The sequence below is a fragment of the Harpia harpyja genome, chromosome 8 (assembly GCF_026419915.1).
Source record: "Harpia harpyja isolate bHarHar1 chromosome 8, bHarHar1 primary haplotype, whole genome shotgun sequence".
NCBI lineage: Eukaryota > Metazoa > Chordata > Aves > Accipitriformes > Accipitridae > Harpia > Harpia harpyja.
Window position 1 is genome coordinate 28,883,918 of NC_068947.1, and position 72,089 is coordinate 28,956,006.

The 72,089-nt window shown below is 41.9% G+C and overlaps 1 protein-coding gene across 2 annotated transcripts; it reads left to right on the forward strand.

Annotated features, from left to right (window-relative positions):
• The first annotated feature begins 18,648 nt into the window (after positions 1-18,648).
• C8H21orf91 (chromosome 8 C21orf91 homolog) lies at positions 18,649-39,041 on the forward strand. Of its 2 annotated transcripts, none has more exons than XM_052794643.1 (5): positions 18,649-18,977; positions 19,404-19,533; positions 32,936-33,469; positions 36,862-36,924; positions 37,995-39,041. In XM_052794643.1, the coding sequence occupies exons 2-5, from the start codon at positions 19,410-19,412 to the stop codon at positions 38,153-38,155; spliced, it is 882 nt and encodes a 293-aa protein (XP_052650603.1). In that variant the 5' UTR covers positions 18,649-18,977; positions 19,404-19,409; the 3' UTR covers positions 38,156-39,041. The 2 variants fall into 2 exon arrangements, with proteins under 2 accessions (XP_052650603.1, XP_052650604.1); XM_052794644.1 differs by lacking the exon at positions 18,649-18,977 and adding an exon at positions 18,986-19,044.
• Positions 39,042-72,089: the final 33,048 nt, after the last annotated feature.

The following is a 72,089-nucleotide window of genomic DNA, read 5'->3' on the forward strand; positions in this document are numbered from 1 at the left end:
TGGGAATTAAATAAAAATGTCAGGTGGTGTGAGAAAAGGAAGGCTGAAATGTGAAAATGAAAAATTGGTGAAAGGGAAACATATATTGCCTGCACCGTAGCTTCATCTCGTTTTGTGTGTTTGCATATGTCTGCATGACATGATGTTGTTAAGGACAAAGGACCTCAGAAATAAGACAAGAATGGAAAACTTCAGTCACTGACTCCACTACCCTGCTCTCACAGATATTTATATGATTTCTTCCGTAAACTTGTGAAACTCACATCTGAAAACTGTCTAGGTTTCTCGTCACACTGCTTTAAGTAACTTATTTTTTTCTGATTATTAGAAACATCCTGCTAAGTTTCAAGCTGAAATGTACTGTGCCAGTTTATATACATTTGTTTTTATATAACCACCGTTTTTTGGTGGTTGAGCCTCTTCCATTGCATTCATCTGTCCACTGTCCTAAAAAGGAGCGATCATATCCCTTCAGGCCTAGCTATTGCAAGCTGAAGAGAACAAAAGCTTACCTTCATTATTTTTAAGAAAGGACGGTATAATTAATAAGAAGAGAGACATATAGGGCTGTATTGGGTTTGCATGGCAAGGTCTTGGTAGCAGAGGGGCTGCAGGGGTGTACTCTGTGAGAAGATGTCAGAAGCTGCCCCCATGTCCGACAGAGCCAATGCCAGCCGGCTCCAAGACAGACCCACTGCTGGCCAAGGCCGAGCCCATCAGTGACCGTGGTAGTGCCTCTGGGATAACAGATTTAAGAAGGGGAAAAAAAGTTGCTGCACAGCAGAAACTGCAGCCAGAGAGAGTGAGAGCATGAGAGAAGCCACTCTGCAGACACCCAGGTCAGTGAAGAAGGAGGGGGAGGAGGTGCTCCAGGTGCTGGAGCAGAGATTCCCCTGCGGCCCGTGGGGAAGACCATGGTGAGGCAGGCTGTCCCCCTGCAGCCCAGGGAGGTCCACGGTGGAGCAGATATCCACCTGCAGCCCATGGAGGACCCCATGCCAGAGCAGGTGGGTGCCCGAGGGAGGCTGTGACCCCGTGGGAACCCCGCGCTGGAGCAGGCTCCTGGCAGGACCTGTGGATCTGTGGAGAGAGAGGAGCCCACGCTGGAGCAGATTTGCTGGCAGGACTTGTGACCCCATGGGGGACCCATGCTGGAGCAGTCTGTGCCTGAAGGACTGCAGCCCGTGGGAAGGACCCACGTTGGAGAAGTTCATGGACGACTGTCTCCCATGGGAAGGACCCATGCTGGAGCAGGGGAAGAGTGTGAGGAGTCCTGCCCCTGAGGAGGAAGGAGCGGCAGAGACAATGTGTGATGAACTGACAGCAATCCACATTCCCCATCCCCCTGCACTGCTCAGGAGGGAGGAGTAGGGAATTCAGGAGTGAAGCTGTGACTGGGAAGAAAGGAGGGGTGGGGGGAAGGTGTTTTAAGTTTTGGTTTTATTTCTCATTACCCTATTCTGGTTTGTTTGGTAATAAATTAATTTTCCCCAAGTCAAGTCTGTTTTGCCTGTGACGGTAATTGGTGAGTGATCTCTCCCCATCCTTATCTCAACCCACGAAACTTTTGTTATATTTTCTCTCCCCTGTCCAGCTGAGGAGGGGAAGTGATAGAGCAGCTTTGGTGGGCACCTGGCACCCAGCCAGGGTCAACCCCCCACAAGGGCAAAATCCTAGTTCTGCCTGGAATAATGGCAAAACTATTGTTTATTTTACTAGGATCAGAGTATTGTCCATCACAGCCAGACAGGTGGTCCATAAAACACTCATAGGTCAAACAATCAAAGAGGGACAAACCAGAGAGACTGTTAAATGCAGAATAACATATTAATCTTATTATGAGGTTGTGTTTAGTAATTTCTAGATATATGAAAAGGGAAGTGTAATCAGGACATCCCTGCTAAGTCAGAGGCTAAAACTTTTATGAACCATAAGAGATGAGGGAACTGCTTTCTGTTAGTTTTTTTTCCCAGGATGGAAGCAGGGTTGGAGCCTTTCATTCTCAAAAGAAGATGAGCGATGGATACAGGTGACTCTGTATGGAGACTATGGGCTGCCGCACGTGTGGGGCACACAACAGCATTCAGTCTTAGGTTGTGCTCACACTTGAGCTACAGGCAACGTAAATGCACCAAGTTCATCATTGTGCAAGTATTTCACTCATTTCCAAAGGTTTGTTGCATTTTCTGTTAGTCGCATTGGGTTATTTTTAGAAAAAAGAAGAATTTTCAATACCTTAAACTTTTTGATTTGTAAAAAGGAAGAGCTGAAAAACATGTCTTGCATCTCCCATAAAGAGAGGGTGGCATGTTCCAAATAGTTGATAAATTATAGCATGCAAATGTTCCATAAATAATAATGGCAGCTCTCCAAATCCAGTTTTCTTTTTTTATAGCTACTCTGGCCTTTATTGCAGTAATGGAGATTGTCACTAGGAACTGTAAATTCACTCAGCAGCTAGTGTCTGAGAATTTTACAGTATTGATTGGAGGGATGTTATGTGGCAGTCACTAGTATATCAAGCCCAACAGCTATTATGCCTTCCATTGCTTGACAGGGTCCTGTGAAACCTACCTGGAAGTTTATGGAGTTCTCATTTCCTAAGATGGAAGAAATTGCATTTAAAAGAAACCCACAAGGGACTTCCAACTCGAGGAAATAGCACAGGTCAGGCAGATAAGAAATAAAGCAAGAGAAGGTGGACATAAATAAAAAGCTGCTGGCAGAGCTGGGTGCTATAGTGCTTCATTTTCAGTTTCCCAGGGAAAAATAATTTTGTGAGGCAGGTCAGAGTTGAAGGAGGAATAGAAGGCAGGTTGCTCTGACTGTCATCCCATGAGTATGCATGTGTCATCTCAATTTAAAATTAACATCATTTGGGGAGAATAACTTGTAAGTTACACAGTGCTTTATACTAATCAAAATATGTGAAGAAAATTAACACAAAGTCTTTAGTTCTCCTCAAGGGAGGCACTTTTTAGCGTTGTTTCTAGTTGATTTAGCTTTTAAATGAGTACGGTTATAATTGGTAATTAAGCTGGCTGCATTTTGGGCATATAAATGAAGATGAAAAGTGGAGTTGCAGCTTCTGAGGGGAAAATGAGAGTAAGCATATGGGAAGAAAATGAGGCTAATATGACACAATTCACAGCTTCATTAACATCAGCATGCAAGTCAGGCAGGCTGCCCTTGATGTTAACACTACACTTGCTGAACATCATCATCAGGTGACAACTTCTGTAACAAACCTAAAGAAAATAAAGAGGTAAAGCATAGTTACTAGATGAGAAAACTCCTAAAAAGAAAATACTCAAAAGTCTCACTCATACTCTGAAATGTAAGGATGAGCCAGAGTCACACTACTGAGATGTGGAAGAAGATCTGGAGCTCTCCAAAGCTTAGACGACATATGAATCAGAGTTGTGTCTGCTAGAGTTATAAAGCAGCCTCGGATATCACTATTCCTTCCATTTCATACAATAAAACATTTTAATTTTCTGGCTTTGGTCAAATATTTTGTATTAACACACTGGTTGAAAAGCCAGGTGATTTGCAGCAAGAAACAGGAAGTTTCCCTACATTCAAGTGAGAAAGCATATAGAAAACTGAAAAAGGTAACAACTCAATAGACTGCTACACTTTGGGACAAGACTCACTGAAATGAATAGAAGTCCTTCCATTGAATTCATGAGGTTTTATGTGAGTGGGCTGTATGAGTATGTATCTGGCAGCACCAAAATTTGGGATACTCATAATAGAAGTCACTTCCTGATAGCAGACTGTGATCTCCACTTTCTTCCAGCTATATCTTACTAGTCATTTCAACTATGTTCTAATCATTTTGGTTCCTCCTACCTCTATTCAGTCAGGAGGTCCTCTCCAGACTGTGGCATTAATGTCTCTTGGGTGCTTTTCCCAACGTGAGCAGTGGGGAACGACTGCATTATGGATCATGCTATGCGCAAAACCTGTAGCAATTCAGAAAAAAACCACAGTATCTTGGCCTCTCCTACACTCAGCAATAATTTGATTCTACTTATGAAATAGATTTCTAAATGCTAAAGATCCAGAAAAGCTCCAGGTCAACAATCTTTTTCTCCTAGGTTTTTTTACAGCTTGTACAAAAATGTGGCCTAGATAAATACATCAGGAAGGACAGTGAATGGGTGAACTAGATTTTTAAAAAAGCTTTAACCAGAAATATTAAAATCTGTCAGAGTATCTGGCAGACTTGAGAAATGTTAGGTCTGAATCCTGCATGCCTTGTGAATATAAACAGCATTTAAGTAAACCTGCACTGAAAAGTAAGGGAAATTTCATTCTGATTTTGTCCACAATCCTCAAGATTTCATCAAGCCAGTTGTTACCTTTCCCTTCAAAAAAAGAGTAGCAGTGCTATTTGACACACCTGTTGACTCATTTACTTTACCAAGAAACATCCTAAGGAATAAATTTCAAAAGTTTCTCATAGTAAGACAATTCCATATGGCCAGCATATATCATTCCTTTTTTTTTTTTCTCCCAATAAAGCTATGCTTTAAGGGTTTTTTTCTGTACGGGCAGGTGGGAGAGAGAAAGAGAGAGTAGCAAAGAGAGATGGCAGGTAGAGTAAGGGAGCCAGAGGAAGTAATAATGAAAATATCTCCCCCCTGGACATGTCCGTGTCTGCTTTTTGCAGCCAGTGTCCTTGGCTGGCACAAAACTGACTTTCAATTAGTAGATGTTGCATCACTGTGATGTAAGAGGTGGCCTTGCAGGTTGCAGATAAATTTAACAAGTTAATAACTGTGTTGCCAAAAGATATGTCTGGTCATTTTATGTTTCAAATTACATGCCGATTTGGGAGGTCACATACTGTTTTACTGAAAAAGAGCCAGAGCTGCATGCTAGTTACTGTACAGCTTCTTCAAGTAGGTCAGCACTACTGTGCTATTACTGTGGTGTGTCTGTCCTTTTGGTTGCTCTAGTCCACAGAGTATAGCTTTTGTTTACTGAAATATAACTTTATACGTGACATATATTTACAGCTAGAGATCTCCTGTAGTTCCATCTACCTTTAAGTCTTCTGATAATCGTGCCAACTCAGCATTTGCAAACTTTTATTCTTTTCTGAATGTTATAATGCATATCACAGTTAACATGGAGAATTGTTATGCTTCTGATTCATCCATCCAAAATGTTTTGTCTTTTAAGCTGTTGCACAGAAGAAGGAAGAATCATTCAAACTATACAGAAAATTAGCAATGATTTCGGATGATGATAAATGTCTTTATCAGATTGGCCACATGTATGAGTCACTAATCATAACGTGCCAAGTCTGAAATGCATGAAAAATATAAAATTGGTCTGCTGTCCATTATGTGGTGAAGTGACTGAATGCACTAACTAGCCTTATTTAACTGATCTTTAATGGAGAAGTCACAAGTCTCCTATTCGTGTCATCAGGTGTTATTAGGACATCATGTATTTTGCAAATATGCTACTGCAAATATTCTGCTATTGAGCAGACTCTTTTGGCTGCTTGTATACATGAACAGGCTGCCCTGGCTTGAAGATTAAATAAATAAACCAACAGAGGATGCTGAGGATGTCTAGGCTGAAGAGGATGTTGAACTAATTGCTACTGCAGGCATTCCCTTACATAGACAGCTGTATATGTAGGTAACAATTTTTTAATTAAGTCTCTGCCTGTTTTAACATGTTCTTTATTATTTTAACATATTTCTAGATGACATCTAAGATAAAGACATTTTGGGGAATGAGGATAATTTTTTTTTTCCCAGGAATTCTGAAATGGACAAAAAATTAATGACAGTACAGTAGATGCTGAGAGAATAAGCAGTACTAGGATGACAGCTGATATCTGAAAAAAATTTCAAACTACTGTCTTAAAATGCAGAGACAGGGAGCTTTGTTGTGAGGTAGTTTCATGAAGGAACTTGGTGTTTATTCTGGCCCTTCCCTGACAATTGGTGAGACAGCCCTTGGAGAAACACGGTTCTCAGCTGCCTGCTCCCTGGCCAGAAGAATGAAACAGAAAATCCCACCCTATCACAGACATAGACATGCTGGCTTTATTTGAAGGCTTTTGCTGCTGATCAAAGTGGAGCTGGGTGGCAAACATTAAAAGGATGGCTTGGAGAAGCTGCATCACAGCAGCAGTTTGATCGGTTCAAGAAGAGGCTTTAGATCAAAGTTTTCCTCAGTATAAAAATGCTTACAACTTTGTTTAGCAACAAATGTTCCTATTTTCCAAAATATCTTTTACGAACTGATACATCTATAGTGATACAGTTCAGTTCTAGAAAACTGATTGATGACTGCCAATACATAAACATAACATTTTTACACATATATTAACATTACATGTTTTACACATTACACAACAAACTACATTAAATAATATACTTTACATAAATATATTTCTATTTCCCCTAATATCAATATATAGCTATCAGGCTAATATCAAGTTAATATCAATAATCAATAGAATTGGATCATGTAAGCCTCATTCTTCATTATCCTGGACTCTGTGCAAGGATTGATATCAAGGGATGTAAACATTGCCAAATTGAAATGGTATATTAGGCACGCACTCATTCTGCTGACATGGCCTTTGGCACAGAGTAATGAAAAACACCTCTCCAGTACTGTTAATATTCATTTTTGTGGGTTTCCTACTATTTATCATTTTCTGTTAATGTTTATAAGACAGCAAGTATGTTATGACTAGACAAGCAACATTTGAACACTGTTAAAGTCATAGGGATTTTGTAGTTTAAGTAAGTCCTTTGCTGGGGTACCATGTACAAGTGAGTGAAATTATCATCATTTTTGATACACTGAATCCATCCAACAATATCCAGAAGCTAAAAATAGGCATTTTAGACTAGAAATAATTTGCATGTTGTTAACAGCGATGATGATTAACCATTGGCCTGTTTACTAAGTGATACTTCTCTACAATACTGGGAAAATGGCCATAGTAATAAAAATTGATGGTCTTTCTAAAACCCATAGCTCTAGCAACTAAACAATCCACATGCTTGAGAAAAGAACTTCTGGATTTCATTTCCCAGCCTGGGCTATGCATGATGTCAAGCTGGACTGCTGCAAACATCTTTCTTAGCACTGAAGGTGCTACAGAGAACTGATCTGTCACAAACAATGGGAATGACCTATAGCTGATATTTCTCCAGTGACCTGAGTATTGTTCTCCATATTCTAGATAGTCTATGCTTTAATGCATAATCTTGGTATGCAAGAATATTAAGCTTGTCAAGTGGTTAAGTAGCCATATGATATTAGCTTTGGTTTTTTTAAAGTTTCTCTTCCAAAAAAAGTGAGACGTCATCTGGAAAGCTATCAGTCTTAATGGTTTTAGTAGCCCTAAGTATAGTATTTAATACAATATCGGAAATGGGGTATGGTAACCACCAGTGATAGCACGTGAATAGTGCTATAACTTATGAGTGACTAAGACAATTGAGCCTTAGTTAAGATAAGCAAGTTAAAGTATCAGAAAAAATCCAAGGTGCAAGACAGATGTGAGCTTAGGCTTCCCACAGGCACAAGATAGATTAGAAGCAACAGTCTGAAGGCCAAGTAGCAAATAAACTTGCAGCCAGTTTGGCATGAGTGAACTTACCTTATTTATATTAAGGTAGTATAATCATATCTGACCACTTTACATAAATTAAGATATCTTTATATTATTAAGACAATATAAGGACAAGTCAAGTATCCCAAGTTTTCCTTTGTTCTTAAACCTATAGTTCATGCAGAGGTTCCCAACTGCAGATGCCCAGTTCTTCCTGACATGTGGTCACTGAACTTAGATAAATTAGATCAGATTTCTGTCCCAGTGGGTAATTTTCTTATCACTGTTATAGTGGAATTAAAAATTTTACTTTACTAAATAATACAACTTTTACTTTACTCTTGATCTACTTTTCTTCTTTCACTTTTTGTTTTTATTTTTATTCTAATTTCACATAGTCATCATTTGTTTACATTTCATTATACGGAAACACTTGAATTTGTCATGTCATATCTGTAACACACAACTTTATTTTCATTATATTGCACAATTGTCAAGTAAAAAAAAATGCCACCTGTTACCATGAGAGCCAGAGCTCTTCAGGGAAAGTTTCCAGAACACATGTGATTTCCTGGTTAACTTCTGGGGACCACCAGGTCAGAGCGCTTCACCACGTGTTTGTGAATAGCTTGGGTGGTCTGTTCAAAGAATGCATCTGTTCAGTCATCCTCCTTAACCTCTGTTAATAATTTATAGATCTTTCTCCAATTTCAGCCATATTTGGCAGACATAAAAGTCTCAACATTTTTTTGCAAATTTAATGGAAATAGGCACATAGGGTAGGGAGATCTTAACAGTGCCCCTACACAGGAAAAGAGTGCAGTGTGAGAGTATAAAACATTTATTAAGTACTAGAGATGTGAGGAGAGAGATGTTTTGAATGTCTCCACCCTAAGACATGACTTTATTCTTTCTTACACATCCGAGTTTACTCACAAGGCACAAATCCGTAGGAAATTTCATTAGTACCAATGCTCACAGAACTCTGTGCCAATTCCATCTTCTGGGTATTTCTGTATGAATGAAGTTCAGCACGTGGTTTGGCAGTAAAGATGGTAGTTAGCAATCCAACTTTGGTCCAATTATATAGAAGGAAGTACCTTACCTGAATAGATCAAAAGTACAATGAAAAAAAAAATCAGAATGCTGTTTTAAGTATTAAGGTATTTTAGGGTTAAAAAAGAAACAGACATAATGCTCATTAAATAGAACCAGCAGGCATCTGATTTGAAATGGGATTAGCTCCCCAATCCTGCTGTGCTGTTTTCATGTACATGGATGGATTAACAGAACAAGTTGGGTTCGAGCTTTTTTTTTCCTCATTTCAGTTCAGGACTATCAGTCACTACTTTTTCCTGACTTTGTGGACTAAAACTTTTAATGAATCCATCAATGGAAACTAGGCCACTGTCAACAGTGAGCTTAATACTAACTGACAGTCTCTGGAAATTAAGGCTTAGCCTGTACATACAGTGATATATGTCATTTTAATTTTAATTAAGTCAAAAGACACAACTAAACACAGCCTTTGCTTCTCATTAAGTTTAATAGAGACAACAATATTAGGCAGCTGCATGGGGCACCGCCTGCATTTTTCAAAGGCTGATAAATTTCATCAATAAGATAGTTAGAAATCTAGAATGTTCAGGCATGGGGTTAGGAAACGCAACAACCATCTGGAGTTGAATCTGGTGAGGGATGTGAAGGGCAATGAGAAGAACTTCTACAGGTACCTCAGCAAAAAAAGGAAGACCAGAGAAAATGTGGGCCCACTACTTAACTACAGGGGGATCTGGTGACAAAGGACATAGAAAAGGCCACAGTATGCAATGCCTTTGACTACCAGTAAAGACCAGCCTACAGGAATCCCAGGCCCATGAGACTAGTGGGAAAGTCTGGAGCAAGGAGGACTTAACCTTCAGTGGAGGAGAATAAGGTTAGGGAGCATACAAACAACCTGGACATACCCAAAGCTCTGTAACCCGATGGGATCCAGCCATAACTGCTGAGGGAGCTGGCCAATGTCACTGTGAGGCCACTCAATCATCTTTGAAAGGCTGTGGCAATTAGGAGAAGTTTCTGAGGACTGGAAGAAAGTAAATGTCACCCCTATCTTCGAGAAGGGCCAGAAGGAGCACAAAGAGAACTACAGGCTGGTCAGCCTCACCTTGATCCCTGGGAAGGCGATGGGACAAATAATCCTGGAAATCATTTCCAAACACATGAAGATCAAGAAGGTGACTAGGACCAGCAAGGATTTATGAAGGGAATATCATGCCTCACCAACCTGAGAGCCTTCTTCAATAAAATATCTAGTTCAGTGGATGAGGGGAAAGCAGTGATGTTCTTTATCTTGACTTTAACAAGGCTTTCAACACTGTGTCTGATAACATCCATATAGACAAACTGATGAAATATGGACTCGATAAAAGTACGTGAGGTAGACTGAAAACTGGCAGAACTAAGCCTAAAAAGTTGTGATCAGCAGCATGAATTTCAGCTGAAAGCCAATCGCTAATGGTGTACCGCAAGGCTTGATGCAGAGCCAATACTGTTTAATATCTTCATTAGCTACCTGGATGATGGGACAGAGTGCGTCTTCAGCCAGTTTGCAGTTGGCACAAAACCAGGAGGTGTGGCTGAGACACAAGAGAGTTGTGCTGCCCTTCAGATGGTCCTCAAGAGGCTGGAGAAATGGGCTGATGGGAACCTCATGAAGTTCAACAAAGAGAAGTGCAAAGTCCTGCACCTCAGGAGGAATAACCCCATGCACCAGGACAAGCTGGGAGCCGACTGGCTGGAAAGCAGCTTTGTAGAAAAGGAGCCGAGGTTTCTGGTGGGTAAGAAGTGGGACATAATCCAGCAATGTGCGCTTGCTGTAGAGAAGGCCAACAGCCTCCTGAACTGGATTAGGCAAAGTGTTGCCAGCTGGTCAAGGGAGGCGATACTTCCCCTCTGCTCAGCCCTAGTGAGACACACCTGGAATGCTGGGTCCAGTGCTGGGCTCTCCAGTACAAGAGAGATACAGAGTCACTGGAGAGTATCCAGTGGAGTGCCACAATGATTGAAGGCATCTGTCCTACAGGGAGACACTCAGAGAGCTGGGACTGCTCAGCCTGGAGCAGAGAAGGCTCAGAGGGATCTTATCAATGTATACAAATACCTGATGGGGGGAGTAAAGAAGAGGAAGCCAGGCTCTTGGTAGTGCTATACAGTGACAAGACAAGAGGCAATGGGTACTAAGTGAAATATGGGAAATTCCACTGAAACACAAGGAAAACCTCTTTACTGTGAGAGTGGTCGAACACTGGCACAGGATGCCCAGAGAGGCTGTGGAGTCTCCAACCTTGGAGATATTCAAAACCCAGCTGGACACGGCCCTGAGCAACCTGCTCTGGCTGACCCTGCTCTGGGCAGAGGTTGGACCCTGCGATCTCCCGAAGTGCCTTCCTGCCTCAGCCGTTCCCTGACTGTGTGTGTGATTAGAAATGTTGCAGAGTGTGTCATGCCCAGATGATTCTAAAATTGACAGCCCACATCTATTGCACAAATTCTTGATGGGGTTTTCCTCCCTCACTTTCCTTCTTCTCCTATGTTTAGGCATCTAGGTTGAATTAGTAGTGGTCTTTTCTAACATTGCGGTATGGCACTAACTCTTACTCTTGCTGATGTAAGTAGTTTCTGAATGCACAGTTAGGGCAAATGCACCAAAACATACCCACCAGAGCTGGAAGGAAGGGCTAAGCCAGTAACCTGAACACAGGGATCATGCTACAGTGAAACTCTCTATACTTACATAGACAAAAAGCCTTTATAACAGAAAACCTCAGTGAAGCAAGTATTATGGTAGGCTCACCATCTGTACTAGTGCAAATTCATATTGCTTCAAAGTGCTGCTCGCTTCTGCAAGTACATTTCCTCTGTTGCCCTATTGACTTTTTTCATTGAAGCAATAACTTTTAAATGTGCTTGTGTGTGTATAAACACATAAATGGTGACAGCAACAAGAGGCAGGAGTAGCAGCAAACAGTGTCACTGGATAAATGAGTTTCCAAAGAGGATGATTCTGCTGCAGCAGTAATTGGAATTAGTGTCGCAGTGAACAATTCAGGCACTTCAATCGGGTATATGTTTCTTGAGACAAGCACTACCATCACAGAGGAATCCTACCACTTGGAGAATTATTATCATCAAAATACAGCATGTAGAGAAGAAATAATTCAAACAATGGCATTCAAAAGAGAAAGTGGTTCTCATTTTTTACAAGTTTCTTTAGTTTGTTGTACAATTTTACACAGGTAGGTGATATTTCTTTTTCTTTTTTTTTTTTTTGGTCTACTGAACTTTAACTGTAGGAAATAAACAGGGGAAGAAACCATTTAATGGATCAGCCCCTTCTGATATCCTGTTAAAGAGCAGTTTCAGGATTAAAAAAAAACCTGGGAGAACAGTAGCATGAAGATGCTGTTCTCCTTGCGTTCGCTGCTACAGAAGACTGTAGTACAAAGACAACATACTCTGTACTCTGATAGCACAACTAATCCTATCAGTTCTCTAGGTAAGTATAGACCATTTGCTGAGATACTGAAACACCTACATACTTCAGAAGTTGCACCTTAATCTTTATAGTAGATAGTGATATACATCTTTCTGCCCTCTCAGACAGGTAACTATCTTGTTGTATACTTTTCAGGTTGATGTTTCAACATGTGGAAAGCCATTAAAGACCACAGAAGTTTCATAATGCTGTAGGTATATATGTCGGTTTCATAATGCTGTGTTGATATTGTTATATTATTACAAAAATCCTCCTTATCAAAAATCAGGGCTTTCTGTGCTACTCAGTGGTCCTCACATTTGGGGAGCCAGTGGCACTCTGGCACTTCCCAAAATTTCTCACATAATATTATATATCAATTAGCCAAAACTTTAATGAAACTTTTACTCAAGCAACATGAGACTGCAGACTACTTAAGATGGTTTTCAGTAGTTTGGCAGCTGTAAGACTTTGATAACAACTGCGTAAGTATTTGTAATAAAAGGAAGACTAGAGTTTATAGGTTGCAAAACTACAAAGAGAACAACTGGATAAATAGCACTGGTGAAGAGAATGAAGGGTACAGAGCACAATGACTGCATTTTACATGTTCAGCTCTCGGCAACATCTCTGGGCAACAATGCAGAAATAAGTCTTGGGTGAGATAACAGCATGAACTAATTCCTTTAAAGTTTGTGAGGAACTTCCAGCAAAAGAGGAGGTATTTTGTAAAAAGGCCAAAGGTGATTGTGTAAGAACTACACTAATGAGACAGTGAAGACTAGTATTACTGACAGAGACTACATGAGGGCTGATGCTCAATGTGACAATAAAGCTGATTCAGTACAGAGTCAATTGATCAGAAACTTTGAAGAGGACAATGAGTGTGCCTTTGATGCTGATGAAATGGAAAGCCAGAAGAGAGACATAGACATTATGTCAGCAAGGAAGATAATCCTCACAGTGCAATTCTGAATGAGGTTTTGGAGAACACAGTGGAAGTCGCAGGAGTCAGAGAGAGAAGCTGGTAATAGCTGATGTGTGAGGTGACAGGGGCACTGAGACAGTCAACATGGCTGAATCTTCTAATTGACATGTAGGAAGAAACAAGATAGTATAGACACAGTCTTCATGCATAGATCCAGAAAGACTGCTATGCTGCAAGCAGTATTCAAATTAAAGACCTAAATGACTGGAAGGGCAGTGTGGCATTCACAGTAAAAAGAGGGAGAAAGAAAGGTTTGTGAGAGAAAAGACAGGACCTGAATGTACTGTGCCCAGTGTAAGGTGTGGTAGCTGCCCTCAAGGAGGTGGCATAAAGGTACTGATTTTAACTGGGTGTGGAAAGACAGGTCAGCAATAGAGATGGAGAGCCATGAATCACCAGCATTAAGATATGAGTCAATGCCAAATTCATGGGTAAAAGAACTAGAGACAGAGCTCACAGCTGCAAGGGCTTCAGGGGATGTATTACAGATCCTGATTAAAAGTCCATTAACAAGAATCAGCTGCTTTAAGAGAAATAGCCAAGAATTAGAAGGCATGTCGGACAAAACCCAAAAGCCAATATGAAGTCTTGATTTTAGAAACGATGGAATGACTTGCACTGTCAGACAATAGTGAGAGGTCAAGGGAGGTTAAGGTGGAACAGAAGGGCTGAGATTTGGGCAGGAGGAAGGTGTGCTCAGCTTGGGTGAGCACGTACAGTGACTTGTAGACATCCACAACTTTGTAGATTGTTGTGACAATCAAGGAGGAAAACGAGGCTGTGCCCAAAACAAGGCTGTGGCAGTAGACAACGCATTCAGTTAACCTCGAAAGAAGACATGCAAAGAGCTTTAAAGAGAGTTGTCGATCATTAAAGGGTCAAGAGGCATTGTAAAGGATATTTAATTCTATGGATGAAATTAAGTGCTATTTCATCATTATAATTAATGAATGAGATCTTGTTAGGATTAGGACATCTTGTGTGCTCTTCTGAATAGAAAATCAGGATAAACTAGTTACTAGGAAGTCTTTTACCAGAATGTGAAGGCAGGGAAGTCACCCCCTTCCTCTGTCTCCTATTCATGACTTGTTTGAATACCCACATACTGATTTATCATGTCTCTGATCCACTGTAGCCAGCAACATGCTATAAGCCTTTCTTTGTAAGACACGAGTTGTTGTTGCTCCACCCTCGCGTGCTGTGACTCAGGAGTAATTTTAGATTGGCTCAGCTTCCTCCATTTTGTGGTCTATTAGATGTACACAGCTGCAGATTTGTTTTTCTAACCTCAGAAAATATAGGACAAGACTTTCCAAGGAATAATTTTTCACACTAGCTGGATATTTAATTTCAGAGGCCAATCATGAAGCCAAAAAACTTAACGATGAGCAACCTCTCCTTTTCTAGCTGGTTTACTGAGATGACCTCTGTGAATTAGACCAGTGGTATCATGGTTAGCTTTTAAAATTTTCCTTAGCTGTGTCTCTTCAGGTTCGGTGCTGAGTTTACCGAGTGTCCAGAACAGCCCTACATCTTCTTCTGTCACTGATTAATGAACAAAACTAAATTTCCACAGGAGAAGATCTCAGTTTAATGAAGGCATACAATTCAGTGAGTGCAAGAAGAAGAAGACAAGGTATAAGAGATAAAGACTGGTGGTGTGCCATAGCATAGACAGGAGTGTTCTACGGAACGAGCACTGGAGAAACCGCGTCGTTTCATATGGCAGAACAGGATGGACATAGAGGAAAGGGACTGGAGGAAAATGGTCAGAAGGGGAAGAAGAGAAAAATAGAAAAAGGTAGGAGAAGAAACACTTAGGCTGTCTTTACCCATGTATTCATGCAGTTGGTCTAAACAGACTCTACTACTGCTCTCTACTCCTCCTGCCGTCTTGACACAACCCCTGCTGTACCACAATGAATGTCTGGGCAATCATGCAGTGAACTGGACAGGAATCTGACTGATATTCTTTACTTTTCAGCACATTACCCAACAAAAACTAAAGTAATGGGGAAAAATGAATAGAAGCAGGCAATACTTCAGCTGGCACTGTTACCAAAAAGAGGATCATGGGATCATAGACTAGAGGGAAGATATAGCAAAGGGACTGGATAAATGAACAGAAGGACTAGGAGCAAGAGATAAAACTGGTGATGTTACATCATGTTTGATGCAATTTCAGACTGCTGGAAGGTCAGTTGCATTCCCACCCCAAAAACCCTTACACCAAATCTCGCAATAATGTACGTGAATATATAGTCATTTCAATGAGTTGATCAAGAAAAGTTCTGAGGTTTTTTTTATTTTGTTCTTTTTCTTTTGGATCACCTCAGTGACTCATTTCACCTTGCAGGAGCCATAAGATCACCAGATCCAACACAAAGGAAATGGGAGGGAGAGGGAAAGTGAAACTACCTCTCTTTGATTAGGTTTTATACCACACTCTAAGGGGACTAAGACTAGTCAATAAAGGTTAAAAATAATACCTTATAGTAAAGTTTGCACACTGAGTGAAGTTGAAAGAGGACTGGGAGAATAAGAAGAGATAACAGGTCACAAAATAGAGGAGTAAAGATAGGCAGTACAGCAAAGTATTCATATCTATGTTTGTTCAGTCTTCCGGGGTGAAAGACAAAATAAACTAGGAAAGGTTAGAGAACACAGAAACAAGAGATCTGTAAAAAAAGACAGCAACAAGTAAAAGAAACTCGAAAAAAACCAGCAGAATACAAAAAAACAGAAGAGTTGGAGAAAATATATGTGTTTATTAGCTGCAGACACAGAACTGCCTGAGGAACATGAAGATCTGCCAGAGTGCCTCGAAAAGCCCCAGTAGCCTGACCTACAGAGGGGAAAAAATATCCCTGAGCCCAGGGGACAGCAGAATGAAGAGAGCAGAGAGGGAAGAAACAGGAGTCAGGCTGATTTTGAAATGTTACTTTTCAGATGTTTTCAGGGGGGCCAGACCTACCTCACCTAGACGCTGAGTTCCAAATTCAAATTATTTATAAACTTTTCTCCTTTCCTGAGTCTCTTTTAATATACACACAGAAACCTACACAGGTACTTTCATTTGAGCAGTGCCAATACTATTCATTATCTCTAGTGGGGATTCGCTGCAGTATTTTTGATAATGCCCAAGCAACCCCACCTCTCCCTGGACTCCTGTTTAACACTGTATTTTTCAGTAAAAAATGTCATTTAGCTTTAGAACTTCTAAATCTTCACTCGGGAAACTGGAACTAAGTATGTCCCTAAAACACTGACACAAGCTTTCATTTCTGATTTGGAGTGAAGATCCTAATGAAGCTCAAGCCATGATTTCATGATACAGGGGCCAGAGTACTCATTTTCATCTATGCATCACCCCTTCAGCTGTCTTCCCACCAGTGCTTAAAGGGCTGCACTGTGAAGCAAAGGAGTGAATTGATCTGAGGTAGAATTAATTTTCTTTCTTTTAAATCAGCGATCCAGTCCCTTGTGTCATCTCACAAACACTGAAAGACAGCGAGAAAACAGTGTGGGAACACAACCAAGCAGCTGGGGGAAGGTGAAGCAGTGGGAATTATTAAAACATGATCACTGCCAAAGCCTCCCTATAACAAAAATGCAAACTCAGTAGGGAAAAAGAAGCATAAAAAGACAGAACGGATTTGTTTGCTACTAAAATAATTTTCCAATGTAAGTAAACCGTTAGCTTGAATAACGTGCACTGATGAACCAAGGGACCTAGGAGGAAATACGTATGTGTATGTATAGATATAAACCACATCATGGGCAGTAGTTAAAATTGCAGACAATCTTCTTCATCTTGGTATTTGCTAGGTTTTTTCATAACTTTGTACCTGAAGCATTAGTTCTCTTTCACTATTTTTATTGCTATGACCTCTATATTTTAGAGCAATTTTTTACAAGAAAAGCAGCTCAGTTATGGAGAGCCATACTGTCTCCCACATGTCATTTATTAACAAGATTCATGACTTTGTTGCCACTGGAGTTCACAGCTGCTGCTGCTCTGTGGCAATGGGCTGTTGAGACTCAATAGCCTTTGGATCTACATCAGATTCTGGAGAGGAAAATATGCCAATATTTATAGATTTTATAATCCTCTACCATCACCCGGCCAGTCTCTCCTTTCTGTTTCTAAATCTTCTACCCCAGGCTGACGTCCTTTTTTGTGTCTTAATATTGCTTTTGCAGTGAAGTCAGGCTGCTGCTTCCTTAGCAATCTTCAGGCATATCAAAAAAGCAGTGGACGAGGGGACAGGGAAATGCAACACTTCTCCCAAGTCCAGTCTCAGCCCATGGGAGAAACTATTTGAGGAAGATTTCAGGAAGCTCTGGGATGAAATATGCTCCGTCATCCTCCAACAGAAGCAAAGCTGAAGTCAACTCGCTACTTAAGAGCTGTGAAGGATGGGACTCTAGCACAGCGTGGGATTTCTTTTTTCTTTCTTTTTGATAAAATTGAAGAAAATGCCCCAAGAAAATAGTGAAAGAAACAATAAAAACTGTAGAGACGTGTTTTGACGGAGGGGATTCTGGAAGATTACTTAGCTCTTTCATAAACAATCCTACTTTGACATGTAGGAACCTGTTGTACGTAATTTCCGTCAGTTGTGGAAATTCTCAAGCCGATACGATCTATCAGTTGTGGCTTCACGTATGAAGTGCAAGCACAGACCTGGCTTGCTTTTGCTTTCCATTCAGGTCATACTTACAGCCTGTTCTTGGTATTTTCCATCACGTCAAATATGTATACTTGGGACTTAAAGACTGTTTCTCTCTTATGCACATTCCCCTTTCTCCTCCATCTCCTGCCTTCCATGCACACCAACTTTTAACCCCGTTCAACAGTTAACTTTTTTCTTTCCTTCCTCCATAAGTACATGAAGCAAAACCCAACAACAATCCCTGAGGAGCAATTATTTCCTGGGAAGCTCAGGCTAGAGTAATCCCATCCTGAGCCATGAAAGGACATAGCTAAAATTCAGCACAGATTTGCCAGTTCTGTGCACACACGCGTGGCAGCAGATCTTGACTTTATTCCCTCCCTGCCGTTCGGCAAACCCACCCTGGCCTCAATTCCTACACTTTTTTTTTTTTTTTTTGCATTTCTAACAAAACCTAATCAACACAAATCCCGAGGGCACTCCGTATCATGTATCACCAGCTAATTAAATGCAAATGTACGCTGGGATAACTGCAGAACTAGGTCCCAAACGAGGTATCAGCACCGCCACACGGATCATGCCTGCCCGCCCGCCCGCCCGCTCCCCCGCTCGCCCGCCCGCTCCCCCGCTCGCCCGCCCGCTCCCCCGCTCGCCCGCCCGCTCCCCCGCTCGCCCGCCCGCTCCCCCGCTCGCCCGCTCGCCCGCTCGCCCGCTCGCCCGCTCGCCCGCTCGCCCGCTCGCCCGCTCCCCCGGGACGGGGCGGGGCGGGGGGCGGGGCTGCCGCCGCGCCGGGCGGACTTCCCCTCATCCCCCCGCCCCGCCCCCGTTCCCCCGCGCGGGGGAGGCACCGCAGCCGCGCTCTGGGAGAGCCCAATACTGCCGGGGAGCAGGGGAGCTCCCGGTGGCTGTGGCCGCGCGGAGGGGCGGGGAGGCGGCAGCCGCTCGCTCCTTCCGCCTCACCGCCCTTCATGGCCCTGCTCTGAGGCGACGTCAGCCGCTGAGGTGCGGCGGAGCGCGGCTCTAGGGCCCACCCCCTCCACCCCCCCGCAGGAGCCGTGGTCTCGGCCGGAAGCGGCGGGCGGTGCCCGGCGCCGAGCTCCGGCGGTGGAGGCGCTGGCGGCCGAACAATAGTGGAGCGCGGCGCTGGGGCGGGCGGCGGCGGGGAACGGCGCGGCGGTGAGCGGGGCCGGGGCGGTTCTAGCGGTGGCGGAGCGTCCGTGCCGCTGGTGCGCGGAGGCGGGCGGTGGGTGGGTGATGAGGAGCCTGAGGATGGAGCTTGGCGGGGAGCGGGACGGGACGGGGTAGCCTCCGGACGAAAGGAGGGGTGCGCGGGCGGGAAGGCGGCCGGAGGGCTCGGTCGCTGTGCGACCTAACCGCTGACCGCGCCGCCCCCCTCCCCCCTCCGCGCTCTGAGGAAGAAACTTTCCCGGGACGCTCCCTCCCTCGTTCCGCTCTCGGTCCGGCGTGTCGGGCCGGTCCGGGACCGGGGCCCGGCGGGCGGCGTGTGGTGCCGCCGGCCGCCTCCCCAGGCGCGGGGCGGCCGGTGCTTCGCCGGGGTGGCGGTTGAAATAACGGTCCCGTCCCTTGTCGTCACCCCCCAAGGGCACTATGAACGAAGAGCAGTTTGTGAGCATCGACTTGGACGATGACAACGTCTGCAGTGTCTGCAAGCTGGGGACTGAGAAGGAAACGCTCTCGTTCTGCCACGTTTGTTTTGAGCTGAACATCGAAGGTAACGTTTTAAAGCGAGTCATCTTCGTCAAATTTTGGTCACAGACTGCTTAGCTTGGAGCCGAGTGTGAATTGAGCTTACCTGAAAGCTTTCATAAAGGCTTAGGTTTGAAAACATGTATGCTTAGAAAGTTTTCTTGCTGGCCAAACTAGTTTGTTACGTTCCCAAGTGGCTCATTTCCAGCGAAGGTGGGTGCCCTAGCTGCTCTAGTGCCTGCTCCCCTAGGTGTAAAGATGTACCCACCTTTCGAGAGCTTCTGAAATGTCCTGGTGTTAATTTCACCTTCTGGTATTAGACCTCTGGTGTTAACTCAGATCGGCAGGAGTTTGTCTCCTGCCTTTATTCAGGATTTTTGTTCAATAGTTAGAGGGGTCTATGTATAAAACTTACTTAAATTGCAAATTTTAAAGCACAACAGGGGTTTTTTAGAAGCAGATCAATGTTTCACTTTCACTAGAAGTAATCAGAGAGTTATTTATTTTTGCCTTCATAGGGTGACAATACATGTAATATGATAAAACCAAGTTCATTGTCAAAGCTTCTTAAAGTTTGCAAATTATAAAGTGGGAATTTTGTCCATCTTTTAAAAGACTAATCTTGTAAGCATAGTCTCTGGCCTCCAAAATGGTATTTTCAGAATTTCAAACCTTGTTTTGCTAAAGAATTTACCTATCTTGTTGCTGCTTTTCATGCATGAATCAAGTGTTGGGCATGAATGAGCAGTAAATGAGTTATTTCCCTTTTTTAAGTCAAATAAGTATTTTTTGAAAGTGTAAATATTGTTGCTTGATTCCAGTTATATAAAGTAGTATTTACCAATTGTATTACATGTGACTACCTAGAGTAATCTGTATTGGTGTGGAGCAATTGAATATGAAGATCTTAACGCTGTTACGTGAATAGTCCCATTTCTTGATGACAGACAGTAAGCTTTGCTGTGTCTCTGACATATATGGGAGTACACTAAAGGTCTTAAGATGAAGTCTTTCTGAGGGGAAAGTGCTATGAGGTATGAGCACTGTACCCAGTGACCTGGTTGCTTATTCTGAACCCTAGAAGCATAAAACTGACTGGAATGTAGGGGGCTGTAAGGGTATGTATTTCATACACTGTTTCTATTGTGCATCTGACTTTTAAGGAATGTATAGGTAATAAAATTTTGTTCTTACCTTACAGAAATCTGAAAAATGCATTAGCAAATTGGAATCACTTTTAAATACTTAGTTCTGGTTTGATTTTTTTAAAAAAAGATGCCTTTAAAGGCTTTGTTGCTACTAGAGGCAATATATTTTAATCTGAATGATGCTTTCATAGTTCAGTAATAATTTGCAAGCTTTATGCTTTTGTTTACAAGAGACGTGCTTGTGTATTTGTACTTTTTTGGTAAAACACAGGGCAACTATCTAACCCAAGACAGCCTGTCAATCTGCTTGAGTTTTCTTACTGCTTTAAAATGATAGGCTTATGGTTCTCAGTATGAAGTAAAGATGTTTCTTCTCTAGGCTTTAAAATGAGAAAAAAAACATATTGCCATAATGAGAATTAAGTACTTCCATTACATTCAGAATCTAGTTTTGTTTTGGAAGTGTTGAAACAAATAAAACAGGATGCATTAAAAAACTGCTGGATTGCTCCATTATTTAACATAAGCTGTGGATTTGTCAAAGTTACTTGTTATGGGTATTACTTTACAAAATGATCATATGTTTTAGCTGGAATATCCCGCCGCCGCCCCCCCCCCCCTCCCCCCCGCCCCAGAACTCTAAGTAGACTTTAATAGTAAAGACTTAGTCTGTGCAGCAGACTACTTTGCATAATCTTCTAAATTTGTGATTAATTTTAAGACTACTTGAATAGAATACTGATGAAAGCTCATCTGAAATGACATTCACTGTTATATTCTTAATCTTTTATTTTGCATAGTAAAAGAAAAGTATTAATATCTTTGATCATTATAGCATCAAAATATCTTAACTTCTGATATTCTGTCTTCTGTGTACCACTTTGAAAAGATATACCGTTACTGCTCTTATAGGGAGAGGACATTTAAGGGCGGTGGAGATTGTGTAAGTGACTTTTTATAAAGAATCTTTATAAGACTTCTTAGCTGAACCACTGCGTGAGCCAGCCCCTTACCATATCCATGGTCACATTCTTCCTACCTACTTTTGACATATCTACTGCATTCCTGTATTTCCTGTGATAAAGACTATGATTTATATACATCTAAAGTAATCTTTTGGCAACCCTGGGTAAGGAATGAAATGGATAATTCACTAACTCAGAATTTTATACTGGATGTTTTCATACTAGCCTCCTGCTTATAGAATTGTAGAATCATTTAGGTTGGAAAAGACCTTCAAGATCATCGAGTCCAACCATCAACCATGCCCACTAAACCATGTCCTGAAGTACCCCATCCACTCGATTTTTTAATACCTCCAGGGATGGTGACTCAACCACTTCCCTGGGCAGCCCATTCCAATGTTTGACAACACTCTCAGTAAAAAAATTTTTCCTAATATCTAACCTAAATCTTACATTATTATTAAAATATATATATTATATTGTATATATATTATTATTAAAATTATATTTTAATGCAGTTCAGATACATTATAACATAGCTACTTGTTGAACAGGGTCAACTGTAAGTTGTATAACTCTGTAGATGTGCTATCCTACACTTACAAATAAGTGTCTTTCTCACTAATAGTTTGCCTTTTTATTTAACATCATATTTAAAAATCCAAGCAATTAAAACACATACATATATTTTTAAGTAATTCAGGAAGTGAAACAGGCTATTCTAAAAAGATATTAATGCAACAGCTAGGTCAGTGCTTTAAGGCTTGCTCATTTTTAGTGTTGATGTGCATGCATAACTTCTCCCTAAGTGAAGCAGGAAATCACTGCTGTTGAAGAACAGACAGGCTATTAGTCACAGCTTAGCATCTTGCAGCATGCTTAAGTACTCCCACTGTTTGCAGCACCCTGTTAACTTCCATGTATGAAATGCTGGAAGCAGGTTTCCCAATTTCCTTTTTTAAAAGGGTGTTATATTCTAGTGCTTTAACAAAACTCTTGAGAACAGTTCTGTTTCCCTTTGTGCCAGTATCTGATTGCTTAAAGCTGTCTAAGGTAAATCCACACACTTGAAACTGATCTAGCCCAAGGCTTAGCCATCTGAACTGCCTCTGAAACAGACTTTCTCAAAGGTATATAAACAAAACACTATAGAAATATAATTTACTTAGCTGCACTTAATTACATTATAGTTTAGTATTGGTGAATCATTGTGTCTTCTGACATCTGTGAGTTCAACAGCAGTACATGTTTGCTTGCGTGTAGACAGTAACGTTGATCGTCTTGGTTAAGTAAGATGAGTAATTCGAAATGAACAAGTCGTAGACAATCCCCAACAGTAATGACTCAACAGATTTCTTCCTGGATCAGTGTTGTGATGTATTTCAGCCTTTACCTTCCTGATGTTGAGTGTATTTTTGTAACCTTTATTATGTTTGGACAATAGCTCGATAATGATACATAATTGATAAAAACAAAAAAAAATCAAATTATTCTTATAGTCCTTTATAGAGACCACTATACAGAAGGCTTAATCTGTGGTCTGCCTTAAATAATTCTGAATGAGGAAGTTAGTTACTGTGTCATAAAACCTTTATGTTTTTTATCAGAAATCATGACTCCATCGTAATTTTTTTAATACTAGATTTTAGACTTTTAATAAAATAAAATGATAGCTTAGCCTAAAATGTGATTGTGCTTCTTACTAAGTTTAGTTAATTCACAGAAACTGCTGGTTTGAGTGCAGCTTGGAGTTTAGCTGTGGTGTCTGTCACAGAATTTATTCAGAAGTGATATATATGGATTATAGGGTCTGTTTCTCTGAAGTTGACTTAAGGAGTATTGGCAAAGTAAGGAGGAAAGGGAATGTGGGCATACAGAAACAGAAAGTCAAGATGCAGGTTTAAACTTCCTCCTGTTATGTGTCATCAACTTTTCTTGAGGAACAGGGAAAGAGTAACTTAGCATAGTTCAGTAGTGCTAATCTTCAGTCTAAACGGGTTAGGGGAGCGTGTCTTGAAAGGGCAGTATTTTTGTCCCTGTTGCACTTGCTCTTGCAGCTCACTCAGTTTGAGGATTCATGCTCAGGGAAGCTCAGTGGACTGAGCTACACATACATACTTTATTGCAAAACTGGCTTTTGTGTCTGAAGGATCATTATCAGGTGATTTAGCACATCAGAATGCTAACATGAGCCTTTAAAATATGCAAAATACTTAAAATGGTCATTTATTATTTCATATGTGAGAAATGAAGCTGATTCTGTACAGTGGTTTTAAAGTTCTAGATGGGGTTTAGAATATCCTGGTGGTGTGGGTCTGCTGGAGTTTGATGTTTGCTTTTGTTTGCCTTGTGCAGACAAAGTGAACATCAGAGATTGTGTACTGTTTTGTTTTCCTGTGAAGGCGGCACAGTAATCTCTGGATTGAAATAGGAAATGTTTTAAATTCATGTGTAACTGAATTGCATAAGCCAGGAAATCATGTGTTTTCTGTCAGTTTGAGACAAATTTCTTCTTTTTAATTTCATTATAATATGGGAAAATGATTAACTGAACTCTGGTAGCAAATATGTAATACTAACAACAGATCTGCAGGTTTAACTGGTGGTTGGGGGGGAAAATATATGAACACATAAAAATATACGTGTGTCTATGTATAAAACCTGTCTGTATGTGTATGTATCAACAAAACAAAACCCTCTGCCTGAATATGGCGTCCCTACAAGCTGCTTTGAAATTCCAGTTGTAGGATTTCCACATAAGAATGCGGTGCTATACAGAGATACCTGACTATGCTCTAATTCTCCTGTTAGGAGGATGTAACTATCTAGCCCATGTTTCACAGAGCACGTAGAGGCGACTAGAGTGCTAAGCAGTTGTGCTGCCTGTGGTGGTGTTTAGAGTTCAGATATCTTCACGTGGGAATGCATTGTGCAATACAGATGTGTTCTTCGGTAATGAACGCTTTGTGATCCTCTGGACAATGCCTATGGAAATCCCAGCTTCAGGAACTTAATACCTGAATGTATTTGTTCAAACATCAGACTTGTCTCTGAAGGTTTCAAAGTTGAAATTCTGTAATAATTACGGTTTAGTTTTACATTACTTGTCACAGATAATGTATCTGTCTGAACCTGGTTTCATGCGGGTATGTCTTAATGCAGAATTATTTAAAAATCTGTGAGTTTCTTGAAATTAAAGGGTTTGTAACAGACAAAACCATAATAGAAGGGGAAAACCTGATTGAGCTGACTTTTATTTACTCTTTTGCTTATCTGATGCTGCTAGCTACGATAACATCTTGGAGAATGCTAGCTGACAAGCAAACCGGCTTGCTTCCATTTCTTTTTAAAGTTGAACAACAGCTGAATAGCAAATGATGGTCTGTATCCCAGGTCTTGTAATAAAAAGAAGAGATAGTGTAAATACTGGGCGTCTATTCCCCTGATTTATGTTTATTAATTACACTTCCATGATCCTTTAAAGTGCTGATAGGCTCATAGCATTTGAGGCAATTTCAACGTCAGGTTGGTGCATCCTAGTCTCCAGGCTGAGACAAAGATGATATAAAAAAATCTGTCTTATTGCATAGCTTTTTTCCTATTAAGGTCTATAAAATCTTGTGTAATATCATCATTCTGTGTTCTTTATGTTCATCTTAAAAATAAAAAAAAAGTGGTTTAGTTGTTAAAAGCTATAAACACTCAAATTTCACTTTTTTCTTCTTAGACCCTACAGAAGAATATCTCACTGAAATAAAATGGGTTGTACAGTATAGCTGAAAGGGTTGGAAACTGCTGTTTTAATTTCATTCTGTTCCAAAATAATTACACATCCTTCTTTTTTTCAATGTTAATGAAATAATAACCAATAAAATGTATTATTCTGGCAACAAAAGCTAAAAAGTTTCATCACTGCCCTTTAGGCTAGACAGATGAGAACTTGTTTCAGGGTAACATTTGCAGTCCAGGGGTATGACTCATATCTGCAAACTTGAATGGACTTGTGGAACATGCTGCAGTTTCCAGTAAACCTCTTAACTACGAATTCAAGTCCAAACATAGTTGGTGGTGCTATTCTTAATCTTCTAAGTGCCATATAAGTACCGCTGAGTAATAGTAGAGCTGTGTGGCTAGTTCTAAAAGTACATTCTTGCATTTTCTATGTGTAAATTTGGGAGGTTTGTACAGGCAAACAAGCAAATTGAGCAGTTAATGTTACTTACCTGGCATCATCCAGAATACAGAAATACTGTCTCATGGCTTCCATTCTCTTCAAGGTCAGTTTAATTGATTTTTTTCTTCCAAAGTGTGAGACATCTTTAACATAGTAGCTCCTGCAGTAAAGTTTTCATCAGAATGTATTGGCTTGTCTAATACAGTAGTAAAGTCTCCTCTTAGTGAAGTAGTTTATAAGGGAACATGAATTTTGAAAATGTGTTTAAAGGGTCAGTTGGATGTCTGTTCTGTTTTATATAGTATGTCTTTGCTATGTACTAAAATACAAATGAGCTAATAGAAATGCAGTGGGAGATGATTTGTGTGCACACTTGATGTATGGAATGCACTGGCTTTATCATATGAAAGTGAGGAGAGAACTTTAATTTATGAACAAGATGATATCTAGTCTTTACCAGGTGTCTGGTTTTGGAAGTTAATGAATGGCACTGGCATTTTCCTTCTAGCCAATCTCATAAATCATAAGATTTAACTCTCAAATGAAACTGCATGCATACACTTAAAAATAGTAGTTGGCTTTAAGTCTTGTCAGGCAGATGTATATGTCTCTAAACATCCCATTTTTCAGTGTTGGCAGAATTGTACAACTGAAGCGTATCAGTTTTCCCCAGCTCTTGTCATTTGAACGTGTGGATGACTTGCTGTCTTAGGTTATCATGGGCTGGTTTTATTTAATGTATTTTGAACAGGTCTTGGGACCTGCTTTTCTATTATAAGAACCCCCCTCTTTCAGCACTCTTAATAAGCAGACTAAGATGCAGCAGTGGCTTAAAATAGACATGAACATTTAATGTCTTGTGAAGCATTTCCCTGTCTGCTGCAGGTCTTAGCGCTGTACACTAGGTAAACCAAACTTGAGCTCATCTGATCTTTGTGTTCCTAGTGGACACTAGCAGATGTTCAGGAGCTGTTTTGTGAGCTGGCTAAATATGCCTGTTCACAGAGCGATACTGTGTGCATGCGAGGTGGACAGCAGAGGGGAGCAGCAGCCGGGACGTTTCAGAATGTGTAGTGAAGGCCGAGGCTCCTAAAGTAGGCAGCCACAGACTGGTGCCCTTCACAAGGGTTCATGCTTGCTTAGGATTAAAGGAAAAAGCATAGGTGCCTATCACAAATCTTTCTAGAGGTAACTATTTAAGATGAGGTGAGTTCCGCCCGAGAAGCGTTTCTTCACTGGCTATGAAGGGAGCCTCCACAACTAGCTAAAAATACAGGTGTACCTTTTCTAAGTGTTCTGACTTAAACAGTTAATTTCACCCATGTTGCCAGTACTATACAAATTTGTGTTATGAAGTGCATTCACTCTCCTTTGACTGTCCTTAATAACCACATGTACTTTACACGTTTATGGAAGCTATATATGTGGTGGATGCCAGTGTTACACTGAGAAGGCAGCTTTTCTTTTTCTTTCTCTATGGTCAGGTATAAATCTTACCCATAAGTATTTATAAATTCTTTAAAGGGACTTTAATATGGCTTTAACTAATGTAGTACAAACTTATAATTGACTATTCATGTGTCTAGAAGTATTCTTGTTAATTTTAGTTCACTTCATCTTAAATTCTGGGGTTTTTTTCCTCTTCAGCTGTTCAAGCTAAGGTTATTCACCATTGCAAAAACAATTAGTTTCCAGCATTGCATTACAAATTGCTAAGAAGGGAATGCACGCTTTCTTTAACATTATTTCCAGCTGATGGAGCTGAAAGACCAAATAAGAAGGTTTTTAAAAAAAGAATAACAAGTGGAAAAAAAAAAAAACAAAACCAAACCACTGTGGAAGATAAACAAGCAGGCTAATGATCACTGATTTTCTTTTTTTTTAATGAAAATATTTGTTTGTGACGGGATGTGAAGTAGTCTGGGAATTCAAGAGCATTCCTTTTGAATTTAACTTCTTTATTATTATTATAATCCCCAAATAAGACAGCTATTCTAGCCAGCTTTATATATAAATGTGAGCAAACATTTCAATGTAGTTCTGTATCTTTATCATGAAGAAGAGTATACATAGTTCAATGAACCAGTTGCAAGGGCACAAGTAAAGTCTTTATGGACTTCTTCCCTTAAAAAAAAAAAAAACCAAACAGATTTTAATATGATGGAAACTGATTTACTTTCACATACAAGTGCTTTAAAATGGAGTGGAATTTATTGAGATGTGATTACACACCTGGTTATATGGTAAATAGTCTCCCTGCTCTCTGCTACTTTGCGCTTACGAATAACTAGAAGTTACAAAAATGTATACTACTTTATAAATTGTGTAATTGCTAGTCATTTATTTACAAAATTATTTTGCACGACTGGATTAGGACTCAGTATGTTGAGAACTCTACCAGTATAGAGGAAGAGTTTCTGCCTTGCATAGCTTTAAAATTGAAATGCTCCACTTCCCCCCTGCCCCCTCTCCCCAAAATACTAGGCTCTTCAGTAAGCAGCCCTGTTCTCACAAGTGCTCAACATAGAAAGATACTGCTGGGTAATTTGATACCATTCCTATTTCATCTAGGACATATGGGTTACCAGAATCAGAAGCAAATAATGGATGGTAAACACTTACTGAGATTCTTTTATGATTTGTCTTGAGGTTTGGCATTATCCTGTGAATCTTGTTCACTTGAGGAATCATCTCTGGCATGAGCTTGTTTCCTAATAGCGTCTGCTGTCTTAAGTTAGATATGGTCTTCTAGATGTTACTGAATTTAGGTGGATTTTTTTTTTTTTCCTGCAGATAAAGCGTTCCTGCTCTTGATGGTTGTGGGCTTTTTGCTGCTTTTTGCAGTTCTTTTTCCTTCTCTGAAAAAATAAGTATGAAGGGTAGGACATACTTGGACATAGTCTGCAATCCTCTTCTTGGAAAGTAAGATAAAGGACAAATGTACACATACCTAAAAATGTGTGTGGGGGGGGAAATGTTGATGGTTGTATGATTGCTGACTTGAAGAACTAGCCTAAAAATAAAAAGGTTGAGATGGGTATTAGCAAACAGGGATGTTGAGACAAAACTGAAACCCTGTGAAAATCCCCATAATTCACAATAGCTGTTCATCAAAATTACGATATTACTTCTTTTAATGTACAGAAGTCCTACCTTGCTTTATTCATCTCCTTGTGTATGGTGTTGAATAAAGTAATGTGTCTTCTAAGACTGAATCATCTTTGTATATCATTTGTTTGATCCATGCCAGTTTACCAGCTGGTAGATTTTTCTGCAGTTGTGATGAAGGAAAAAATATGAAGTAAGCTGAATGGAGTATTAAGTCTTACCAAAAAGAAATAGGCATCTTTTCTGCCTTGTAAAGGTGATGGTATTGCCCGCAACAGAAGGATTTGTGTCAAAGAAACGTACTCTTACTTGCTGTAATACTTGTACGTCATTACTAGTTTGTGCTGGCACAGCAGCTGCTGTGAATGCTCAGCTCTTGGGATGCAATTCCAGAAGGTTAGTGGCTGATGTTATGTTCTCTGTATAGCAAAGAACTGTCACCTCAGTACAAAAGAAAGATTGAGGGTTGGTTTGGGTTTTGGAGGATTTTTTTGCATGTGTTTGTTACAGTAGGAATCCAAACCAGTTATGTGAAAGCTGAAGCAAATCTGCTAGCAATTCTGTACAAAACCATTTTGGTTTTGTACATTTTCTGTTCCTTACTGTATTGAAGAGTATTTAGATTGACCCTTTTTGGTTTTTTTCAGTGGAGTAAGAGATGGGGAACGATGTAAAGTGGGGGGAGGGGGGCGGTGGAATGGGGAGTGTGGTCCTGTATACTGGAAGTGTTTTTTAATACTTGCTCTATGTTCAGAAATAGTGACATTATGGCTAATATGTGGCATATAAATAGCAAAACTTAGACTTTTACAGAAGAAAAAATATTACTTCAACAGTTGCTAATTTCAAGAATACCCAATATCACTGAGTTCTGATAAAACAGCATTCTTTGAGCAGCGTGCCTCTGGAGTAGGGAAGTTAACAATGTTCAGAACTCTTTTAAAAGATAAATTTGTCAGAAGGAAAGACTTGAGTAATCTTGAGCTTATGGCTTAGACATAAGTCAGATGGGACTTCATAAAGTCATGCTGCACTTGGTGGTTTTTTGTGTAACTAAAATTGTTGTTTATTTTGTGTGGTCTCACTTGTCCTATTGGACAGGTAACATTTATTCTTATTGAAATAATGAAGCAGAAAGCCTCAAAGGAATTTTTTTAAGTGATACTGTAGTATTCTATCATTTGTTGTACAGGTGTTTCTTTTGTGATTGCCCCAAAAGTGATAGTGTATATATGTGAGGAAGTGTAGTCTGACCGGGTTCTTCGCATGTGCCAGGCAGAGGACTTAACTGCAAGAGGTCATGCCTCTAGAACCAGCTCTGGGAATATTTCATTACACTTGCAAGATTCATTTTTTTCTGTTTTTAATAGAAACACTGCAGTAGTTCTTTCCCTAGTTTTGGGGAAGGAGGAGATGCAGGGGGGAATAAAGAAGTAAAAACTTGGTAGGTATATTTGATTTTTGAGTTGGGAAAAGGGTGGTATCCTGAGGGCAAAACAGACGGTAGTACCTATTAGCAGCTGTGAACTAGAAACAATCTGTGCAAAACTACATTTGTCCCAGACTTACTAACTGTACTTTCTGCAGTTCTCTTCCCTCTTCTTCGCCAAATCTTCAATTATTTGCTTTAGACAGGATTACTCTGTCCTGTGATCAGAAGACATTGGCTTCATTCATTCGTCTTATGGTCAAATTGTTAGGTGGGTTCCTGAGTGTTTATCATATAGAAAAATTGTGTAAAACTTATTTTTCAGCCAATCTGAGGACTTTTTCTGTAAGTAAAAGAAAGCGCTGTAAGCATCAGCAGTGTAGCATGTTGAAGAATCACTTGGGTAAAGCAAATAACATTGAACAAATAATTCTGGTTTTGTAGGGTTTGCAGTGTTGTGAATATATGCCTTATACCTTCAATTGACAATGTTTGCTCTTCCCTGTGGCTTAAAGATTTAAGGGTTTCCATCATGCTCCTAGAGTTAAGCAGACTTGCTATATTTAAATTGTGCTGATAAGTCATGAAACAAATTACTTCTTTCCTTGTTTTCACTAGAAATGTTTATTTGGGGTTTTTTTAAGTCCCTGTAAAGATAGAGAGGGAAAATAGCCTTGCAGGTAGGCAGTAGGTCCTGTAGAGCTTAAGAATAGTCAGTGAATGTCTATTTGCTGAAAGAGGTTGAAAGATACTTTGAGGTGCAGAGTGAGAATCTTGACTCTGTACCCATGAAGACAACATCTGTCTTAGTACTTTGCTGAAGAACTTCTTAAAAGGTACCTCTGGTTGGGATGTGGTTTTTGTTTATTCTAATACTTAGTTCATGGGCAGAAGGAGTGTCTTTTCATGACCTTACCTTTCTCCCCTGCTGCTAAGAACAAAATAAATTCCACTACTGTCCTCATTCATTTTCCACGCTTTGTCATTTTGCCCCATAAATTTTGTGTATACACTTACAAACTCAACCAGAACAGTAATGCTCTTGAGTTTCAACGCTGCCCAAAGAGTGGAAAATCAAAAGTTCATAATGGCTACTCTCAGTGTTTGAACTCCCTAACTTTAAACACCAGTTACCAGCGAATGAGATAATCAAAATGAAGTGCTTGGATTTGTTTTCACTAGTTTCATGTTAAGAATTTTACTTTTTTAGCTTATTTTTGAGAGTAGTTTGGGAATTTACAGAATTTAATCATTTAACACCTTATCATTTGTTAATCATTTGGGGTGGAGGGCTTAAAGTTTACCGCAAGAATTTAAGAGGGTAAGTCAGATATAACTGAGGATTGTTGTAACATGCAGCTTTCTGCTAATTGCTCATTAAAGTCTCTATTATAAAATTTTACCTGTTGCATTTCTTGGTTTTTCTTTTATTTTAATTGCTTTTATATACTTACTTCTGTGCTAAAAGGTAAAATGGCTGCAGCTTGGTTCATGTTGCCTAGTTTCAAAGATCAAATTACATTATCATGTGTTTATTTAAATATTCTGTCTTTAGTAAGCATTGAGCACTTTCAAACAGTGGTTCACAGGTATATTGTTGTTTGTGATGAGGAACTTGTTTGATGAAATTGTTTTTCATTATATTGGGAACCTCCCAAGTAGTATACTGGGTGTTCAGATAAATGACGAACTGTCCAATATTGTGGGCTTGGATACTGAATCTACTGCACAGATGAATCTGAAGAAAAATAAATATCCACTGAAGCTGCAGAAAGTTATTTTGTACTGGAGTACTATTAACTTTCTGAAATAGTCATTTCTCATACCGTCTGTTCACTCACCAACTGTAGATCTTCACAGATTGTGTTCCTTTTTAACATGTCGATCACTATCAATTACTTTGAGGTTTGAGTAACTTACCTGCTGTAGCTATTTGAATAGTCTTTGAAGGAGGACAAGCAAAGAGGAGAATAAACATCCATCTTACATGAAATTAATTTCAGGACAGTTTAGTGTTGGCAAGTGTTGACGGTATTAGACCTAACTTACCTAGCTAGGCTGAACGCTTGTACCAATGCAAAGTAATAAACTAAGACTGAAATCTGAATTATGTTTGACCACTTGTATGACACAAGCCCACACACTGCAGTATTTGTTGAGCAGATGGCTCCTAACATTATCCCTGGAAGATGGGAGCATGAATGACTGCTCTCAAAATGCTCTTCAGTGTTGTTCTATAGAACTTTCCGATACATAGCTGGGATTGTTTTACAGCTTACACACTTGTGCATAGGTGTGATGCAATATGTACAGAGTTAGCAGTTTGATTCATCTGCATTATCATCCAAGAGGCACATGCAGGTAATCTATAATTCCTGCACTAGAGATTACTATGTGCAAAATACTTCGTATGCTAAGGACTCAAGACTGAGTGGAACTTCAAAAATTGTGGAGTATCACATATCCTTGTTTACTACAGTGATTAGACTGTTAATAGGAAAGGATCAGTTAAGTTTTTGTTTTCTTGGTTGCTTGTGAGTAAAGATTTTGAAAAATCAGTTGAGTATACATTAAGTGAACTTTTTTCTATTGTGTCTTTACAGGAGTACCAAAGTCAGATCTTCTACATACAAGATCTTTAAGAGGGCACAGAGACTGCTTTGAAAAATTTCACTTAATAGCAAATCAGGACTGTCCACGATCAAAACTCTCTAAAAGTCCATATGCAGAAGTAAAAAATATCTTGAGCAAAAAAATTAACTGGATCATACAGTATGCACAAAACAAGGATTTAGACTCTGATCCTGAAAGCTCAAAAACATCCCAGCACCAGCTTTTTAACTTCAGACATCAGACTGATAGAAAATTACTCCCACAGTTTGACTCCCCAGTACCTAGATACTCTGCAAAATGGATAGGTGGGAATTCTGGAGGCATCTCAGGCTGCTCACAGACTCTTTTGGAACAAAGAGAATCCACTGATTTCAGACTTGGTGTGTTACAAGAAACAGGTGCTACCTTCTGCTGCAGCAGTGTTTTGTGGTCTAATCACAACCAAGTCCAGAAAGCTGAAAAAGCTGAAGGTGATTCACTTCCCAGTGTTCATAGAAGGCATCCTCAATACAGCAGGGAAGAATGTAAGTATATATCTATTTACATGCAACCTAGCAAGCAAGGGCATTCTTTGAAATGTCTCTTGGCCACATAATGTCCCCACAGGGCATTAATTCACATCCTGAAATCCAGCTTTTAACAGTTTGGAGTTACTGTAAAATCTGTGAAGAAAAACGCTACATGGCTAAGCAAATAGTGTGGAGGGTTTGGTGGTTGAGGGGGGGTTGGTTGGTTGTTTTTTTAATTTTCCTGTTAGTTATACCTCGGTGTGATACAGGACATGCCTAACTTACACAAAAAAGTTACTGTTACAGTTGATTGCAGTCACTTCAATATGTCAGTCCTGGCAGTTGCACAGTCATGCCTGTGGAGATTACTAAGCTCCTGAAAATAACTGTCTTACTGAACTTGTGCGGTGCCTTGAGTTACATTTTACAGAGAGCTGCCCTAAGCAATAGGGGAAATTAGAGGTAAGGTAGCAGAGCAAACTTGTGAAATAACATGAAGTTAAACATTCTTAATAGTAGCAGGCTTTCCTTGTGCATTTCACTAATTTTTTTTTTTCTATTTATTGAGCATAAGAAAATGGGAAGGCCCTTATGCCACCATGTCCTCTTAAAGGCTGTAGCAGTAGATCTGAGCAATCTTTTGATGACAGTGGTGATACTGAAAGCAGTGGAAAATAAGTTTTCCAGTTATTTAAGAAGGTCACCAGAAGAAGTTTTTAGAAAAATCTAGGATATTGGAATCTGGAATCAGCCTATATGAAATGTGTTTGGACTAAGTTCCTAGAGATCTCTGCAGTTACCATCCTGCTTTTAGAACAGTGCCTGGTCCTCAGTGGAATACATCCACTCTTACTTTTGTAGATGAGGGAAGTAATTGGGGAGGGTGTCTGAGTTTCAGAAGACCTGAGAAAGAAGACAAAGGCTGGTGAATATTCAGTGGAAAACTAGGTGATGAAAAACAAGGTGATAATGGAATTCAGAATGTCAGAAGACAGAGTGAGAAAGAGGTACTGTAAAAAGTTGGAATCAGTTTCTTTAGGCTCCCGTTTTTTTAACAAACTAACAAACCTGTCCTTGCACAGTTTGGTCATTTCTCATTCTTTATAAAAAGATATTATTTAACTGCTGTATGATGCTTTATATTGCATTTGTAGTGAATTAGTAGTCTTAAAGCCATAAATCGAAACAGATATGCTGTGCTGTTTGACCGCTTGTCCTCTGGAGTCATAAATTGGGATTACATAAACCAGGACAGCACTTAACAGAGGAATTGTGAAAGCTTGACCTGGTTTATGGGGTTATCTAACTGAAGTTAGTGACTTGGAATTTATTTCTCTGATCTCTGATTTTGGGACAAGGGAACATAAAGCTGTTTTGAGCACCGTAACAGATTTTTTTCTTCTGTTATGACTGCATAATGCACTTTTGAGGCAATTTTGCTTTGTATTACAAGTATTTGTTTAATCTTTTTGCAGTATTTAGCTTTAAAAGACATTCATTTGGAGACTCTATGATTATATAAAGTTTGTATTTTGGAGAAAAATATAGTCAGATTTCCTCTGCCAGAATTAGGTACCTTCTTATTGCAATAACTCCACTGTAATGACATAGCAGTCTACAAAAAAAAAAAAATTATTGTTAATGTAATTGTAAATAGCTTGGCCAATATTTATTTGTAATTTACCTCGGCTACAGCTAGAATAATGTTTTATCATTTAAATTTGGTGTTCTGCTCCTTCTCCCTTTTCCTTCTGTATCAGAATTATGTGACATGAAACAGTCCTATCGTGATGCACACACACGAAATGTGTGAACCTGCCTATCCGCTACAGTTGATGAAATATTGATGACAATAATGAAGAAATGGGAAGTAACTTCCTACTACTGGGTATAAAAGGGGGAAAAAAAATCTTGACATTTTTATGAAGCTGTCAATTACTGTATTAAATCCAATCAGGGTTTTCATGGAGTTTAAAGGGTGGTAAGATGCAAGAAAGGAATCTTCAATTGTATTGATAGCTGAAGGTAGGAAGGAGCACCACTGTACCTGGCTGTTAGAGGAGAAAGGTGAATCTGTGTCACTCTTAAATGGCCTTACGTCTTGAGTAACAAGTAGGTTATCTTTAGCTGCTGCCAACTTCTTTGGTCTGGCACTACTGACAGAAAGTTAATATCCCACAACTGCAAGATGTGAGAAAGATTGAAAGAGAAGGCTTAGGATAATCAAATAGTCCTGTGAGTAGGTAAAGACCATCTTTTCAAAACTTACGCTTTAAATTTACAACATAGAAACCTCTTGCACTGAGAAATCTCTGAAAAAAAGCTGCATGTTTGCAGCACAGGTTTTCTTCAAGTATGCAGTGAGAGCTTTGCTAAGCTGCAGCATCGTTTAGATAAAATATTTAAAAATTGCAAGGTCTTAAAGCTTGTTTCAGTGCCTTGTATCCTCCTGTGGTGATCAGGATTGTCAGTTTTCACCGTGCTGCCAAGAGCATCTCAGCAGCAGGTATGGCAGGGTTGAGGAATTTCTAGGAAGCAGGCCAGTGCTTCCCCACTTGTTGCTGTTGATCAACAGCAGCGTAGAGTACTTTCACAATTCCGTCCTCTGAGGTTTAATATATATATTTTTTTTTAATGAGGATGATAAGTGTACACATAATGTGAGATACAGAAGGCCTTTTGAATGATGCAGAGGATCTTTTAGTTCTCACTAGGAGCAATGCAGAGGATCTTTTAGTTCTCACTAGGAGCAATGCAGAGGATCTTTTAGTTCTCACTAAGAACATAGCACGAGAAAGTGAGAAGTAAACCTATTTTTATATGCTGGTCTTTATATCAAACTAAGATTTTTCTTCATCATTTGCCACTGAGGTACTCAGTGGAAACTATGTACATTATTCTTATATGCATAAAGCACAAAACTTGATAGCCAAAACAGGTAGCTGTGTGCTGAAAATTCTGTCCGGAAGCTGTTTCCTGTAGGCTTGCAAATGCAGCAGGACTTACCTCAGAATTGTCCACTTGCCCACAATTAAAGAGATGTACTTGCAGGGGTTACACTGTGGAAACCATGTTTTGCAGTCAGAGGAAGGTAAAGTATTCAAAGGTGTCAAGCAATTTACAAGCAATTCTGATTCTGGACACTACTGTTTTGGGGACTTGAGTTTCCAGCTTTTTGACATTGAAGAAAGGGCTTTCCTGTGGGGTAAATTTTTGTCTATGACAACATAAAACAGAGAATTTTCAAACTTCCCATAAATGATTGATGAATAATGTTGCCACTGACTTACTGCCACACATATGTTGATTATTAGGATACAAATGATGACAAATTGAGAAAATAGGAGTCTGTTTAGGGATACTTATGTGGCTTTGGTAGTAGTTAATAACACATTTTATTGTTACAGTGACTATGATGACTTCTGGAGAGTTAAAGCAACTTAATGAAAAACTGCTCAAGCAAATCCAGGGTGAGAATTTTTCAATACTCTGTTTTGGGTTTGTGTTGCTTTGTAATAAAGAAAATCTTGTTTAAAAAAAGAAAATGTAATGGCTTTCCTGTCAGTTAAGTTTTGAACTGAACCTATCATGTTTCCATATAAAACAGAAACTTCAAGTTGCTTTTATTATGTAGCCTCTCTGGGTGTTGCAGACTGGCACTTTGAAGAATACAATATTTTATTTTAAGGGGTTTTTTTGACTGTAATCATAGAATTATTTACATTGGAAAAGACCTCTAAGATCATTGAGTCCAACCATAAACCTAACACTGCCAAGTCCACTACTAAACCATGTTCCCAAGCACCACATCTACACACCTTTTAAATACCTCTGGGGATGGTGACTCAACCACTTCCCCGGGCAGCCCTCTTCCAGTGCTTGATGGCTGTTTCAGTGAAGAAATTTTTCCTACTATCCAATCTAAACCTCCCCTGGTGCAACCTGAGGCCATTTCCTCATGTCCTATCATTTGTTACCTGGGAGAAGAGACTGACACCCACCTCACTACAACCCCCTTTCAGGTAGATGTAGAGAGCGATAAGGTCTCCCCTCAGCCTCCTTTTCCCCAGGCTGAACAACCCCAGTTGCCTCAGCCGCTCCTTGTAAGACTTGTGCTCTAGACCCTTCACCAGCTGTGTTGCTCTTCTTTGGACACACTCCAGCACCTCAATGTCTTTCTTTTAGAGAGGGAGCAAAACTGAACACAGTATTCAAAGTGCGGCCTCACCAGTACAGCATACAGGGGGATGATCACTTCCCTAGTCCTGCTGGCCACACTATTTCTGTTAAAATTGAAATCAACTTCATTTTGAGTTACAAAGTGATCCACCTTGGCTCAGGTCACCTAAAACTATAAACTGGTGACCTGTTCAGTTCACAATGCATACTCCAAGCTGCTTTGGAACCAGAAAAAGTGTGGTGTTCTTGTGCATAAGTCCACTTAAATGTCTGTGTCTCTTTCATAATACCGTTCAGCACTGCTTCTTAACTCTATGAAAGTACAGGGACCAAGTGCATTAACCTAATAATGTTCTTGCAGATGTGTTTGAAGAGCTGACGCAGCAAGTTCAAGAAAAGGACTCTTTGGCCTCAGAGCTCAACGTCCGTCATATTGCAATTGAGCAGCTGCTGAAGAATTGCTCCAAACTGCCATGTCTACAGATGGGACGAGCAGGGATGAAATCAAATGTGCCCATATAAAGGGGATGGAACTTCTACCCCCTATAGAGCTAACTTTCCCTAACAAACAGCTTTGTTAACCATTAAGTACGGCTGCACAGATATTTAGAAGCTTTTGAGGAAACTTGGGCAGCTTTCTCTTTGCATTCATAATCCATGAGAAGTCTTATTCCTCTTCGGTTTTAACAAAAAAGGCAAATGTTTTAGGTATTAAAATCTACTGTAATAAGGTTTATTCATAGTTAGGGATTTTTTTTTTTTTGCCCATAACTACGCATGAGCCTTGACCTGAATTCTGTGTTTTGTTGATAATAAAATTGTTTCTAACAAAGAATGACCTGAAGCCTGTAAACCTGCCTCCTTCATACAGAGGAAAAATAAAAATTTGAGTTTTGATCAGGTCTGATCATATTACATTCTAGAGAGCTTTAAGGGGAGAACAGTATTAATGAAACTCATGGGGTTTTATTTATTATGAGCAGTATTTTATTATTGAAATTTTATACTAAATAAATATCACTATTTTAGGTACTTTTCCAGATCTCTTTATAAAATGTCTGAATTACTCTGTGTAATGTTTATGCCTTGTGTATGATTGTTTAACCTTAACCTTTTTCAGGTCTGTATCTTTCATGATACAATTTAAAAAAAAAAGAACCCAACTTGTTTCCCAAAGAGATGAATTTTGCGTGTTAAAAAAATGTGGTGGTGCATCACTTATTTTTATTAGCTTTATAACTGAAGAATTTGGTTCGTGAGAGATGTTTAAAAAAAAAACACAGCACTTCCTTTAAATTTTAAAAAAAAATCCATACTTTGGTTTTAACGCATAGAAGTTGTTTTATATGTGAAATTGTCAATGCTGAAAAATTACTTTGAAGAAACTAAATAAATTTGTAATACTATATTACCTTGTTATGATTTTTTTATAAAGTTGGATCAGACTATGATAAAGTATTTTGATTTTGAAATGCAAATAGTGATATGTTATAAAACAGAACAGCCTTTGCTTTTTTAAAACTTTTATCAGTCTACCATACCAAGAAAACTCAATTAATCTTTGCCAAAGTTTGTCGAGCTCCATTTGCGTGACTGAAAGTTGCTGAGTTGCACTGAGAAAGTCAGCGGTGGGAGGAGAAATTCTCCCCCCCCCCCCCCGCCCAAAGTTAGCCTTGTGCTTTCTGATTTTATCACTTCAAGTGAAAACAGGGAGTAATTTATATAGCTGAGTTGAAGGAATGACTAGCATGAAGAACGATTTAGATTTGATTTTAAAATCAAACTGAGAAGTAAGTTGAAGTTCAGACTAGGTTTATTGATTGCCCTCCCTATAGTGATATCTGGACTACGTAGGACAGGTTGATTAATTTTACTGGTTTTCCATAATGCATTTCTGGAAGGGCCCTGAAAGGAGCTTGAAACAGCTTGAGAGTATGTATGAGTGGGGACTTGAACTTTGCTGTTTGCTTTTGTGGGAGTTAAAAGCATAGCATCTACACTTTTAAGTCATTCCTACTACCTTTAAAAGTATTTTATTTCTGTTATATTAGATTAGGTTTTTGATCCAGGCATGGTTGAGGGGGGGTTCTTTTGTTTTTAAGAGGTATTATAATTAGGAAGGATGACTTCTGGGACACGTAAGCTGTGGAGAAACAAATTTTTTTATGCTTTGCCCTCAATACAATTGTGAGTCAGGGGGAAAGGAAATCTTGCATTAAATTTGAGTTGTTTCTGTATATGTAATGTTGATTCTTAGGGTATTCAGATATGAGATGCATGTGTTTTGAGTAAGTAGTGAACAAGCTTTAACAAGACAGAGGAGAAAAGACTTGCATTTGCAAAAGTGGTATTTGAGGCTATGAACACCTATCAAATAAAATCCAGTTTGAGAGTCTTAACAGCTTAAAGCTTACCAGTTTTCATTTACATTATAAACTATTGCTTATTTAAAATGGTAACAAGAACTGGCCAGAAACGGGCTTACTTAAACAGAAGGATCTTAATGAAATCCTCTCTGAAAACATAGGTAGAATTGCTACAGATTTTTTTTTAATTTTTTTTTCCAATTGCTAGTGGTAAAGGGCAGAAACAGAATTCTTTTTTTTTAACAAAGGAACATACTACCAATAAAAACATTCACCTAAACTGAATCCTGAAACCTTCTGTTACTCTTTTTTTATTGTAGTGCCTGGAGACCCCAACAGTGAGAACACAGCTGCATCTAAGGCTGGATTAAACAGTAATTAAATTCACAAGGAGGAGTCTTGCTTGAGGAAAATGAGATCTGGATGAGTATAAAAGAGCATACCACAAAGTTAAATCCATTTAAGAGCTTACTCTATTACTTTCATGCAGATTCTTCCTTTTTTAGGAGCAACTTGGTAACTGCATTATAAAAATGTTGTGCGCTCTTTTTCCTAACTTGGGATCTCACATTGGGCAGGGGTATTCTCTTAGCACCCCCAAATGATAATGCATGAGCTGGTTTCCAAGCTGACAAGCCATTTCCAGAAAGTGGGTAGGGGGCTTGGGGCTTGTTGCTGCTTTTCGGTTAATCAAACCCTAGGAATAGAATTGATTTTTTGGTTGGCTGGTTGGTTTTCTTTATTAGAAATATTTCTGCTACATGACACTTTCTAGCTAATGCAGCTGTTCATGTCAAAATTGGAAATGCTAATTACATGTGGCAAATATGTAATAGATTGCATAGGCTGTTAAATTTGTTTTGCAATTATAAGATACAGATTGACTTATACGTATTTAAATACTGAAATTTTGAGGAAAATGTAATAAAGCAATCTGTTAATTTCCTTTTCAGTTTAGTAGATTGCTTGCTTTATTATTTTTTCCTCAGGATTTTTAGTTTTAAGAATGAATAAAATGTTTCTGTTTTTTACTGGATATAAAGTTAGTGATGTATAACCGAAACAATACTAAGGAAACTGTCTGTAGCAATAGCGTTGAAGCTATTAAAGTTGATTGGGTCACATGTTAAGAAAACTCTCACATGATAGCTGTGGTTCTAAAACTTCTCAAAATCATGATGCTTCTGGCTAAAGAAAGAAAAGGTTTAAATTCATAAAGACTGCAAGTAAATCTATTTGTTTGTTATAATCCTTTTTTTATTGTGTTGTGTGAAGCAGCCCTCTATTCACTTTTATTTTGCAATGATTAAGTATGTTAGCATCTCGGCTTCAAGTTTTTAAAAAATGATTTCATAAGAATGTTATGTTAAGACAGTGTGTTGGAATGAAGGGGAGTAGGAATGCCAGTGGCCGTAGCTCTCAAGGTAGATTAAATTCTGCAGTAGGGTGGAAAAAACAAAGATGCTATTAAATTACTATTGTTGTTTGGTAGCGTAATAATAACACAAGTCAATGGTGGATCCCACAGTGGAATGAAAGCCAGAACTTTACTGGGTTTATCACCTCCATTTAACTTATATCCCATACAGTGCCTATTGCCATAAAGTTCTGAAACCTGCAGGAAATGTCTTGCAATCATTTATCTACCATCTGTTTGAATGTTTGTTTAGAGGACTGTTTTCCTCAGTTACTGAGAACAAATTAATTTGCCAGTTGAAGGTGTAGTTATGTAGTCAGATCTTTTCTATAGGCCCTTCCTAAGGTAGCCACGTCGGACACCTCCTGGTCCTTGCCTGCACTAGCGTCCTCTGCTCATTGTAGTCTCTGCTCCTGAGTTGCTATGAAAAGCCTGAGAAATGCCATTGTTCTTCTGTTAGCATAAGCAACAACAACAAAAAATCATAGTTTACTTCTCGGTACTTGTAATACCTGTGAATTTCCTCTCTGCCCCTCTTGACATTCAGCTTGCACTCTTGGTAACCAGCCAGTACCTTCCCCGCTCACCCCCTCACCATTCAGCTGCCGGCCTTCCCCGGGTCCTGGGCACAGCTGCCTAACCCCCGCTCGGATTTCGGAAACGGTGCTGCCATGCGAGACAGCGCAGTGAGAAAGAGGAGAGGTAAAATTACAGGCTGAAGTAAGATTGTTGACAGCAGTTCATTGGTAGCTCAAGGATTCGAGAGTAAAGCGTGAACAACATGAAAAGGTGGGAAATTGGGAAGAAAAGAAGGGTGTCGAGCCTGCAGCTGGCAGTCAGGTCATCGGTGTTGACAGCATCGGTGGATTTGGTGCATGAGTGCAGTTCAGCAGCCCCCAAGATTGGCAGCTCTGTTCTCACGCCCGGCTCCCCCATCCAGCCCTCCTGAACCGATGCCCACCTGCTCAGCAGCAGCTCTTCAAGCATCTTACCTGGGTGTCAGCACAATGGTGCTTAGCAGAGTAACTCTGTAAGCCCTGCTGATCGAGTGTGTGTGTGTGTGTGTGTGAGAGAAACAGTAAACAGTTGCTTTGTAGTTGTATGTATCTGACTTGCAGAGCCTCTGTGCATGGCTACGGATGGCCAAATATAATGACTCAAGCAATGAAAGATGTCTGTGTTTGTATGGCAAGTACAGTCTCTAGGTAGATGCAGGTATATTGTTTTATGCTGGCTGAACCTGAGATAAGCATGCAGCAAATGTCCTTGATGCTACATATGGGTATCAATGCTACAGGTCAAGTATTTCAGGGGGAAAAAAACCTGACTGCTATGTACAGGTCATAAATTTGCAGTGAAAGTGATCGCTTACAAAGTTAAGGAAGTTTTGTTTGTGCACAAATGGAGACAAAAACATTCTAACTGTGAAACTTAAAGTTGTCATTAAACATACACCGGATGTGCTACTGGTACACCTAAAAGAAAATGAAAAAATTCTTCGTATTTCATTTGCAATAGCATACCTATGTGCCCCTGTGCTAGCAGAAAGAATGAATAGGAACACTGGTTTTGCATTTCTCATCTTTTGAAGTTATGTGGGTAAGCTTCAACCCTTTTTATATTAAAAAGGGGGACAACAAAGGCAATACTCCTATAGTCTTTGTCTAATGGAAGAGCATGAGGGGAGATCAGGTCAGGCAACATGCCATCTGTTAATGAAGTGCAGCTGATCATGAGGTGAAAAAGGGCCTAGCTACATACTAAAGAAAATGTTCCAAATGTTATTTGGGGGAAGATACTACTTAGCACTGATGAAAAATGTGCGTGATTCTTAATAATCACCTAATACCTAACAAGGGAAGGCTTATGCAGCTCTCTGTCCTGTTCTCTCACTCTACCCCAGTAACTCAGGAATCTGCTAATTTTACCCAAACTTGATAGAAATGTGATAGAAAGCTAAAAAAGTCTCAAAATCTTTAGAAGATGATGTGGCTCATGGAGATTTTATGAAGCCCTCTACAGGTGTTCCACTTAAGAGGAAAGAAAGAATTCTGCAGGACGGGATCACACCAAAGCATCAGTGGAGGGAGAGCAGTGGGGGGGTGTGTCTGGGAATGCCCCAAGCACAGGGAAAGCTTTGCCGGGTGCTTAGGAATAAGGAGGAGTCACAGGGCTGTGGGCAGAAGGGCTGAGCTCCTCCACTGCTGCAACTGGGTTGACTTCTTGAGATGCTCCAATGCTGGCAACGCGATCCCGTGGTGTCCCTGCAAGCCGAGATCAACACGCTGGGTTTCCGATTGATTTCTTGCTGTCAGTTGAGGTGGCAGCAGAGCAGGTCCTGCTGGGTTACCAGAACAATCCCGTGATGTCACCTTTTCAGAATGCATCGGATCTACAGATCATCATGCTGTCAGAGGAAGGCATTAAATGAACTAGTAGTGTTTCACTTGAGAGCAGCAGCAGTGTCACTGTTAAACTTGTACAGGGGCACTTGACCAACTGTGTGGAATGGCAGAGAAACACCAGCTTACCAGGATGTACGTTCAGCTGCAGGCTTTTGTTTTTAAAATCACTGACATCGCACACAAGAAACGAGGTTCACGAGAAGCGTGGTTAATAAATCTGATGCAAAACCACCAGGAGTCTTTGGAACACTTCTTTTGCATGATCATAACTTCCAGCAGGAATCTGACATGGCCCGACAGTGCCTTTTCCAATTCTTTAATATGTAGTCTGTCTATTAGGCTAGCATTGAAAACACACTCTCATTGTAGCATTTAGTTTTACTCACAACAACAAAATAATGCAAATTCAGTTCAAACCTTATTTCCTAAGGTAGTATATTGACACTAGAACAAGATGCCTCTGAGTAAAATCCTCAGCAGTAATAAAAGGCCTACCAAGGCTCGTCCTGGGGCAACTCATGTGAACCTCTATTACAACAGCCTCAGGATCTTCATCATCATTTTCATCCTTATTTCAAAAGTAGATTGCAATGCTGAGAGACTAAGCAAAAATAGGTGATTGGATAGAGGTAGCCTTTGCAAGTCTAAGTTGCGCGGTCTGCGTGGCTATATTCATAAACTTGATGAATTACATTCATATATATCTAAAATAAGAACCTGGCTAAGAATTTTTTCTACCTCTTATTTGAAAGCATCTAAGCATTTTTTGTGCTTTTCTATGTATATTGAATGCGTGTGAGTCAGTGTGTTGGTTTTGCGGTCACTCAAGCACACAGCAGCCTTCATTCCTTGACTTCTGGTAAGGAGTCACAATACCTCTGTATATAGCACATACATATAAAGTATATATAACAGTGTATGTTCATTGTAATCCTGTAAGTGAAGAAACATAGCTAAAGATTGGGTTTATTAACCAAGGGTAGCCTAACTTCTTTTTTTTTAATAATACCAGTTTGGTACAGGTTCCTGAGCAGAACAGTTCTGGTAATTCCTCTTTAAAATATTTTTTCTTCCTGATATAGCAGAAAAAATAAGAAGTACTCTGTGAAGCCAAATGCCAGCTTTAAATGATAAGACTTCTTTAATCCACCTAAAGAAAGATGAAATTATCGAAAAATGGTTTCACAGTTTTCACCTTTTCTATGATTTTTGCTAATCTGCTGAAGATAAAAAATACTGTGGGAAGTCAGTTTTATGGGGGTCGGGGGAGGAGAGGTAGCAGTTTGTGGCTTCCAGTAGATATATTAATTAGAATTCAAAATGCAAGGCAGCCAGACTTCAAAATGAAAAGATCATAGACTGCAGATTATTCTGTTTAGAGCTGTGCATTGAAATAAACAATAAGGGACTTCTTTCCCAAGATGGTTTTAAAAAGCGATCCTGCATAGATGTTTATGTAGGCTGCACTTCTGAAAAACAGTTGTGCTCCTGTCTAACTAGAGGTTTGTTTGAAGTGCTATCACTTTAAGTTCTTTGTGTGGTTAACCTTGAATGAGGCTTTGGTACAGGTGACTTTATTTACGGATAGACGGTATTTCTATGTGGAGATAGGTGAAGGAATAATGCAGTGTGAATTTGCAATTAACTTTGGAACACGCAATATTTCTCCTCTCTCAGCACGCTGTAGGCTTCAAAGAGTTTGGTAAGCAACAGCATCCTCCATAACGCTGATGCAGCTGCCATTCAGAACAAGCTGGACCGTATTCTTTGTCCAAAAGCTCCATCACCCAAACAATAAGACAATTTGTAACAATCTTGATAATTAACTGCAGCCAGCAACATGCAGCAAAAGGCAGTGTGCAGGGCTGGGCCCGCTGGCACCCGTTAGTACTGCAGCTGCAGATGCTGGGTTAGTGGCGGGGAGTGGATGACTGTGGGAAGCCACGCTCCTGTCAACAGCCTCTCCTCTTGCTGCTGCTGGAGTCATACTACTGGGCTAAATGGGCTGTTGCTCTGAGACAGCAGGGCATTTCTTACGTACTTCTCTTTCCAGGCAGATTAGTTGGAGCACACCAACAGCCAAGTAATAGCCCTCTTTGCTGTGGCTCCTGCTATTTCTCTTCCTTCTCTCTCCCCCCCCCCCCCCCCCCAAAAAGAAACTGTAGAAATTCCTTCTCTCTTCAAAAACATGCTTTAAAAAAAATCATCCCTTTGTAGAATCATAGCTATTAGGGAAAAAAAAAAAGGAAAAAAAGGAAAAAAAAGGAAAAGCTTTAAAAAATGCTGAATCAAGCCATGGGAAAGATGCACTCACCTACACCACTAACCAGCAGGCAGGTCAAACTGGTCTCCATCAGCCTGAAATCATCTCATACATTTTTTCCCAGCAGCAAATGAGCACTTACTTTTATTACTGTATGTACTTACAAAGCATTTCCTTACAACAGTTCCATCCAAACTGCTCGTTTCTCAAAAATTGGATTTTCTCTGCATAATCAACTCTTGAGAAGGAAAGGAGCTTCATTTTTGAAGGCACTGTGGTGCTATATATTGACAGGCAAAGGAAAGGGAGGGAAAAGGGAAGGCTTTTTTTCTTTTGCTTAGCTTTTTAAAAAAAGATGTTAATAAGATTTCTCACTACAGGTGATCATAACCTCAGAGGAGGCAGTCAGCATACATCCCCAAGAGGCATAGGCTGGCCTTCAGCAAGACCCTGTCAGCATCAGCTACCTTTGTACTTGGCTCCACTAACACTTGACCCTGAGATAAGTGAGATGAGGAGGAGTGGGAGGAAGTCCAGTCTTTCCCAAATTAAGCTGTAACTCTGCCTCGCTTGAGATAGCTCCACCTGGACCCCAGGAGCCGGGTTTGGGAGCAGCAGGCACAGGACCGGCTCCCTCCATCCTCTCCGCCCAGCAGAGAGGGGCTGACGGTGGCATTGTCATTGTGCTGTCTCAGCGCCCACCACCTGTCCTTGGGCCTGCCAGGGAGAGGGCTGGGGGCGAAGAACAGCCCGAACCGAGGGCATGTTTTTCTGCTGGGTGAGAGTGACCCAACAATGCTCAGAGCCCAGGCACTGTGATGCACTACGGCAGGGCTGGCTGAAACGCTTCAGCTCAGCCACAGAGACACTACACAAACCCGCCCTGTTGCTTGCGAACAATTAGACTTGTTTTCTTTCAGTGTGACAAATGGCCAAGGTTGTTGGCATCCACTTATTTTTGTACTTGTTAAAACAACGCAGCACTTCTTAGACAAGGATTTGAGTTTTGGCATATGAGTCAAAGACATTGATCCAATGGGAAGAGCTGACCTGCTATTGCTGCCAGTAATGCAATGGTATCCTTCAGTGCCAGAAAAATAAAACCAGTACCCAGATGCTTTCATCCGTTTCCTTATTTCTGCTCTGTCCTATTCAATCGCAACAAATCTGTTAATTAACTGCATTGGTCAAAATTAAGTGCCTAATGTTTAGATTCAACATTTTAGTATTCAGTGCTGCATCGTGGTTAATGTAATGTCTTTGCTAGCTCTAGTTTTGTACTCATTTTCTTACACTGCACATCATTTAGCAGACGAGGATTTCCACACAGGAAAAATCAGGTGACAAAAATATTCTTCTAAAAGCAGATAATTTATACTCAGTAACAGTTAGCCCTTATGTGTAAATAAAACACCTGTATGTCTGTGAATCTCAGTCTCAAGTATATTTGTTGTTTTATCTGGCCAAGGTGCTTTAAAACAGTTCCAGTAGTGACAGCGGGGTGACTGGTTCAGCGTCGTCTTCCACAAGACATGAGCAGGCACTGCTGAGGAAGTCACCGTGGAGATGTGTTACTTAATGTTGAAGGTCAGCTCAAGGCTTTGCCAATTTAGCTTTGATATTCTTCATGTTGTTATCGGAGAGGCAGATCCTAGACACTGCATAGCTAAATGGGAAATGCAGATTTTCACCCTGCTAAAAGCACACAGCTTAATAATAATTTATATCATTTATGTTAACCTTCGACTTCGGTGCATCAATTCTTCTTCAGCACACAGTGCTGTTTTCTATAGGGCTTTGTGAACATTTCAGTTTCGTTTGCTGATCACAAACCTTTTTTAAGGTGTGATGGGGGCAAGACTAATCTTTTTTAAAAACTTGTTTGTAGCTGCGTATTATCTCTTGAAAAATATATGTACATTTTACATAGCTGATATAAGCGGGGAAAAGAGCGTTTCCTAGCATTTCAGTTTTCAGACTCACCTGATCGTAGCATGCTACCTCAGTTGCTAGTTTGGCTGCTAAACATCACCCTGTTGGTGTACGCTCCTCAACGTGAGGTGTCTGCTTCAGAGGCTGTCCTCTCTTACCACCAAATGCCGGTAGCCGTAGCTCTGATGAGCTCCTGTGCATTTGTGCATTGGCGTGAGGACACGGAAAAATCCCTGGCACCAAGCCTTTGCTGGAAGGACACCTTCTCCTGCCCCCGTGAGTGTGTGCCCAGAGCTGACCACCCTACGCACCTCTGAGAAACCCCTTGTGCTGCGACCGCTGCCGTGAGGTTACGGCTCTGAGTGTGGCTGGCAGGGCTGTCCGTGCCAGGCTGAGTCCTGCCTCAACCTAAGCAAGGTGCGATTTGGGGTTTAAGTGGCTGTGTAGGTCAGCTCCATGTCCTGCCAGCTCAGCGCTGGGTCTGGTGAGGCGAAGAGACCTTCTGCCCACGCAGGCCTTTGGCCACCAACGGGGCGGGTGAGGGACATCTGTTCCCATCCCATTCATAGCCATCCCGCAACAGAAGCAACGATGACCATAATTCCTGGTGTTAAATAAAGTCAAAATTAACCTGGCTGATGTTGAAAGAAAGTGAGTCAGAGACCAGCTGAGGTGAGCAGTTGCCCTGCAAAGCTGAGGCTGCTGCAAGGACCTGATGGTGCTGCAGGTGGGCTGGGACCAACAGCTGCTTCTTGCCGCTCTGGTAAAGCCCCCCAAAACTGTCGTCAGCTCATTGTACTTCCACCCCTGAAGCACTTGCAGACCACCACCCACCAGTATGAGTGGGAGCCCTTGGCACCAGCTCTCCTGAGGACCCAGCAGATAGGTCCAGCTTCCCTGGGCCGCAGCCCAGTGCCGCAGGGGCACCGAGCGCCGAGGCACATGCTGGCAAAACCCTTCCCCTGAGCAGCCTAGCATGGTGGGCGTTGGACTCGGGCCTGGGGGGACTGCAGATGGGAACTACCCCAAAAAGGGGTTGGAAGCTTGTCAGGGTGAACAGAGCCTGCTGGCACACTCCAGGCCCCCAAGTAGTCCATGTTGTCTCTCAGTACACAAGCACATAGACCGGTCAAACGCTGAGTAAGGTTAAAAGACAGCATCTCTGGTTGCTTGTTCAGTGGGTCGCATCTATTGTGGGAATGAGGGGGAGGAGGAGGAAAGCATGGAAAAAACCCACATGTGATGGTCTGAGCAGACTGTCTCATCATGACTAACCACAAAGGGACAAACTACACTGTGCTGCTAACTTTAACTCTGGCATGGCAAACCAGAACACTTCATTTTGCAAACTTAGCTGCACGTGCTGTGTTTTCTACAGTGCCTTATTGCTGTTTTTAAGACACTTTTCAAAATTTCGAACTAAAACAGGAAAAAAACAAACATATCCCCTTCCTGCATCATATTCAGATGCAAGATCAGATCTATCCAGAAACACTTATCATGCTAATATCTTTGTTTACGCTCATAGGAAAGGCAAATTCATGGTGCTTTGACAGAGCCCTCATTCGCAAACCAGGCTTAAGGCTCACTCCCCGAACAGGGACTAAATTATAACCTGGAAATGAGAAGCATGGACTGACTGTAGGCCACTGAGCAGCCCTCACACTCGCTGTCACACTCACGTGCACACACACCCCGCCCCCCCATCACAGACCAGCTGAGGCAGGAAGGCACCTCAGGAGATCGCCTGGTCAGCCAGAGCAGATTGCTCACCACCACGTCCAGCTGGGTTTTGAATATCTCCAGGGATGGAGAGTCCACAGCCTCTCTGGGCATCCTCTTCCAGAAGTCAAACACCATTACAGAAGAAAAGTGTTTTCTTACATTAAATGAAATTTCCTGTATTTCAGTTTGTGCTCATCACCTCCCATAGTCTGGTCACTGGGCACCACTGACAAGAGCCTGGCTCCCTCTTCTTTACTCCCCCATCAGGTATTGTGGTGGACTTGGCAGTGTTAGCTTAACAGTTGGACTCTATGATCTTTTCCAACTTAATGGTCTTTTCCAACATAAATGATTCTGTGATTTATACACCTGGATCAGATCCCATTGAGCCTTTTCTGCTCCAGGCTGGACAGTCCCAGCTCTCTCAGCCTCCCCTCGTAGGACAGCTGCTCCAGTCCCTTAATCACCTTAGTGGCACTTCACTTGCCTCTCTCCAGTTCATCTCTTGTACCAGGGAGCCCAGCACTGGACTCTCAGGCTAAAGCTCCTTCAAAGTAATAAAGCCACTCACTTCGTGACTACTGACCTTTGTCATTCTACCAGGAGGCTGAGGACACACTCAGGGTTTTCACTGTCACCTCCTGTCATGGTTGCACTACATTTCATCGTCCTTTGGCTCATTGGAGCCAAAGCTGGTCAGAGCAAGGCTGCGAAGCTGTCTTCAACTATGGGCTCTCTTTCTAGCTGTGTTACTGGATTTTTTGGGATGACCATGCAAATCCATTACCAGGAACCTATCTGTGCTTGTTTCTTCAACTACAAAACATGGCAATACTGAATTCAACTGCAAAGCTTAATCTGTTTATGTCTGAGAGCATGTACAGCTGTGTGCTATGTACTAGTGCCACTATTCACTACTTCTCAGCCTTTTGGGAGGATTAATCCTTCCAAAAGCCTCTGAAATGGACTGCAGGGTTCTTCAGGGTTTTTTAGAAAATGTAGAGCCCAAAACACAAACAGGAGATGTTTTGTGCAGTACAGTACTTGCTCTGGTAAATTCAAAATTGCCTGAGACCCAGTGGCAGCTACTTTCATTGTCCACAGTTTAAGGCAGTCTTGCTGGACAAGTTATCAGTAAGCAAGCATGGTGCCTGGTCACCCATAAAAGGAGGGCTTTTTCGTTACCTTAGCGAGGTAAATCTGCTTGTGTTGCTCTGTAGTTTGAATGTGATGATAACCTTCTCCTCCTTCCACCACAACTGCTGCGTGAAATTAGCTGTAAATATTCCTATTATTTTCCCTCTGAGTCAGCTATTTTATATCACTAGACCGTATGCCACTTCCGTCCTGAACTGCTGCTCTTTGGAGCCAGTTTTTACCTCGTGTTACGTCTTGAGCTAAGAAACACACTGAAATTGGAAGCCCTGGGCTAAAACACTGATAGAAGAGGAAGAAAAGGAATTCTTCAGTCCCCTCCTTCAAAAATCCAGTGCAAACTCTCAGCCTGGCACCAGCATTATGAAAGCAGTGCAGAGCAGCTCGTCTGCTGTGTCACTTTCCCTTTTTAAACTCTGTAAAGGTACAGTTGGAAGGGACGGAGGAGTCATTTGCAGGGAAAGGATTGTTGAAATCTATCAAGACAGATCTGGCACACTGGGGGATGACAGTGTAATTGAAAAGATGTCCTGAGCACTGGAGTCCCTGTTGTTTTCAGGGCTTTTGTTCCCCACTGTCAAATGGAGGATGCTTTCTCACCCAGGTCCAGAAGCCCTCAGCCAGCAAGGATGCAACTCCACCGATACCCCGCTCTCTTGGCAAACCAAGAGCCTCCAGGTGCAGCAGCTTTTGAAGTGGGCTACCTTGTGCTGGCATGGTGCTTTCCTGGCCAGCCGAGCCAAATGAAGGCGTCCCTGCTGCCCCATCTCCCCTCCTTCAGCACCGGAGTACCCCATCTCCCTCCTGCCACCACTGAGCCAGCCCTGGCCTTTGACAGCCCCTTCTGCAAGCCGCTCGTTAAAGAGGCAGAACACCAGCTGCAGCCTTTGCTGTGGTCCCGCTGGCTCACAGAGGAGCACCCAAGCCCTGGCAGGGTGGAGGAAGCTTGTGCAGGTGACAGGGGTGAGTGGGCATGTTGGTGCAGCTGGTCAGCTGATGCTCCATGCCTGCCTGGGGCATGAGGCAGGCTGAGGAGGTGCGTGCTGCCAGCCCACACCCTGCATGAAGGAAGACAGAGAGGTATAACGCTGTTCCCACTGAGGCATGTTTTAACCAGCAGGTCTGTGTGCATTCACCAACTTTGTGCCTTCCCAGGTTTCTCCACAGCTCCTTCCTCATGCAGCCTCCTCTGCTTTTGCAGGCAGGCAGGCACAGCTCCCTATGGCACTGTGTTTTGCTGGCTTATTTTTCAAACAAATCAGTTCCCTGAGCTGATTCACAGTACAGTCTGACAAATGGTTGAGTCAACGCTGCTTCAAAGGGCAGCATCACATGGCTGGCCCAGGGAGCAGGCACTGCTGGGCAGAGGGAAGGTCTATGCCCTGGACAATACCTTGCTCTGGTATCACACCTTACCCGTCGTGTACAGGAATAGGTTGTAGAGCAATTGCGAAAGTGCTGAACTGCACCCACAGACATAGCTAGACAGTCTGTCTGCTGAAGTTTTGAAATCATAGAATCATTCAGGTTGGAAAAGACCTCTAAGATCATCAAGTCCAACCGTAAACCTAACACTGCCAAGTCCACCACTAAACCATGTCCCTAAGCGCCACATCTGCATGAGTATGAACTTCTTCAATGTACAATGAACTTCAGCGGACCCAGTCTCTCACCTTCTACGTGAAAGACTGGAGAGACAACAGCAAGAGAGGGAGGTCTATACACCACATCTACATGTCTTTTAAATACCTCCAGGGATGGTGACTCAACCACTTCCCTGGGCAGCCTGCTCCAATGCCTGATAGCCCTTTCAGTGAATAAATTTTTCCTAATATCCAATCTAAACCTCCCCTGGTGCAACCTGAGGCCATTTCCTGTGTCCTATCACTTGTTACCTGGGAGAAGAGACTGACACCCACCTCGCTACAACCTCCTTTCAGGTAGATGTAGAGAGCGATAAGGTCTCCCCTCAGCCTCCTTTTCCCCAGGCTAAACAACCCCAGTTGCCTCAGCCGCTCCTTGTAAGACTTGTGCTCTAGACCCTTCACCAGCTGTGTTGCTCTTCTTTGGACACACTCCAGCACCTCAATGTCTTTTCTGTAGTGAGGGGCCCAAAACTGAACACAGTACTCAAGGTGTGGCCTCACTAGCGCTGAGTACAGGGGGACGATCACCTCCCTGCTCCTGCTGGCCACACTATTTCTGATACAAGCCAGGATGCTGTTGGCCTTCTTGGCCACCTGGGCACACTGCTGGCTCATATTCAGCCAGCTCTCGACCAGCACCCCCAGGTCCTTTTCTGCTGGACAACCTTCCAGCCACTCTTCCCCAAGCCTGTAGCATTGCATGGGGTTGTTGTGACCGAAGTGCAGGACCCGGCACTTTTAGCCTTGTTGAATGTCACACAATTGGCCTCAGCCCATCAATCCAGCCTGTCCAGATGCCTCTGTAGAACCTTCCTACCCTCAAGCAGATCAACGATCCCACCCAACTTGGTGTTGTCTGCAAACTTACTGAGGGGGCACTCGATCCCCTCGTCCAGATCATTGACAAAGATGTTAAATAAATGCTTTATTTCACACCCTTACATCCCAGTTAAAGAACCAGACATCCTCAGAAGAAGACAGCACCTGCACGCCTCAAGCTGTGTGCCCAAGTCTCCAGAACTCAGCTGCGTGTTGCCAAGTCCAAGGGCATCCTGGAGATTTTCCTAGCAAGGGATCCACCAGGGCATGTGCTTTCTTAGCTGCAAACTCAGTGGCATGAAAGGAAAGACTTGTGCTTTGCCTATATGCTGAAACCTTCATGAAATTATCAGGAAGACTGCAGAGACAGATTGATGACAGGAGTAACAATTCCTTTAATTGTCATTAACTCTGAATGATGAAAGTGGCTAAGAGGAGAATTTCACGTATTATCAAAGGTGTTCAATACCTGGCAGGGTCAAATCCTGTATTATTTAAGACAATTTCTCGCCTTTTCTCTAATGCACAGTCTTGAACTGTAACAACCCTAAAACCTCACTTGGGGCTGATGTTTTTTTTTTATATGATCAGCCCTGATCACATATGTCCTGGTTTCAGCTGGGAGAGAGTTAATTGTCTTCCTAGTAGCTGGTACAGTGCTATGTTTTGAGTTCAGTATGCGAAGAATGTTGATAACACACTGATGTTTTCAGTTGTTGCTAAGTAGTGTTTAGTCTGAAGTCAAGGATTTTTCAGCTTCTCATGCCCAGCCAGCGAGAAAGCTGGAGGGGCACAAGAAGTTGGCACAGGACACAGCCAGGGCACCTGACCCAAACTGGCCAACGGTGTATTCCATACCATGTGACATCCCATCTAGTATAGGAACTGGGGGGAGTGGGGGCAGGGAATCGCCGCTCGGGGACTGGCTGGGTGTCGGTCGGCGGGTGGTGAGCAATTGCACTGCGCATCATTTGTACATTCCAATCCTTTCATTATTGCTGTTGTCATTTTATTAGTGTTATCATTATCATTATTAGTTTCTTCTTTTCTGTTCTATTAAACCATTCTTATCTCAACCCACGGGTTTTTCTTCTTTCCTCGATTTTCTCCCCCATCCCACTGGGGGGGGGGGGGGAGAGTGAGTGGCTGCATGGTGCTTAGTTGCTGGCTGGGATTAAACCCCGACAACATATCTGGTCAAGCAAGTGGTGCAGCAATGTGTCTGTCCTCACTGATGTCAAGGGCTGGAATACCACAGGATTCACAGCAAGCAGCTAGTACAATGCTCATGAATAAAGAGCTCACTCTGGGGAGAAAATTAGGGTGGAATAAATTTAGGAGGCCCATTTCTGTTAAAACAAATTTTTGAAAACTACATTGGAATGCATCTACTGTCACAATGTTTTTTTCGAGTAAGCAAAACAAATTAGTGTCTGCTTCTGTTGCAGAATACTTGAGCACAGTCACCCATTCCTAGGAGGAACCACTGAAGTTTGAAGCTTTGTTTATATGAATCCCAAGCCAAAATTAATAGCTTAAGTTTTTTAGGACTTCACAGAATTTGTTGGCTGTCAGTGTTGTTATTTATTTAGTCACACACACAAAATAAAAACCCGGAACACAGCATTAAAGACAACTGATAATTAAGTTGGCTTGATGCAACCTGCCAGAATAATCCACGTGACCTGTAGCATGGTCTTTTTCTTCAGGGCTTCTTGGATGTCCATATGTACATGCAATTAGATTTTGTGGACTTTTGTCATGTGTTTGGCTCACTTACTTAGAGGATATATGTTTCTTTGGTGGCTATTTAATACGCTGTTTGATCTGTTTCTACCAAAAAAAAAAAAATGTTGAGTACACTGGCACATTGCAATGAGGAGTATTTAAAAGACATTAAGAAATTCCTAGGTCAGGCATTCCTAGGACCAGGCGGTTTCTGGAACAGTACAGAGGCAGCTGCAGTTATTGTATGTGCAGTGAGAAGTGTTTCTTTACAGGCCTGAACATGCCTGTTCCCCATCAGTCCCTGAAGTTTTAATGTGAGAAGGACTGGTGAGGGCCAGTTAAGTGAAAGAACTGAACCACAACAATCATCTTTCTATGAGAACGGAGGACATCATTGCTTCAATGGTTTCCATCCATTTCCACATATATCTCAGGAGGCTCACACAAAGGTGGTATGCTTCACCTTCAAAACTGCAAATACACTCTTGCAATAAAAGTAGAGAAGGGATATTGGAGGTGGGGAGGGCAGAGAGAGGGATGCTTCATCTGTAACCATGAGGTCAGTGGAGATGCTGGACCACAGCTACAGTCTGTTTTGCCCTGTATCCACTTTGCAACACCAAACACCCAGGAAAGAAGCTGGGAAGCCTGCAGCCATGTCGTGACACTTCCCAGAGCTTTGCCCCACCTGCTGTTCTTCCTGAGCCAACGCTGGTGTCTTTGCCACAAACAATATGAGACATCAGGCAAAATATATTCCAAGCTCTACAAGCAGATGATAAATGAAAAACAGAACAAAAACTTCTGTAAATTTGTGTCCATTTCATGGAAGCCTCTTCTCTACTTAAGAATTCCAGAGTGACCAAAAAGAGTATTTCAAATCTGAAGGAAAATGTGATCACATACATTTAAGAAATATTTTGCTACTGTGTCACATGTCAGTGGTGGAAACCAAAAGCTATATTCCCAGAGCAAGATTATATCTGAGATTTCATGGCACACATTTCATGTGCTGCGTATGTCCCCACTCAGGCAGTTCAACTCCGAGTGCAGTTCCGCCCTTCACAAAATGCTCCTTGCTCTCTTGACCATACTGGGAGACCAAACTAAAATCAAAGGAATCGGTATCAGATCAGGATCTTTGTAGATATGAGTCATTCAGTTCGTACCAGTTTTGCCCCAGCTGACATCAGTTTTACCATTTTCTAAGCTGTACTGATAGTGGTCACAGGACCACGTGTGCAATTAAAAAGACTTGTATTCATGTGTACACACATACACACACAGAGCATTTATGTTTCCTATCGGTACTGTGAATTTCGATTCTTTACTCTCCTGATACCTAAAGAGGAATAATTTAATACTTACAAAAACTTCCATTACGAGACGAGAGATGAAGTACCGCTTTGTGCAGCAAGACAAACGTTAACGTTAGCAAGACAAAAGCTCTCTCTGGTGGTAGATTTCAGTAACTGCAGTTTTCTTTTCCTCCCCTTTCTAAGCACATTGAACAGCCAAGTGCTGTCACTTCGTTACCTAGCTAACCCCAAGGTGTACTAGTGACAGCACTGCAGGAAAGAAAACGTAGGGCATTGTCCTGTTTGAACAGAGCACCATATCCTTGGGATATGACAGCGTATAGATGGTGAGCTGGAAACTAGATGTAAAGCTGTGAGGTCAGAAAATTCCCATGTATGACTGCTTCATACATATCATTAAGCCCAAAGACATCCAGGAGCTCAGGAAACAGAAACTACCCCGGGTTTTAATGATTTACTTATTCTTCCAGGTATGACTTCTTACCACATTAACATATGCATTTTCAGCCACAAAAGAAAGCTTGGAGCAGAAAACATGCTTACATTCAAACCCAATTTTTACACGTATCACTGACTGCTGAGTCGCTATCACTCTTAATTCATTTGCCACTTCCAATGTGGAAACATAACTATAGGTAAGTTAACACCTTAGGAAAGAAGAGGGACAGAGATAGGCATAGTTTATAATTTGCTGTGATTCCTCTGAGTTCAGTTGACATCAGCAGAAGACTTATGTTTAAGAAGGATAGTGTTAGTGAAGTTAGCAATAAAGTGTAAGACAGTATGTCTTCCTATCCTTTCATATAATATCATTATGCATCTTCCTTTTGGGAATATGTTCTAAAGAAAAAAAAAAAAAAGCAAACACCAAAAACATACTCTACAAGATCAAAAATACATGATACCAAGGGATGCTTTTGTCTCCAAGTCAAACGCTAAACCACAGACTGGGTTGTTCCTTTGCATGCATATACTGTTCACTTGTCTGTCAACTACAGGCCAGTTATGTTCGAACACTGAAAAAAATCAGATGCCACACAAATAGGCATTATGGCTGTCTCCTTAGTAGGTATTTATCTGTATTCACTACAGGTTTGTCATTCATCATATTGTGTGAACAATGGATTTCACAGAATTGCCTTCCCACTTCACTGACCTATTTGTACCTTTTGGTGCACACCTCTAAGGAAGCTAGGAGAGGCTGGAGTCAGTCAGATACAACTGGGTAATGCTCAAAAGTTCACCTATTTGCTTGTAGGTTGTTATATACATCAGTATCTTTTGTACAGATATATATGTATGTGTATATATGTACATATACATATGTATACATAGATTTGATTTTTGCTTTCTTTATAATGAACTAACACATTTGGGAAAATCACATGCAGAACTTCAGACGTGACTTCAGTAAAACTGTTCGTATGTACAAATGAAACATTTGCTTAGGTACTTGGTTATACTGGTACCCAGGCATCTTGGAATGATTTGCAGGGACAGGAAGATTTTTACAAGCAAATTTATTTACTTTTATTATTATAACAAATGATTGCACATGCCAAGATTCAGGTGCCTTTAGCACTTTGTCATGTCTTGGAGGAATTTTTAAAAAAGCAAATATATTTTATAAGAATCTGGTGTCATCTCTTTCTCTGTCAGGTACACATCTACAGGTTGCCAATCTGTCACAAGAGGGAAACTCATTAAGTCTTCTCTGTTATTCTTCTAAAGTTGGTCATTAATGTTTAGTAACAATGTATTCTAAATACAGCTGGGTTTACAACACTCCTAAAGCAACCAAGGATCTTGGGTCCTGTATCACAGTCCTTCTATCAATTCTTGCAAGCCCGCATTTCCATGTCTTTGAAGAAGTAGTTCTTTTATTAAAAAGATAGATTCTGATGTTTACTTTAAGGCAGAAGATCACTGGTATGTTCTAGTAGCAGCACGCTGCAGATGAATGAGAACATACAGAGCTGTATTACAAATATACATAAAAGACAATATGTATTTATACTGCTTATTGCAGAAACATACCTGAACATCTTTGTCACAGCCCTGGTGGATAAAGAGGCTTTCAGTGGAGGTTTTGAACAGGCAGCATAGAATATATATACGGCATGGCCAGCAAGAGTCTTATTTGAAAGGAGGATTTCTCCAGCTGATGTAATGCATTTTGCCAAACTTGACCTCATTCCATCCCAGCAGTCTAGAGGTGTAAGTCTCCCTGTCACTTTTCGTATTACTTTGTTCATTGCTGAAACTGGAGTCTCACCTAGGACAGTAGGCACCAGGGAAACAACCCCTTCGCCCATTTCAAAAGAAGCTTCAAAAGCGATTGCAATCTTCTCCTCGCTTACTTCTAGCCTGCTGCAGATTCCAAAGGAGAGATCAAGCTGATGATATGGGGCAGGAAGCCTCTGCCAGAATGACGAGTTTGGGATTGAATCAGAAGCAACCGGCTGACCTTTACCTGGAGCAGGGATAAAGCTTCCCAGCACTTGTTCAGGCCTGCTCTGAACACAGAAACAATGGTGCAAATTCACTCTTCATTGCTAAATCCTGAAGTTTTAGCTTGCTCACACCTTTCCCCAGTGTGTCGGGGGGTGGGGGTACAGCCAGGACTATGGTCTGGAGCTGTAACTGTCTAAACAGAGGAGATGATAGTGCTGCTGGATCTGGACTTGCCTTAATGTAAAGCCGCCTGGATCTAGAGCTTCAGCACGTGTTCATTTGCATCATCACAATAACAGCTGGCTACTTCTGCTCTTCTTTCCCAGGGATTTTATACTGCCCAGAAAATTTGAGCTTTCCTTCAAAGACTGCCTTCCTTGCATACTGAAACAGATACTACTTCATACACAGAATATGAACAATTTCCCTCCATTCAGTGCATGACGTCCAAGTGAGTTCTTGTCCTTCGCTTCTCTTCCCATCCCTTTACAGCCCCCCCCAGAGACTGGTTCTGGTTAGATGGTGCTTCTTAAGCCAGCAAGCCAAATTTGTGAGGTGGAAATGCAACCAGTAATGGTTTTATCTCTATTAATAAATGGCCAGAACCTAGGTCAACAGGGAGGTGGCACACCAGTTTATTGTGTAAAATAATGACCTCACAGCTACAGGCATGATGGAGTAAAACAGTAAACTATAGAAATAGGACATTGCTGTTTATATATGGATAGATGGTGTTTCTAATCACCTTGTTACTTATATCATGACAATTCTACTAAACTGAAAGGCAGATTAGTTTAGCAACATACACTATCAGTAAAATGGTAATAAAGCTCTTCTTCAAGCATCACTAAAATATGAAAGACTTAAACTAGAGAACCAGTAGGACCGAACCCTGGCCAGATAGTGTTGTCTTCTCCCTGTCTCACAAATCAGGCTGTGAGCTGCAATGGACAATCAAGACAGAACCTTCAAAGCAGCATTTAAACCTACACGCAACTGCTGTCAACCAAAACGCAGCTTAGGCTGCTTCCTACCATGCCTCCTCCCTTTCCTGAAAGTCTGGCCATTAATTTCCAGTAGCTTAGTAGTGTGTCACATAATCTGTCTTCTAGACACAAACACTGCCAAATTACTGTTAATTAGTGTATGAAAATCCATCTGATAAAATAATGTTCTTTAAAAAAAACCCACAAAACAAGCAATGAATTGGCTCACATCAGAGCTGTCTGCTGCATTATACAAAGCGCCTGCTTCACTGGACAACTAATCCAAAGTAATCCTCTTCTGAGATCACCGATTCACCATCTGATTTGCACTCTGATTTGCACTGGAAATGCCTGCTGCTGCAAATTATTCCAAAGTGGCAGATTATTTTTCACTGCCTGCAGTTTGATCTCCAGAAACCGAGACACAGCCCAATCTTTCCAACAGCTGATGAAATAAAACTGAAAAAAAATAAGACCCACACGTTTTTATAAAGTCTCCTACTGGAAATAAACCTATAATAAACATCCCATTTTGGCAGTCATACTTCAAGTATATATGAAGGGGAAGTTCATATAGGTTAAAAGCTTTGCTTTTAGCTTTTCCATAATCCTACCCTCCAGCTTCCAATTTCCTCTTTTTGCCTAATGGCTCACAGTTCTGTCAGTCATTTCAACTAATGCCTAGGTATACTTTCTCTTCTTTTACTCCTACAGCTGTCGTTGCTGGAAGAATGCTGACCCGGTGAATGCATTGGACTTTGATACAGGAAACCTGTTTTGGGGTCATCTTTCTGTTGCAGAGCACCTTCTCGATCTGTGGTATCTCACTTAACCAATCTCTGGCTGGGTTCCTCCTCTGTTAAATAAAGCCAACCATCTGCCCGCCCCTTCGTCTATCAGCATTTGGTTGTCTTCACTGTTTAGACTATAAGCTGTATGTGGTAGGTTCTTACTGTTCACCTGTAGTGTGTAACACAGCGAGGCTAGTCTGGGCTGGAACATTTAGACTCAACCCTACCATAAGAATAGCAATTGCACATTATTTGCTAGTGATAAGAGTAAGCATGTGTCCTGGGTTCAGCTGGGATAGAGTTAATTTTTACAGGAACCTGGGGGGGGGGGGGGGGGGGGGGCGGGTATAGCCGGGGCAGCCGACCTGAACTAGCCAAGGAGCTATTCCATACCATGTGCCATCATGCTCAGTATATAAATGGGGAGCGGGCCGGGGGGAGGGCTCTCGACTTTCGGTGGCGGAGCGTCGGGTTCCGGGTGGTGAGCAGTTGCACTGGGCATCACTCCTTTTGTATATTCTTTCATTAGTACCGTTGTTGTTGTTGTAACCTTTTTTTGTGTTGTCCCAATAAACTGCCCTTGTCTCAACCCTCGAGGTTTCGGGGTTTTTTTCTTTTCTCTCCTCCGTCTCCTCCCTATCCCACCGAGGGGGGCGGGAGGAGTGAGCGAGCGGCTGCGTGGTCCTTTGTTACCGGCTGGGCTGAAACCACGACAGTCCTTTTTTGGCGCCCAACATGGGGCACAAAGGGTTGAGATAACGACAGAGCTGGCCAGAGCGTGTTGAAACAAATTTGTCATACTGTATTGGCTTTGTGTGGCAAGGTTTTGGTAGCGAGGGGCGGTTACAGGGGTAGCTCTGTAAGAAGCTGCTGGAAGCTTCCCCTGTGTTCGAGAGAGCCCATACCAGCCAGCTCTAAGACGGACCCGCCGCCGGCCAAGGCCGAGCCAATCAGCGATAGTGGTAACGCCTCTGTGATAACATTTTTGAGAAGGAAAAAAGTTGGGACAGACAGAAACGGCAGCTGGAGAGAGGAGTGAGAACATGTAAGAGAAACAACCCTGCAGACACCAAGGTCAGTGAAGAAGGAGGGGGAGGAGATGCTCCGGGTGCCGGAGCAGAGATTCCCCTGCGGCCTGTGGGGAAGACCATGGTGAGGCAGGCTGTCCCCCTGCAGCCCAGGGAGGTCCACGGTGGAGCAGATATCCACCTGCAGCCTGTGGAGGACCCCACGTCGGAGCAGGTGGGTTCCCGAAGGAGGCTGTGACCCCGTGGGAACCCCGCGCTGGAGCAGGCTCCTGGCAGGACCTGCGGATCTGTGGAGAGAGAGGAGCCCACGCTGGAGCAGATTTGCTGGCAGGACTTGTGACCCCGTGGGGGACCCACGCTGGAGCAGTCTGTGCCTGAAGGACTGCACACCGTGGAAGGGACCCATGCTGGAGCAGTTCATGAAGAACTGCAGCTCGTGGGAAGGACCCACGTTGGAGAAGTTCGTGGAGGACTGCCTCCCGTGGGAGGGACCCCACGCTGGAGCAGGGGAAGAGTGTGATGAGTCCTCCCCCTGAGGAGGATGAAGCGACAGAAAATAACGTGTGATGAACTGACCGTAAGCCCCATCCCCATCCCCCTGTGCTGCTGGGGGGTTGGTAGAGAATCTGGGAGTGAAGTTGTGCCCGGGAAGAAGGGAGGGGTGGGGGGAAGGTGTTCTGAGATTTGGTTTTATTTCTCATTACCCTACTCTGGTTGATTGGTAATAAATTGAGTTAATTTTCCCCAAGCTGAGTCTGTTTTGCCTGTGACAGTAATTGGTGAGTGATCTGTCCTGTCCTTATCTCGACCCACAAGCTCTTTGTTATATTTTCTCTCCCCTGTCCAGCTGAGGAGGGGGGAGTGATAGAACGGCTTTGGTGGGCACCTGGTGTCCAGCCAGGGTCAACCTACCACACATACGCATTTCTTATATTAGATAAATAGATGTTAGTCACAATGTTGGTTCATTTGTTTACATGGTGGCGTTTTGTAAGTTCTTATACGCTCTATGTATTGCCTGTAGTTACGTTTATCACCTCTGGGAGAGTGATTGGGATTATCATTTTGCTGTACTGGGCAATGTCGACTTGTGAAATGATTACATTACTGGTCATGAGGTTAAGCTGGTATCTGTATGAGGCAGTGATATCATTTCCATACTTCGGGCACCTTCTATCAGATTTTATTGGTAATTACACCCAATCCATGGGGAAGTTAGGGGGGGATACTTCCCCCCATCCATTCGCCTCCCTTCTCTCCTTTCGACTAATTACAACAGCTTTTGAGAATTTTGAATATCCTTGGGATGCACAAGCCAGTGTGCTGTTAGTGCTATGCCTCCTGAATATGTTTCAGGTCTTGTTTAGGGCTACAAAAAGGCTCTTTAAGAGTACCACCCAGAGATCTGCCCCAAAGCTGGATATTCATGGGTGGCATGGCATGTGGGAGGATATGGGCAGGTATCTAGAGAACTTCTCACCTCCAGTGGCTTGGAAGTTCACTCCCGAACAACTACAGAACCCTCATGAAGTGGTAGAATATTTGAAAGGAAAATGCTGTGGCTATTCCAGAGACGCACAACTCACTACACTGTGCTGGGCCCTGGCCAGTATCTACCAAACACTGCTTGATACTAGGCAGCACCCTCGGGGGGAAAAGAGGGAAAACAGGGCAACAGACACCATGGCTACCCCAACCCCAACAACAGGCAGCGTGGCTACCCCAACCCTGGTGACAGATACTGCAGCTAAACCAGAGAACCAACCTGTGCCAGTATCAGTCGCCCCTGTACAGAAAAAGAAACACACAAAGAAATCAGTTCGCTTAGTGAGAGATCAAAATGAACCAGGGTCATCGCGAGAACAGGAGGAAGAGGCAGAACCTGAAATAATCACCCGATCTCTATCCCTGAGTGAGTTGCGTGATATGCGAAAAGATTTTAGCCACCACCCAGGTGAGCACATTGTTACCTGGCTGCTCCGATGCTGGGATAATGGGGAGAAAAACACAAGTCCTCAGCCTCTGGAGGCGACTTCTGTTAGGTGTAAAGGAAAGATACCCCTTCAAGGATGAAGTTACATGTCACCAAGGCAAGTGGACCACCATGGAGAGAGGTATCCAGTACCTGAGGGAATTAGCCGTGCTGGAGGTGATTTATAATGATCCAGAAAATGCGCAGTCACCCACAGATCCAGATGAAGTCCAATGCACACAACCCATGTGGCGGAAGTTTCTACGAAGTGCACCACCAACCTATGCCAACTCATTGGCAGTAATGTCCTGGAAAGGCGGCTATGGACAAAGAGTGGACGAATTGGCTGTCCAACTCTGGCAATACGAAGGAAGTCTCTCTTCCTCCCTACGGGCCTGTGTCTCGGCTGTAGAGGAATTGTCCCGAGAGTTCCAGTGGATATGTCCTCCTCCCCACCTGTACAGGCCCGCATCGCAGCTATTGGGAGTAAGCATTCCTCTGCCCAAGAGAGAGGAGAGAGAAAGTACACATGACGGGCTAACCTGTGGTTTTACCTGCGTGACCATGGAGAGGACATGAAGAAGTGGGATGGAGAACCTACCTCAGTCCTGGGTGCACAGGTACAGGAGTTGTGAGAAAAAGCAATCAGAAAAGAGGATTCTTCTTGGAAAACTGCTGCTCCAGTTTCCTGTGAGCAGTCCCCCAGAAGCAGTAAGAGGGCTGATCTCATTTCTGATCCTCTTGAAGGGAATTCTGATTCACGTGTGCAAAAAGTGAGTAACAGATACTCTAACCAGGATTAGAGGGGCCCTGCCTCCAGCCAGGTGGAGGAAAGGGACAACCGAGTCTACTGGACAGTGTGGATTCAATGGCCTGGCACATCAGACCCACAGGAATATAAGGCTCTAGTAGACACTGGTGCACAATGCACCCTAACGCCATCAAGTTATAAAGGGGCAGAACCCATCTGTATCTCTGGTGTGACAGGGGGATCCCAAGAGCTAACCGTATTGGAAGCTGAAATGAGTCTAACCGGGAATGAGTGGTATAAACACCCCATTGCGACTGGCCCATAGGCCCCATGCATCCTTGGTATAGATTATCTCAGGAGGGGGTATTTCAAGGACCCAGAAGGGTACCGTTGGGCCTTTGGTATAGCTGCATTGGAGACGGAGGAGATTGAACAGCTGTCTACCCTGCCTGGTCTCTCTCAAGACCCTTCGGTTGTGGGGTTGCTGAAGGTTGAAGAACAAGTGCCAATTGCTACCACGACGGTGCACCGGCGGCAATATCGCACCAACTGAGACTCCCTGATCCCCATCCATAAGCTGATTTGCCAATTGGAGACCCAAGGAGTGATCAGCAAGACTCACTCACCCTTTAATAGTCCCATATGGCCCGTGCGGAAATCTAGTGGGGAATGGAGACTAACAGTAGATTATCGTGGGCTGAATGAAGTCATGCCACCGCTGAGCGCTGCTGTACCAGATATGCTAGAACTTCAATATGAACTGAAATCAAAGGCAGCTAAGTGGTATGCCACAACTGACATTGCTAATGCATTTTTCTCCATTCCTTTGGCAGCAGAGTGCAGGCCACAGTTTGCTTTCACTTGGAGGGGCGTCCAATACACCTGGAATTGACTGCCCCAGGGGTAGAAACACAGCCCCACTATTTGCCATGGACTGATCCAGACTGCACTGGAAAAAGGTGAAGCTCTGGAACACCTGCAATACATTGATGACATCATTGTATGGGGCAACATGGCAGAAGAAGTTTTTGAGAAAGGGAAGAAAATAATCCAAATCCTTTTGAAGGCTGGTTTTGCCATAAAAGAAAGTAAGGTCAAGGGACCTGCACAGGAGATCCAGTTCTTAGGAGTAAAATGGCAAGACAGGCGTCGTCAGATCCCTATGGATGTGATCAACAAAATAGCAGCTATGTCCCCACCGACTAATAAAAAGGAAACACAGGCTTTCTTAGGTGTTGTGGGCTTTTGGAGAATGCATATTCCAAATTACAGTCAAATTGTAAGTAAGTCCTCTCTACCAAGTTACCCGGCAGAAGAACGATTTTAAATGGGGGCCTGAGCAACGACAAGCCTTTGAACAAATTAAGCGGGAGATTGTTCATGCAGTAGCCCTTGGGCCACTCCGGGCAGGACAAGATGTTAAAAATGTGCTCTACACTGCAGCCGGGGAGAATGGCCCTACCTGGAGCCTCTGGCAGAAAGCACCTGGGGAGACCCGAGGCCGACCCCTGGGGTTTTGGAGTCGAGGATATCAAGGATCCGAGGCTCGCTATACTCCAACTTAAAAAGAGATATTGGCAGCATATGAAGGAGTTTGAGCTGCCTCGGAAGTGGTTGGTACTGAAACACAGCTCCTCTTAGCACCCCGACTGCCAGTGCTGGGCTGGATGTTCAAAGGGAGGGTCTCCTCTACACATCACGCGACTGATGCCACGTGGAGTAAGTGGGTCACACTGATCACACAATGGGCTCGCATAAGAAACCCCAGTCACCCAGGAATTTTAGAAGTGATCATGGACTGGCCAGAAGGCAAAGATTTTGGAATTTCGCCAGAGGAGGAGGTGACATGGGCTGAAGAGGCCCCGCTGTATAATAAACTGCCAGAAAATGAGAGTCAATATGCCCTGTTCACTGATGGGTCCTGTCACATTGTGGGAAAACATCGGAGGTAGAAGGCTGCTGTATGGAGTCCTACACGACTAGTCGCAGAAACTGCTGAAGGAGAAGGTGAATCAAGTCAGTTTGCAGAGGTGAAAGCCATCCAACTAGCGTTAGACATTGCTGAAAGAGAGAAGTGGCCAGTGCTCTATCTCTATACTGACTCATGGATGGTGGCAAATGCCCTGTGGGGGTGGCTACAGCAATGGAAGAAGAGCAGTTGGCAGCACAGAGGTAAACCCATCTGGGCTGCTGCATTGTGGCAAGATATTGCTGTTCGGATAGAGAAGTTAGTGGTAAAAGTACGTCACGTAGATGCTCATGTACCCAAGAGTTGGGCCACTGAAGAACATCAAAACCACCAGCAGGTGGATCAGGCCACCAAGATTGAAGTGTCTCAGGTGGACCTGGACTGGCAACATAGGGGTGAGCTATTTATGGCTCAGTGGGCCCATGATACCTCAGGCCATCAGGGAAGAGATGCAACATATAGATGGGCTCGTGATCGAGGGGTGGACTTGACCATGGACACTATCGCACAGGTTATCCATGAATGTGAAACATGTGCTGCAATTAAGCAAGCCAAGCAGCTAAAAGCCCTGTCGTACGAAGGGCGATGGCTGAAATATAAATATGGGGAGGCCTGGCAGATTGACTATATCACACTCCCACGAACCTGCCAAGGCAAGTGCCATGTGCTTACAATGGTGGAAGCAACCATTGGATGGCTGGAAACATACCCTGTGTCCCACGCCACTGCCCAGAACACCATCCTGGGCCTTGAAGAGAAAGTTTTATGGTGACACAGCACCCCAGAAAGAATCGAGTCAGACAATGGGACTCATTTCCAAAACAACCTCATAGACACCTGGGCCAAAGAGCATGGCATTGAATAGGTATATCACATCCCTTATCACGCTCCGGCCTCCAGAAAAATCGAACAATACAATGGACTGCTGAAAACTACATCGAGAGCAATGCGGGGGGGGACTTTCAAACATTGGGATACACATTTAACAAAAGCCACCTGGTTAGTTAATACTAGAGGATCTGCCAATCAGGCTGGCCCTGCCCAACCAAGACTTCCACATACTGTAGAAGGAGATAAAGTCCCTGCAGTGCGCATGAGGAGTATGTTAGGAAAGACAGTCTGGGTTAGTCCTCCCTCAAGCAGAGACAAACCCATCCAAGGGGTTGTTTTTGCTCAGGGACCTGGGTACACCTGGTGGGAGATGCAGAAGGATGGGGAAGTTCGATGTGTACCTCAGGGAGATTTGATTTTGGGAGAGAATAGCCAGTGAATTAGGCTGTATGATATTTAACTGCTAAATAACCTGCCAGTATATGTCATTGTATCTATAGTGTCTATATGCCATAGCAAGGGTATTACTGTAAGAATTACCCAAATGACTGAAGGATGGACTTTGAAACTGAGCCAAGTACAACAGTGATAGAACTGGAACTGGCACCCAGCAATTTCCTCAAGATCAACATCTTTGACCTTCAGACCAAGGGCGTGGGTTGCACCAAATGTACCAGCCGCAAGTTCCAGAGGCAGCATACAACAACCCAACACCTCACACGATCTCTCCTATCCCAAAGGACTGTTACAGCAGATGGAGCCCCAAAGTCATGGACTAAATAAAATTGATGGACACATTAGAGGGATAGCCCATCGACTAAGGCAATACTTTGGGGGGGGGGGGGGGTGTCCATATACATATATATATAAGACAAGGAAAGTGGTAGTGGTTAATTGGAAAATGTAAGATCTGGGTATGATGTAGATGGTATAGAATAAGGGGTGGATAATGTCCTGGGTTCAGCTGGGATAGAGTTAATTTTTACAGGAACCTGGGGGGGGGGGTATAGCCAGGGCAGCCGACCTGAACTAGCCAAGGAGCTATTCCATACCATGTGCCATCATGCTCAGTATATAAATGGGGAGCGGGCTGGGGGGAGGGCTCTCGACTTTCGGTGGCGGAGCGTTGGGTTCCGGGTGGTGAGCAGTTGCACTGGGCATCACTCCTTTTGTATACGCTTTTATTAGTACCGTTGTTGTTGCTATAACTTCTCTTTTTTTTGTGTTGTCCCAGTAAACTGCCCTTGTCTCAGCCCTCGAGGTTTCGGGTTTTTTTTCTTTTCTCTCCTCCCATTCTCCTCCCTATCCCACCGAGGGGGGCGGGAGGAGTGAGCGAGCGGCTGCGTGGTCCTTCGTTACCGGCTGGGCTGAAACCACGACAACATGTTTAACATTTTAACCAAATTAGCATCTGAAAGAAGAAAATTAGTAGGCTTCTGGCTTATTACATTCCTATTCCATAACTACAACATAAAGGGTACCAATATTGTATGTGTGAATATGTGTGTGGGGTTTTTTGCATATAAAATATTGTGGGGTTTTTTTGCTTTTTATACTTGTTTCATATTCTCACTCAAATATTCCCCCCAATAAATTGCCCTTTCATTAAATAATTCCAGCATTTAGAGACTAAAGTGGAAAAAATATCAAATATCATGAGATACAATAAGACTGCAGAATCTAGCACTTTCTTCATATTTATATGTGCCATTTTGTAATCAAGAATGTATAACAAAAATAAATCATTAAGGAAGAAAGTTTTGCCATGTGTTTTTTTTCTCTTCAGTTACATAGATTGAATTAACAGTAACTAAGTCCTTAAGATAAATCAGGATTACAAACTGAGAACAGAGGAGTACAGAGGAGATAAAAGGACAGAAATATTTTCAGATTTCAGAAAGTTTTTAATTCATGCCTATGACACTTTGCCATATCTAGTGAATACACAGGGTGCTGGTCCCCACTTGAGTTTCTGGATGATGTACAGCAACAATATTAACAGTAATTTAAAAAACATTGACATTACTAATTAGCTTGAGGCTAATTTTATGAAGCCTGTCAGATTTCTTAGATGGCTGTATGATACATCCAGGAGAACTGAATATTGGCAAGAGGCTATTAACCAGATTTGTCTCTTCTGTGTCTGCCAAAATACATTGTAGAGTCAATGGATAGTCCTTATAGTAACTTCCAAATAGCAGCGGTGTTCAAAGGCATATGAGCAAATACAAACCAACTTCCCATTGCAAGCTTTGCTGCTTCTGTAGTGAAACTGACTGAAATTGATGCTTTTGTAATGCACCCAGGTTAGATCTCAGAATTTGATCGACACAGATTTCCACAGGCAACCACAGTACATCCTTTGCATCACTTTTAATGAAGCTGCAGTTTTCATTCTTAGCTACATCTTGTTGCCTGAGCAAGAATGGTTTGGATTTGGCTTGCTTTGTTTTTCAATTCTACTCGATCAAATTTAAAAAAAAAAAAAAAAAAATTTAAAAAAGGAGAGAGCCAGGAAGGTAAAGAGGCGAAAGGGAAAGTGGCCAGCAGGGAGAGCAGCAACAGGGTCCAGGAGGCTTAGGAGGCTCTCTCCCATGCAGCAGCTGGCAACGAAGAAGATGATGATGCTTTTTTGCCATGTTTTTCCTTTGGTACTATATACCAGTTCTTATTGGCCCAGCACTCATGACCAGACTGAGGGATCTGCAGTGGCTGGAAGAAGGGGCCTCTCTGGTGAGGTTACCTGGCCAGTGGGAACCAAAATGAGAGGCATAAACAAGCTTCATGTAGGTTTCCAAGCAGTCTTCCAGTGGCATGAGCACTTGCCTTTCATCTGCTTAGACAGAAGTCAAACTGACAAGCTAAAGACAACTGCAGCCTTATTTATAGTTTTGCTTTGTAAATCTTATTTTTCAGGGCTTGTATACCAGAACCATGTTGTCATGCCTGGGTTGCTCACAATGAAGACAAGAGCTGAAATCTGAGCAGAATAACTGTTTCTAGCTTTGTTTGCGTACTGCCAGGGTTTTTTCCTCTTTTTTTTTTTTTTTTTTTTCTGGAGGAGAGAGTTCAAATGCAGATTTTCTGAAACTGTCTGTTTAAGATTAACATAACATGCTATCTGGAAATTAGGCACCTATATCCAAATGAAAATCTTTCAGAGAAGGCTTTCTACTGAGAAATATGTTAAGCTTGATGTTCCCATTCCCTTCAGAATAAATTAACTGTACAGAAAGAAAATCAGCCATACTCAAATGCATGGCTTGTTATATCCTATGAACTTCCACTGTGCCTTAAAAACAAGTAACAAACATAAAATGCATTTCCTACAGTGCTCATTGCTGGATAGAATTCATGCCAATTATACAGGGTTATGTTAACATCTCTGGGAAAGCATGAATAATATCAAAGTTGGGAAACAACTTTTAATTTGCTAAATATTAGCTCATATCTTAGACATTTTAAGATAAAGGAAATAACGGTTTGACATTTAGTTGCTGTTATATTAACTTTAAATATCCAGCCCTATACTAGTATTATCTAAGTATTGACATTGTATTAAAGCCAAATCATACAATAAAATTGGAAAACCATCTCAGGGAGTGCATATTATAAAAACATATACACATACATATAAAATAAAATACCTAATATAAGTATACATAAATATGCATATATTACCTAAAATCAAAGAATAAACTGTATATCTAAAAAATGTGTTTTTAAAAAAAGAATGAAGAACAGCAAATGGTCAGACAAGCAATCATAACTGCTTAAGATTTCAACTTTAGCTTAAATTCCTTTTATTAAATACATTTTTCCCTGACCAGCTATTGGTTTATTATTGATTCTTATCACAAGCCTCTCTTCAGTGATGTACTCTCTTGAAATCTCACTCTTTCTGAATATGCACATTCCCCATACATGAATCATCTCACAGCAGGACAAACCTAATCCTTATTCTTCTGCATGAAAGCACAGTGCCAAGCCAGTACATTCAGAGGACATGATGGAAGAGAAGCCGCCACCCATATCAGTGTACAATATATCACTTATTTTCTTCCACAGATTTTCTTGCTTCAGGCAACCCACTGACATGCCAAAATATGGCTTTTTAGTGTAATATAATAGGACAACAATTTACTTGTGTACAATGCATTTTATGAATAGAAATAGCATTATTTTAGGTCAAATAGCAGTTGGGCTTACTCTCCAACAAAAGGAAACGGTGGAGCTCGTCCTAGGAGTCAGGAAAAGTGGCTCTGAAAGCCCACACTTTCCCTTTGGTCCCCTGGAGCTCCAGGCTATGCGAGCCACTTTCCTGCTACCGAAAGAAAAAAAAGCAAAACATGAGTTTTCCATCCACCACAGCGGTAGCCAGGGAGTCTGGGAAAGGTAAATAAGCATACTTTTACAGGAGACTGCCACCAGAGAGCATTCAAAACCCTCTGGCCCATGCCACCAGCGTCCCCTCCGGCCCGCAGCCGTGGGTGGCACAGGAGCCCAGCGCATCTGCCTAATGTCTTCCTGCTGCTCCTGGCACCCCAAAAAGCTCACGATCAACAAGCCAGAAGAAAGAGGAGATTGCCAGGTCCCAAGCTTATGTGCATACTGCTAAGAGAGGGCAAAGGTGCAGTCCCTGGACTACAGCTTGTCCACCTGGATTCCTTTTCATAGCAGAGTTGTCTTGGAGACACCAACTGGAGCATCCAAAATAGCACTAGGGAGTGAGCCCACCCCAGGCAATCAGAGATCCAGTGCTCAAGCTCATTTCTCTTTTGCTTAGAAGTATACACGTACCCCAGGCTGCATGGGGGAAGCCATCATCCTCTCTTCCAGTCCCACACAGTTTCCTTGTGGATGACCGCTTTGCTTCTTTCCACATACAATAATAATGTG

Coding starts and splice junctions, on each gene's coding strand:
- C8H21orf91 (XM_052794643.1), top strand. CDS start 19,410: ATGAACGAAGAGCAGTTTGTGAGCATCGACTTGGACGATGACAACGTC. Junction 33,470..36,861: donor TCAATACAGCAGGGAAGAAT/GTAAGTATATAT, acceptor TTATTGTTACAG/TGACTATGATGACTTCTGGA. Junction 36,925..37,994: donor ACTGCTCAAGCAAATCCAGG/GTGAGAATTTTT, acceptor ATGTTCTTGCAG/ATGTGTTTGAAGAGCTGACG.